Source organism: Folsomia candida, unplaced genomic scaffold (assembly GCF_002217175.1).
Source record: "Folsomia candida strain VU population unplaced genomic scaffold, ASM221717v1 Fcan01_Sc038, whole genome shotgun sequence".
Lineage (NCBI taxonomy): Eukaryota > Metazoa > Arthropoda > Collembola > Entomobryomorpha > Isotomidae > Folsomia > Folsomia candida.
This window is the reverse complement of record NW_019091230.1, coordinates 24,306-85,253: the sequence shown is the minus strand read 5'-3', so window position 1 is coordinate 85,253 and position 60,948 is coordinate 24,306. Positions and strand designations below refer to the sequence as shown.

General features: G+C 37.1%; 4 protein-coding genes across 9 annotated transcripts; 2 read left to right on the top strand and 2 right to left on the bottom strand.

Moving 5' to 3' along the window:
* The first annotated feature begins 1,396 nt into the window (after positions 1 to 1,396).
* On the top strand, positions 1,397 to 4,341 carry LOC118433012. 5 transcript variants are annotated; one of them, XM_035844532.1, is made up of 6 exons: positions 1,397 to 1,668; positions 1,933 to 2,026; positions 2,120 to 2,589; positions 3,266 to 3,365; positions 3,942 to 4,112; positions 4,183 to 4,341. In XM_035844532.1, the coding sequence occupies exons 3-6, from the start codon at positions 2,179 to 2,181 to the stop codon at positions 4,218 to 4,220; spliced, it is 720 nt and encodes a 239-aa protein (XP_035700425.1). In that variant the 5' UTR covers positions 1,397 to 1,668; positions 1,933 to 2,026; positions 2,120 to 2,178; the 3' UTR covers positions 4,221 to 4,341. The 5 variants fall into 5 exon arrangements, 4 of the variants coding, with proteins under 4 accessions (XP_035700425.1, XP_035700424.1, XP_035700422.1 ...); XR_004833137.1 differs by having other exon boundaries at positions 1,933 to 2,589; positions 3,950 to 4,112; XM_035844531.1 differs by having other exon boundaries at positions 1,397 to 1,622; positions 1,933 to 2,589.
* A 10,676-nt stretch (positions 4,342 to 15,017) lies between these two features.
* LOC110861177 lies at positions 15,018 to 42,372 on the bottom strand. 2 transcript variants are annotated; one of them, XR_004837473.1, is made up of 10 exons: positions 42,267 to 42,372; positions 31,109 to 31,901; positions 30,441 to 30,813; positions 29,054 to 29,896; positions 20,635 to 25,323; positions 18,984 to 20,189; positions 18,666 to 18,888; positions 16,796 to 18,202; positions 15,758 to 16,511; positions 15,018 to 15,138 (listed from the first exon to the last, which is right to left on the bottom strand). XR_004837473.1 is itself a non-coding variant. In XM_035860939.1 (9 exons), the coding sequence occupies exons 2-9, from the start codon at positions 31,876 to 31,878 to the stop codon at positions 16,066 to 16,068; spliced, it is 9,957 nt and encodes a 3,318-aa protein (XP_035716832.1). In that variant the 5' UTR covers positions 31,879 to 31,901; positions 42,267 to 42,372; the 3' UTR covers positions 15,018 to 16,065. The 2 variants fall into 2 exon arrangements, 1 of the variants encoding a protein (XP_035716832.1); XM_035860939.1 differs by having other exon boundaries at positions 15,018 to 16,511.
* A 4,531-nt stretch (positions 42,373 to 46,903) lies between these two features.
* Positions 46,904 to 51,309, top strand: LOC118432997. The gene is made up of 2 exons (XM_035844493.1): positions 46,904 to 47,980; positions 49,225 to 51,309. The coding sequence occupies exons 1-2, from the start codon at positions 47,288 to 47,290 to the stop codon at positions 50,824 to 50,826; spliced, it is 2,295 nt and encodes a 764-aa protein (XP_035700386.1). The 5' UTR covers positions 46,904 to 47,287; the 3' UTR covers positions 50,827 to 51,309.
* Positions 50,824 to 53,589, bottom strand: LOC110861176 (trypsin-1). The gene is made up of 6 exons (XM_022110287.2): positions 53,111 to 53,589; positions 52,763 to 53,054; positions 52,351 to 52,460; positions 52,103 to 52,288; positions 51,898 to 51,991; positions 50,824 to 51,832 (listed from the first exon to the last, which is right to left on the bottom strand). Exons 1-6 carry the CDS (start codon positions 53,316 to 53,318, stop codon positions 51,778 to 51,780), a joined length of 945 nt encoding a protein of 314 aa, XP_021965979.2. The 5' UTR covers positions 53,319 to 53,589; the 3' UTR covers positions 50,824 to 51,777.
* Between the last annotated feature and the right edge of the window lie 7,359 nt (positions 53,590 to 60,948).

Genomic DNA, 60,948 nt, shown 5'->3' with positions numbered 1-60,948 from the left:
TTTTAAATATCTCGTACCTTTATCATTGTAACAGGAGTTGGTGGCTTTGCATCACCGCGAGGCCAAACATTTTACGCTAAGCCTCTAGCAATAAAGAATATATTCTCAAGAATTCGCAAGAACATAATCTGGGTTCACGAATTTCTCAAAATGATCATTTATCACTTTTTAATTCGTATTAAAAACTAGTCGTTTTACTACGTAAATAAAATTAGGAAATACATCCTCGCGTGGTGTCCTCCTTATTCGTGCGTTGGCATCTTAATTTCTTGCATAACACCTGCGGATAATTGTGCACGTCCATCAAATTTTATTAGCTACCTGAATTACAGGTTAACTATTGAATTAAATTATGAGCTAAATAAACATTATTGAGCACAATAAGTTTACAAACTCCACTCAATTTTATAACCCTTTCGAAGCAATAATCGTTTGTTTAAGCATTTATATATGTAGATACAATTTTAATTAGCAATAATTGAATTTCTTGGCAGAAAATGTAACTAATAAATGGCGTGGTATGGTATACGGTCAAAATGTTTGGCCTCGCGGTGATGCAAAGCCACCAACTCCTGTTACAATGATAAAGGTACGAGATATTTAAAATATATGCCAAGAGGCCTTGTTTTTCACTTTTAGCAGCGCCTCGCCTAAGCAAGCTTTTTTTAAAATTATTTTATGTATTTTTGAAGTCAGGTGTACAATGCACGTATATGTTTATGCTCTTATTCGAATATGCAATTTGCGTTATTTCCAATAGGTGAAGTATTTAACAAAGGAGATAAAGTACATGTGGCTTGATTTGGAAAAAAATCTAATAAAGAAATTGTAACATTTTGCCTCAGTTTGTATTTTAAAATCAGTTTAATCAAATTAGCAAAATATATTCATGAAATTGTATTCAGTATTAATTTTTACATGATGCGTTTGACGCATGTCCACATGTATGTATATAGATAATTATCTGTTACATCACTTTTCTAAGTCGTCCAACGTACCGTAGTGTTTCTCACGGGTTAACCCGAACCATTACTATTAACATGGGACCCGAAACCTGAACCCGAAACCCGAATGTTAATAGTAATGGTTCGGGTTAACCCGTGAGAAACACTAACGTACCGTAGCGTCCTTCTCATCGAAAATCTGATCCCCATGAAGATAAATACAGCCTTATGTAAATATTTTTCCAACTTGCTTGCTGTTAACGGCTAAAGCATGGTAAGCATTTCTCCCCATTTGTACGAATAATGTTTCTCTCGCATTCAAGGAACACAAAACTGTTGCTCTTTTACCCGAATTTTTTTCGCGAACTCGATCTTGCCTCGGATAAATCGATACTTTCCCGAGATTTTGGCAAAATTCTCTTCCTCATGTATTTCAGTTTCCACCAGTTTTACATAGTACATACATCCAGTCTTTTTGCACCGTGTAGCAGCTGGTATTTCTCTTTCTGCGTATTTCAAATCATGCCATATTTCCGAGATCAGCCACCCCCCTTGCGTGTGCCACCCAATTCAGATGGTCGGTACACCTGGCCAGACCCGACTTTACCTGATACAAAACCGCAGCAGATTCCGGATAGGATCGCAATTTTTCTGGACAAAGTTCCTAAGCTGGACGGGGTAATTTCGGGATATGTGGAGGTCACCATGAATAAGTCCCATGCTGGTAAATGGGGAAAATTGTCAAACTGGATTTTAACTACCAGTGGTGAAAGAATGTATGTGCGGGTGCATGATTTTGGATATAATCGGAAAAATTAAAATAATTGATCCTTTTGGATAGTTGTATTCCGGTTTTTTTATTTCCAAATTATCCGCACCTCTCATATTTCCCAATTATTTAATTTAAAATTGCAAAAGCAATTAAGGGTCTCAAAGAAAAAAAATATATAAATACATAATTCTGAAAATTAATTATTAAATGTGCCAGGTTTATTCATCGAATTGACCGGAACACTTAAATCAGCTAAACGTCCTGAAATTCCCTTACTTTCACACAGACTAGAAAAAAACGGCACAGAAAGGTATGATTCAGTTATGCAACGGGAAGAAAGCTTCAGTTAAAGCGGATCTTATGGATATTCGGAGGTTTCCATTTATCCTCAACCTTATTAAAGGTCTGGCCCCTACGTTTCGTTCCAACTTATTCTCCATCAAGTACAGACTTTTCGTTCTTATGAAAAAATATGGAGATTATGTTACCCTACATGAGAAAATTTTCAAATTTCCCGGAAAATTCGACATTTGGCCGACCTTTAATTTCAAATCGAAAGAAATCTTCGTTGACGGGGTATCCTGCACCTTGGAGGTACCACGGGACCAATTTCTTCTCACTGACAAGATTCTCTTCACAATCAAATTGTATGACTCATTGCGCGTTACTGTAGAAAAAGTCGTAGTTTCTTTAATACAAAAGGCCGAATTAGGGGAAGATGAGAAGGAAGAAAACGTCATTGATTCGATTATGTTTAAAAGATTTTTCAAAAAACAAATTTGCCTGAGAACGGGGAGATTATGCGGTAAAGTCAAAATTCCGTCGTACTTGAGGGAGCGCGACCCATTTGTGAAGATTATATATGAAATTGAGGTAATTTCTAGCAAATTTTGTAGTTTCTTGATGCTCCTTAACTTTATTTAGCTAACCTTAATTTTTGTTATATTTTTCGTAAAAAAATCGATAATTTTACTATGTTCCTTTATTTAAAAAGAAACAAAAAAACAAATGAAAACCATTTTGAAAATTTTTAAGAATATTTCACTTCCCGTAAACCACGCAAGTCGGGGAAAGTGGTAAAAACCGGGAAAAACGGTTGTTACCGTCCAAAATGGGAAAATATGGCTGCCCATGTAAATAGTTTCGGGGAGAGCTAGCTTTTTTAATAATCAACATTTTCGGAATTGGACTTCATATTCGTCAACTCCACGATTTTCTGAAAATGTTGATATGTAATACAGGCACTTTTGACTGTTTTTCTAGTTTTCTTATACATGTTAATTTTAGAGATTGTTCGAAATGAACCGTATTACCAACTTATTTTCTCAGAATTCGATGGAGAATACGAATATAGTCAATAGTAAGATTTTGAAAAGTTTTAAGTTTTAAAGAACTTGTTCCAGATTGCCCCAAACAAGAGTTTTCCCTATTTCTTTCATTTTTGGGTGGGTGGTAAAACGCCTTTTCCCACTATTTCACACTTCCCTGGTCAATTTGCTTTTTACCTATCGAAACTTGCTCACTATTTATTTTAAATTCCTTCCTTCAGGTCCAAACTGTAACCATGGATGCTAAAATCGCCACTGGCAGAATACCCCTCATGCTAGGAACACACTCCAATTGTCCCCTACCATCTGCCCCATTCCCAAGTTGGTCACCATCAGGGTTCGCTACCCCGGGTTTTTGTGGGTTGGGGTTTTTGGGGTTTTTGTGGGTTTTTGGGGTATCAAATCTCCGGAAAAACCCTAATGCTTAATGGGGTTTTTGCGGGTTTTTGCGGGTTTTTGTGGGTTTTTCCGGGGTTTTTGTAAGATTTTGAGGCAGATTGAAACAAAATCCCTTAAACTACAACGTAGATCAATGCTAATTAACTTTTCTGCCTCATCTTGAAATTTTGAGAATTTTCATTTGCGACTTGAATTTCCAAGTATCATTGCATATTTCCAGGTTTACATGTCAAACATGAATTTTCGATGTAATAGTCCAAATCAATGATAACGGTTAAAATTGCATGTTAAAATCGTATATTAAATTAGTTTTTCTCTAATAAATAATTTTAGGAATTCTGGTTCAACCTGCCCCAAAATCTACAAAAACCCACAAAAACCCACAAAAACCCAAAAACCCACAAAAACCCCAAAAACCCCGGAAAAACCCACGGGGTTGGGTTTTTCTACAAAAACCCCGGGTTTCCGAACCCTGGTCACCATCACCACAACCATCAGCCCCACAGTTGGAAAATATTTCCGAAAACGGTGACGATTTTATACCAACTTCATCCCGAAGAAGATCCACTCCATTTTTGTCGCTTCGGTCATTCTCGTTACTTTCTCTTCTACCACCATCTTATTCTCAACTGGGATCAAGGCGTGCGTCTGTCTCGTCCATCGCAACTTGTACGTTTCTAAAGCAGAATTTAATTTCGCTGTGATGAAAATATTATGTATGATGTTCTATCCTCCACAGTGCCTCCACATTATGACGACTTACAGCTCGATAACTAATCAGTAATTTGCCTCTCAAAATGTTGTAAAACATGTTGCAAAACTCTTCATGTTATTCGTATTCTTGACATTCTTGACAATAAAGGATTCCCATGATAATTCGGACGAGATGAAAGATGAATAGCGCATTGGTGAAGATCTTTAAGAAATTTAGCATTACTGACTTTGCACATTACTGCGTAGCAGACGTCTTTCATACCAGGACATTTGCATAATTATGTATGATGCATTAAACTGTTTGGTGTATGTAGCTATTTTTGGAGACTGAACTCTAACCCCGACCATCATAAACATATTCATGCCTCTCTACTTTATCAATTTATGGAAAGTTTCCGCTCATAAAGTCAACGTTCACATTCGCATCACAATTATCTTGGCAAATACATACATACCATAATTATATAATATATGTAAACCATATTTTTAGGAGAGACTGTCCTTTAGTAATAAATGTACCTCTGATGTATTTCTCCCAATTTCTCCTAAATACTTAGTCTAAAGCAGTTTAGCATATGCTATGTTAGTGATCAATTATTATGTAATAATTGATCACTAACAGCTTTATGCAGAAAAATGATATGTATGCAATTAACCTTTCATAATTACGTGGATAGATTTTTAATCATGGGGTTTATTTATTTCTAATAAAATTTGCAGAGAACGCGTAACTATTATCTTCGCATAGCTATGAAATAATCCTACCTGAAAACTTATCGATAAGTCGTCGGGTATCAAAAAATTTATTTCATACAACTGGAAGAGTATAGCCAAAATAGTTGTTAAATTATGGCGTATGTACACATAGATAATTTTAATCGTAAAATAATTGGCAGACATTTCTATGACGTTATATGTAAAATGATAGGCTAGAAAACTCGATACCGTTTTGGATAATTATTGTAAAAATTAGGAATTAATTTTGATAATTGTGAAGTGTGAGAGATTGTCAGAAAAATCAGACTTTGTGATATTGATAATTTTGTGTGGTCAATAAATAGTTCTGGGAACGTATCTGACTTTTCCTTGAGACAAGTTTTCTGAAACTACGAGTCAGAGTCTAGATCGGGTAGATTTAGCCGTCTTTCGAAAATAGTATTGTACTATTATGTATTGTGCTTGCTGTGACGAACAAGTTAGAAGTTTTTGGTTTCCTCGCCGATAAAAGAACATCCTGATGGTTTGTGATACTTCAATCGTCGCAATGTCCATCTTCGAACCCGCCCTGCCTATTGACGTTAGGAGTTTGCGTTCAAAATTTCAAGTATCTTGGTATTTTCATTCTCGACGTATCGAACGGACAGATGGACCGACGGACGGACATATCGATCTTATAAAGTGCTCTCATCCCTCAATAAAGGCTTGACTTGTAAATAATATGTAACCTGCTAGAAGAATGGCACATTTTAATACATCTACTTCTCCAAGCTCACGTCCACTTTTCTCACTGTTTTGCCCATACGAAAAGTTTACATTGGACTTGGAGCACTGCATACATATTAGTAGAATTGGGGGTATTAGGGAACGTCTATATATTACCTCATCATTTCAGTGGGTGGGTGGTTTATGTCACCCTCTCTTTGTCGTGTTAAAATTCCCTATCCCTTACGTTGGATTGGTGGGTACTAAATCACGAATTTTTTGTAACGTACTGTATGGATAGCCCCTGGGGATGTTTTGCATAGTTGCATTTTACGTTAATAGTTTACAAAACCATTGATCAATACAACCAGTGGCTGCGGAAGATGACGTCATCGGGGGGACATTGGTATCCTGTCAATGTTATGAAGTCCCGCCTTCTTACATCCTGCAACGCTAATGTCCCCACGATGACGTCATCTTCCGCCGCCACTGAATACAACGTCATGTTCTTGGTGTTCCCATGCCAGGTTTAACATTTCAAAACAGCGAGAAGTTTTGAAAGAAACGGGAAGAAAAATTCAATACATAGAACTATGTATTGAACTTTCAATAAAACTCGAAAAAACTGAAAGATCCGAAATTTAACATTACGTTGCATTGGGAAATTTTCTATTTTTCGGCTAGAAAATGCTCAAATTTAACAGTTGGTTGGCAGAGGATAAATCAAAAATGGGAACAAGTTTTCTCCACGAAGAGAAAATGGTGAAAATCATTGAGCTTCAAGAAACGACAATTCTATTCATCCCGAAGCATTACCACATTTATTTCAGGACGACTTAAGTCTTCCTTCGAAATTGAACCACTTCATATAAAACTACTGTCCTCGTTATGAATTAAAAGGTTAAATAAAGTTCGTCGTTTTTACGTACATTTTGCTTACTAATATCACCATAATATGTCGTGCCGGAAACAATTGCACGGGTTTCCTGTTTTCGAATAATTTAAGTTGTTTTCCAGCCCAACTTTTCTAACGCAAGTTTCAAACTGATAATCTTGACGACTATTATGTGAATTAAACCATAAACTGATTGCCTCAAATTTTAGCTCATTACACATAGCACCATTTTTAGAAACAATAAGAAGTTAGCCTGATACTGAGACACATTCTCCTGGACCTATCGATTATTTAAATGAGCGATTTAATAGAAATTGATGCTTGTGCGACGCTTGAATACAACGATTATCATTCAAGTCTTTTTCTGGAGTTTACGAGGGAGTAGATTTACACGACCTGGTGAAAGACCTGCTCATGAAAGATGTGCGCCTGAGGAAATTGCTCCGCGAAGTTATTGGTCCTAAAAAGAGTTCCCCCCAACAGAGGGCTTCGCAGAAAATGTTCTAAATCATAAACAAGGTCCCCAAAAACGAGAAATCTTAGTAGTTTTCCATATTATCCTCTAACCATTATCTGAGCAAAATTTCATCGAAATCTGTTAAGAAATGACCGAGAAATGGAATTATTTCACTTTTTGGGGTTGGGTGCATACTTAGGATTAGTAAATTTTTTTCGTTGTTAGGTAAGTCAGGTTATATTTGCCTCACCAAGAAAAATGGTCGCGTTAAAAATGAATATGAATTACTTTACCATGCACATTGATTAGTTCGATTCAGTAAGGTCAACAATATTATAAATTTGTTTAGAAGATGTTTTTACGAAACTAAATTTTGAAATGATACGGAAATATCTAGGTGGTGGGAATAACCGAATTGACACCAGATCCATTTAACTAATCAAAGTGCACTGGAAAGCAATTCATGTTCATGTTAGACGTGAATTCTTCATTAAAAACATTTTACAAAGAGTACGTTTTTGAGTTAATTGACACTCATTTTCGAGATACATACCTAAAGAACATACGAAACCAACACTGTCGAAGAAGTTCTGAAATATTTCTACTCGCACTCATTCTGGTAGCTACATATGTATCTACACCAAATCAAAGCTTAACAGGTGTAAATACCATTGAAATTTACAAATATACGGTAAGCTTGAATTAATCGAATATTTTGTAGGCAATCGAAGAAAAATGTCATTCTGGACTATTATTCCTTACTTTGTCCAAATTCTTCTACAAGTTACGTTTGGGTACCCAACAATTCCAAGAAGTTACAAATACGAAGCCTCAATGACTGCTAAAGTTACTGAGTATCTTCTCCCCTTCGAAAACTGTACGACAATGATTTTCACGCCTAATGGGGTTGCCATGACGTATCCTACCAAGCCTACTTTTGGACCGGTCATCTTACGTGAGTACCACGGATATATCACTTGGTCGCCTGAACATGTAATTTTCCCCAAGATGGCCATGCAGAGGCGACGAAACCCTGCCCAACATTGTTGGGCAACTTTTGTCATTCTCCCAGAAGAAAGTGGATTCTCATACCTGTGCAGCTTCACTCAATTTACGAAAATTGAGGCTTCATTCACGATGAGGGAGTGAAGGAGAGTGAAGCTGAGTGAGGGAGTTGAAAACTTTCATCGAGTGAGTGAAGCTGAGTGAGGGAGGCCCAAACGAGAAATGAGTGGAATGAAGGGTGAAGGAGTGAAGGAGATCTCCTTCACTCCTTTGTCTCCGGGGAAGAAAAATGAAGGAATATAATTAGTTTAGACACTAAACTCGCCGTCGCAATATTAAAACAGTGCGTCTCACATCACTCCAGGGAAGTCTTATATTACCCCAGCCCAGTCTCACATTGTCCCAGCCTAGTCTCACATTGTCCCAGCCTAGTCTCACATTGCCCCAGCCCAGTCTCACATTGCCCCAGCCCAGTCTCACATTGCCCCATCCCAGTCTCACATTGCCCCAGCCTAGTCTCACATTCCCCCACTAGATGGCGCCAAAATATTTAACTTATGATGACACGAGGGACATGATTGAATGACAGAAAGAGTGAGGAAAATAGCTGAGTGAGGGGAATGAGTGATGTGAGAGGAATGAGGGAGTGAAGGGAATGAAGGAGTGAGAATGGGATTGATGAGTGAGTGAAGCCTCACTCAGCCTTCTTTCACGCGAATGAGGGGAGTGAAGGGCTACTTGGCCCGAGCTGAAAATGAGTGAAGTTGAGTGAAGCGAAATTCGCTTGCACAGGTATGTGGATTCTACAATTTGTATGGAAAGCCTCTCATGGAATTTTTCTCTTTCGTGGGGGCGGATCGGCAGTACCAATATTTCATTTGGGTAACAATGGTCAAATTCCAGGTTCAGCTGTCCCTCAGTAGTTCTTTTAGCCGACCAGAAATCGGCTTTGTCGACATTTTAGGTAGTATCGGGTTACGGCAAGTTATATTAGTGGATATGAAGAACCTAATGGTGGACAGCCCTCTTCTCCAGATGCACTATTTTAACATGTACTACATGAAGACACCCCCAGTTACGAATGACCGCTCTGAATCATGGTATACCGTAGATTGCTCACAATTTGATTGTTTAAGCAAGTTCGACATAATAAGCAAAAATGCATCCAAATTAAACAAGTATTTTTGGACCAAACATCAATTGAATAAATTGTCTTTATTAAACCACCGAAAAATGTACAGTTGCAATTAAATAGCAATATTTTTTATATTAAATGTTTCAACTCAGCGGGTAATTTGAATCAGAAAGACTTCATATAAATTAAGTTGAACATCATCTTGAAATTAAAGTCATAATTATCATAATTTCCAACCTCAAGCCACCTCAAATTCTAGCTCCTCCATTAAACCACAGTTTAGACCCAGGTCGTCGCCCACGCATCGTTGGATTCCTATCGAAACGTCACCTTCCTCCGACGTGGTGACAAACTCGCCATAATTTGTCACCATTCGGTTATATCCGTCGGTGCAGATTCTTTTCCTCACGTCACAAACGCTATACGGGTTACCATTGATGATATCACTTGACACTCGGGCGTCAATTCGCCCAGAAAAGGAAATCGTCACTGTCGATTCGACCTCAATTTCGTGCGGCGGAGTTAGACCGATGCGTAAAAAATCTGGCTTCATACTAAACTTCTTTTTTATTTTTTTTTTATTTTTTGCAATTTTTTAAGTATTTTTTTTTATTTTCCCTGGCTCTGGGGGGGCTCAAGCCTCCCTAGCCCCCCATTGGTCTACTACGCCGGTGGCTAGCTCTACTATCTAGCTCTACTAATTATGCTTTTTTGTTTTTAAATTTTTCGCAATATTGTTTACTAGCGAATAAGCCCGTCTCCCGCCGGGCGAGAGATGATTAGATTATCAAAATTTCACCAGTTAAATATTTTGTAGATATTTATTTAATAAAACAATGTGACGCCAACGGAAGTGATAGCAATTTGCAGCGAAAGTTAAAGTGGAAAATTAAATGTCACCCACCACTTGGCTCTGTAATCTCTGCTAGCCCAGTCTGCCAGTGGCACTGCCATTGCCACTGGCAGTTTCTCTGGCACCCACTTGGCTCTGCCATCTTTACCAGCCTAGTCCGCCATTGGCAATGATCTGCATTGGCAACGACACCCAAACGAGAATCCATCAAATAACCAGTCACAGATAACCACCGTGAGGCAGCCACACCATGATAACCACCACCAGATAACCATCATCAGAAAGCCCCCAAGATTACCAAAATCAGATAATTACTCCCAACATAACCGGTACCAGGCCGCCACACTCCGATAACCACCATGCAGCAGCCACACTCCGATAACCACCATCAGGCCGCCACACCCGGATAACAACCATCAGGCCGCCACACCCCGATAACCACTATAAGGCAACAAAGTTCTGATAACCACCATCAGGCAGCGAAGCCCCGATAACCTCATATCATAAGGAAACATACAACCACGGTGGTTAAACCACCATCAGGCCCCAACATTCTGATAACCACCACCGACCATAACGATTCGATAGCCCCCACCTTTTCACATTTATTTTTAAACTTAAGATTTTTGAATTTTCGCGCCATTCGAAACTTGACTTTCCCTACTTTCACTTCCGTTGCGGAACATTTGCTTTCACTTCCGTTGCAGACAAACATTTCCAGCTTATAATATAGATATTCTTGTTCAGCATAGTTTAATTAGTCTAAAATATCATTTTCATGGAAATCCGACGCAAAAATAATAATTTTTGTACAAAATTTATAACTGTTTAAAATTCAATAAACCTCAATCACTACCACAACCCCACACATTACGTACTTCTCCTACCCAGTGAGGTTATTTTAAATCATAAACTAATTAATTCGCTTTGCACAACCACAACATTCATACACAGCCCTTCCGTCGGTCAAAATGTGGTGCTCGTCTATTTCTTGCGGAATTATGACCAACTGATATCCCTTGCTGAGTGATAGCAGTTGGCCCCGTCAACTATTTATAAGTAGGTCGAACTGATAACAAGGAAATAATATGCTCACGCTAGTAATAAATTTATGCACCATGAAGTTTATCCGAGAAACGAGCCACTTATTTAGAACTTATGTACTTATTACTTATTAATTAGAATTAAATATTCAAATATACCGGAATACAATTAAATATTACCAGACTGGTTACAATTTAAAACAAAAACGTTTATACGAGCAATAGTTAAGTAATCGTGTGTAAGGCTCACTAATAAATAACTCGTAGTTAAAAACATGTGTCTCACTCTCATGTGAACACTAAACGATGAAAATCATTTTGCGTTTCACGATAAGTAATGAGTCATCGGGTACTACATTCTGTGATTTGTAATAAATCTGTCCTCTCTTTATCAAGTTTACCCAGGATGTGGATTTAGAATGATTTATTTATAAAATATAAAATTAAGTGTGGATTTACTCTGCAAAAGGATACCATTATTTTTTACAGTGTAGAGAAAGGTCATTTTTATACACAATTTGACCTTTTGACATTTTTGATTCTCTATATTCCCAGGTATTTAGCCAGATTGATGAATTTGAATATCTTGGGCTGCGACGCCTTGTGCCTGAAGCTGTTGGAGAACTTGTTGTACTGCCTGCTAGGAGTTCTGCCCGGTGGGAAAATTCTGGTGCCCGTGAGGCCCAATTTGCCCCCCGTATGATCCTTAACCCCCGTACTGAGGTGCAAGTCCTCCGCCGTTTCCCCCAGGGCGCATTTGTCCCCCGTAGTTCGGTGGAAGTCCTTGGCCGCATGACCCCGGGCGACTGCACGGTCCTCCACCCTGATAATTTGCAAGGTCAATAGTTCCAAGGTCAACAACTTGCTGTTGCGTTTGTCGTAGTCCACTGTACCACCCACTCGGAGAGCTGAAACATGGTTAAACTCTCTTTAAATTCATTGGCATTCTTACAATCCCCCATACCTGTTCACTTTCATTCGTTTGGCCGATTAATAGTGAATGGGTGTGAATCTCATTTCAATTTAATGAAAATTACGCAAGGATTCCGTCGTTTCAGATGAATGAAAGGATTATCATGCCTTTCATTTTCGAAGTAAGAAATGAAGCCTGCTGAAGTGAAATGAAATTACTGAATATGAATGAAAACCTCCAGTCAGAAATCGGGATGACTCACTTTTAACTGAGGACAATTTTTTCCAACAGGCATATCAATCTACAGGTTAATCACACGGATCTCGACAGACAGAACCAGGACTAAAAAATCCAGCAAATTAACACAAACAACAGTTCGTTTGGTATTTGAACACTTCAGCAGAATCCACGGCGTTTCAAAAGTTTCAGCTGGTAAATAAAGCGTATTTTCGCCATACGCATTGTAAAAATACGTTTTTTTATTATGTAAGATTATCGTAAAGCCGTAATTTGTTCACAGGTGCTACAGCCCCCAGTTGTTGGCTTTCACTCGCACGATTTTTTAGTGGTAAGAAGCCTGTCTGCCATGTACATTACAAGTAAAAAAAAAATAGCATAAGTACGTACCAACCACCATAAATAATGAAGGGATAGTTATTCTGTTGCCGGGATTTCCTTTTAAGTCGGAGGATTTCCTTTTAAGTCGGAGGATTTCCTTTTATGTCTCGTCTATAGTTCAGCGAAAGAATGACGTAATGCCTGGTAACATTGAGGGTTTTCACGACATCCATATCTGTGCATTTTAAAAAAGCTATTTGTAAATTTGTCTAAAGATAAAAACCAGGCGAAATGTTCAACAAAATCATTTCCCATATTTCGCAGGAGAAGGTGAGACAAAGTGAGAAAAGTGGTTGGCGGTGGGTATCCACCACCATCGTGCGTTAGGGTCGTATGCGCGATCCATTTTCTCACTCTGTTTCTCTCTCTCTGCTCTCATTAGTGGCCAGAGTTTGTTATGGCTCTTGCGATATAAGATGGCCCCCACAGAAACTTTGACCCCAAAAATCTCATGGTCCGACGCATTTCCAGTCGGGCAACAAAAGCTGAAAAGTTAGCTCTTCAAATGGAGAAAATTCTGGCATCAGGTTGTCAGACTCGAAATGGGTAGGACCATGACTTTTTTAACGATTTATGTGTAAGTCAAAAAACCGCCAATTTTCGAATTTTGAAACTTTTGATGCATCAAAATGTCCGCATTCATGGGCAAATTAGAATTGCAAATGCAAGTTGGGGTCTAATTCTTGTTGTACCGAGTGTGCATTGGATTTCTCATTTTTTACAGTTTCTATTCTCAATTTTTAAAAGGGGGGTGGTTGAATATAATTCAAAAATAGCTATGCTGAATTGACGGTTGCACCCGGAACTCTACTTGCAAGTTTTTATATTTAATTCCAAGAAATCGATGCAGCGTAGAATGGAACATTTCCCATAATACGCCTCTAAAGCCGACGTAAAAGCCATCCCGAGTAGAAATCACTTTATCGAATTCTGCAGATTGAAAAATACCATCAATCTGGTATTTATTTGAGAAGATTTGTAGCCGTGAAGTTTTCGTAAATTTTCAACGGTTGGGTGCCAAGGTGACGTGAAAACCCTCATTGTATATCGGTTAAATATCTAAACGCTACAAGTCCTTTTTTCTAAACTTAGTAGGAACAAGGGAGCTTTTTTATTTTGTAAAAGTTTGCAAAATAATTATACAATGCGGGTATTCATTATTTCTTCGTGTCTCAAGTATCGTAAGATAGTTTACGAAAAAATCAAGAAAAAAATCATTCAAATTCGTCAAAATCGGCAATAAACCCCTTAGCCCACTGCATTGGAAGTAAGGATACGAGGAAATAATGAGTACCCTCAATTTCTTAAATATCTATTACCAAAATCTGTAGGAACTTGTGCACAAGCATTTCCCAGAGTTTTTCTATGGAACTTGTGTAGAACCAAGTCACGAATCAACACCAAACAACTCTGATAATTCTATTTCGCATCTTTCATAGTCCTCTGTCCCAAATAAATAACAAGTTTCTTTCTATCTAGTCCACACACTAATAAATATCACTACTAACAATATGATGGTGTAAAGTGCAACGCTCGGATTTTTTTGAAATTTTGGAATTATGAAGTTCGAGTCAATACAACCAACTTTTTTTGAGGCAGTTAATGCAATTGCATTAACTTCATTCATTCATTAACTTGCATTCTAAGCCTTAAGGCTTAGAATTTATCAAAATTATTGATGTCAAAGTTGAAAATTGGGCGATTTTTATTCGACAAACTCCACTTTCATTCATAAAAATCGAAACTTTTTAAACTTTGAGCTTAAAAGTGCTAAACAATTCTAATCATCCCACAACGCTGGTTTTACTGACTTGAACTGCATAATTCCAAAATTTCAACAGAATCCGAGTGTTGCACTTTTCACTATCGTATTGCGAATAAGTTAACTTGCAAGTTCAACAGGTTTCCCTGGTTTACATGCTTGTTCCACTCTCTTCTATTTATTTACTGTTAGGCAAGCGTCACAATTAGACTAAAATTTAAAACATGTTGCATTAAAATTTATCTAAATTGCAAATGCTTCGCGAGTACATGTCGCTCAAACCGGTTGACTTCAACCACACCGTTGCAATAAATACATTAGCAAGCCAGGAAAATATCAACACGTGTTGAATGGCTTCAAAAATACGCCGTATTTCTCCTTATACCTTGGCAATTTAAATATTTTCAGGAGTATAGACATTTTTCTTTGTAAACTAGTAAGAAACTCATTATGTATTGAAAATGCCATTGACTTATCTTTTTTAAGTCACCAATTCCTGGAGTCCAGCTTGAAATTAGAAAGGCGGAAGCACCCATATTTAGTTGGAATACGCAACCTGGTGTTAGGGACAATTCGCTTGAATTAATGGAACTGAAAATGCTAATGGATTCTTTAGACTTGGATGGATTTAAGATGGTTGACTAATGCTGGTTTATAATACTTTTTAAGTAAATTATTGAAGCGCTGGAAAACATATGTAACTTCCAGCAATTATTATGTGAAGCGTAATAAATAATATTTACTAATATGTACGTAATCTCAATAATTGTGTACAATAGTACTTTTATTACTCAACCATTAATTAAGTAAAATTTATGCATATAAAATTCCCTCACATTCATTAGGCACTCCAAATTATGATTAGTGTATTGTACTCACTAGGAACACTAGGTATGTGTGACCCTGACCTAGCACTGCCACTATATGCATTCGATGTATTTTTCAACGGTACATAGTCCGACGGTGTTACAAAATTTCTGTGTAAAAATGATATTTGGTCACACGACTCACACTGTGACCATTTCGGTGACAAGCGGAGAGCTTTTCCTGCTGGCGGGGCGGTGGGGTTGAATGTTTCAATTTTTTTCTCAAATTTCAATTTTTTTTCAAAATGTTCTCATTTTTTCAAACATTTCATATTTTTCAATTTTTTCTTAAATTTCATTTTTTACAAAAGTTTCACATTTGTTTAAAGAATTTCAGTTTTCATCAAAAATTTAAAATTTTCGAAATTTGGGAAAAAAAGTTGAGAATTAAAAAAAGTTCACGATATTTTGGTCTAGTTTGTAAAGGCATGGAATTAGTCAATGAGTGAGCGCATCGTCAACCACACCCCACCGCACCGCCAGGAAAAGAGCTGCCCTCCGCTTGTCACCTAAATGGTCACGGCGTAACCAAATGTCATTTTTGCACGGAAATTTTCCTACATCGTCGGACTAAAATTGAAAAATGCATCGAATGCATACAATGGCATTGCTAGGACCGGATCACACATACCTAGTGTTCCTAGTCACCCCATATTTCCCTTAAGAAGTGCTTACAACTGTGACTCTAATTTTAATACACTTTCTTAATATACGCATAACTTGTCACACAATCTTGAATCTTACTACTAATTCGAAACGAGTACTTATTTAAAATGTAATTTTTAACAGTCAATCGATAGGCTGACCTTTTAAATATAATATAGCCACCACTCTCATTGTTACAGGTTTTTCGAGTAGGGTCGCAGAGTTTCATATCTATAAGTGCACAATTTTTTTTTCATGTCAATTTGAATTTGTTATTCTTATAGTAGAATCCAGTTACGCCTGACTTCCGTTCAAATGCAATCTTTTCAACAGCATATTAATATTGTTAAGTTTCCCTTCAAACCTTCCCTTGTCGCCGACAACAATTGAAGGTATAAGGCCATTCCCATGCGTGTCACCTTGCCAGTCCCTTTGAGTGGCCCCTTGAGCATCAAATGGTACAGCACGATATGTTCCGTCCAATTGTCGGATGACAGGATAATATTCATCCAGTCGTGAATTGTACGCGATATGTATTTGAGGACCCTCGCCAACGGACGATTCTAACACCAGAGGTGTAGTCTCATTTGGACTATCTGATCCAATACTGTCCGTCCTACTGACCACAATTTCAGCTGACAAATTATCCGCGACTGGCGCTAACAATCGAGCTTCTTCTGCTTTACGTGCAGCGTATGCAGATGTTTCTTCATGAATCTCGTCCTTGACATGGGTATTTTCTAAAAAAAATGAAACCTTAATTAGTAATTACTCAAGCAAATTAAGTCAACTGAAATCCAAACATTGTAAAAATCCAGCTATGAATAGCAGAATTGAGTAATAATTATGTAATTACAATTAATTAGATAATGAACTAATTAATTTGTGTCACCGCTCGCTCCTAACCTTCCAATGTAAAATTACCTCATGTTCCATATTAGTTTATTTCGAACCATGCGGTGAAAATTTGTCACGATTAGGGTGTAGATACATAGATTTTGATAATTATTTTATTCAGACTTACTTTTATACATGTCCCAGATATTGGCATTTGGAAATCGTTCTGGGTGTCCGTTTGCCTCCTGCATTTTTCCAAGCTCTTCAATTAAATGCTCCGTCTTGAATAGTTTCATCTTCTTGGTCATTGAATTCAACACTTTTTCCGCGTGCGGTCTAAACAATCCTTGCACAATAATTGCGACTAGTTGTGACGTAATTTCATTCGCGATTTTTTGAGATAACTCAGTTTTATCCTTATCAAACGCATCCTTCCCTTCCTTAGCATAGATGTAGGACTCCTTGGGAATTTCGTCGGGTTGACCGTCTCCAGTTTTCGACTTTAATTCGCTAACAAATTTGTCGAACAGGGTACCCATTGTTGTAACAAGTTCCTCAATCATAACAGAAAATGACGTGATTTCGAAAACAACGATGCCGAATTTTTCTATTACCCACGCTAACGTGGCTCTTGCTCCCTCTTGTTCTCTCTTTTCGACAAGTGTTCTTTGTGCTTCGTCACAAAACTCGTCCACTACTTGTAGAAAGGCTTGAATACCGGCGTTGTCAATTTGCAAGGTATCATCAACAATCTGAGTCCACATCGCGTTAAATTCATTCTTCTTGGCGGTATAATTCGTCACAGTTTCAGCTTCTTGAACAAATTTTGTTAATGGTTTCAACACTGAGTCAGATTTCATTCTTTCATTCACCTTTTCCTGGACTTTCTTGTGAATGGCTTCCTTAATCCATTTAGTTATAACTGGTTCCAACCCTTTTTGTAGGGCGAAGTCTAACCCCTTGAGTAGTGCTCGACGACCCATTTCTTTGCCAACAATTTTTCCCAAATTTTTGAATTGAGTGCCACGCAGATTTTCTCCGGTTAGGCTTGTGGACGTGGCACTTTCGGTTTCTGCCACTTCACTTTCTGCTTCACTAACACTTCGCGTCAAAGTCTCTTCGCCTTCCTCGATGGCTTCTTCGGCTTCTTTCCAGTATTTGGTGATGGATTCCCAAGCCCCCTTAATTCTTCTACCAGCAGCTTTTGTCGCATTCCAGACAAATTGCCCAGCTGTTTTCATAGCCTTCCAAAATAATTTGGTCTTCGTGAACACGAAGCTCTGAATTTTGACAACGGTCTTTTTTAGGGCTTGACCAACACGGCCGACCCAACTGTTGGAAATAAATTTTCCTGCGGAAGCAAAGAGATCTTTTCCTCGGGAGAGGAATTGTATAAATTTAGTTCCTTTGAGAACCGTCGCCACTTTTGACATTATTGCGCCAAATCCAAACGTTGCAAGCATGATGCCAGCGTTGATTGCTTTCTGCTTGAAAAATTCTGATAGGCTGATGTACTCTCCAGTAATGGCGGCTTCAATTCCGTTTGCAATATCGAGAACGCCATCGATTAGGAAGGCTTCGCCAAGTGCTCCACCTGAAATTACGGGCAAATTAATGAATTATTTAGTTAGTACGATGTTGGTATATTTTATGAACTATGTTATGGAGGAGTCTAAGTTTGTTTATCGGAGATCGGAATTGGAATCCTGGAAGGTGACTATATTTTTGACATTATATACTTAAATTTCGCACGTATTTAATTTAAATGCAAACAAGTCGATTTGAAACAATTAAAAAATTCATTTTCGAAGAAATTTATTGTGAAAAATTAGCAAACGAATTTTTTAATTTTTTTCAAATCGACTTGTTTGTAGTACCAAAAATTAGGTTTAGATTAAAATATCAAAAGTTGCATTTATCTCAAAACTCATGGAGTGGATTGGATTTTAGAAATTGCATTTGAATACATTGGATAGGGGCACAGTGAGATTATGCGCCAACGCGTTATCCATGGGAACCTTAAGTATCGATTTCATTGCAAAAAGTAATCCCTATACCTGAAAATGCCATAATTGCCAATCCGACAACAGCTTCCACAACACCAACCACAATCACTGTAAAAATTGCCCACCATGGGGCAGGACGCTTCTCGATTTCAAGGAAATAAGCAATTCCGGCATCCTTCATGTCTTGAATTTCAGACGATGCAATTTTATCCTTGTCCTCATATCCTTTCACATGATCCTCAATTGAGACAAGTTTTGCTTTTACTTCTGATGACTAGAATAACAAAATCATATAACAACATAATGTTTTTAATTATCTACATATTTAGGTAGGTCACATGTAATCAAAATTTGTATCAAATTACTAACCGTGCCCAATTGTTCCTTCGCTGCTCCAATCGTTTCCGCCCATAACTTTAGTAAATGCAATTTTCCTGTAATTTGAATGGTATAATCTTTGTCCTTAGGTTTCTCCGTGTCGTCCGAATTTTCATCTTTCCTCTTATCCTCATCCGCATCAACATCTGCTACATTCATGGTGTACGAATTGCAAGACATGAGGGCAGGATGATACAAATTTTGCATGAGGTTGAACGCATCGTCCAAATCTGCAATAGCCTTTTTCTTGTAGTCGTCCTTGAATTCGTTAATCCTTGAGTATGCACGATAGTAGAAGGCCGTTCCAGAAAAACTTTTGTCTAGCTTGACAGACTGATCGTATCTTGATATTGCGTCACCGTAGTTCTCTTTTTCCATGTAATTATTTGCCATGAGCATGTGATACTGCGCATTCTTAATGGCGTCAACATCCGACCCATTATCCAAGCTGTCTAGTGGGATTGTTTTCGGGTCAATAATTTTTTTAGAAGGGGAAGCATTGATTTTAAGGTTATTATTGTCCAAGAGGAAACCCCATCGTTCGTCCAAGGCTTCTAGAAGACGGTCCCTGTTTACGTCGTCTTTTTTATCGTTGTAGAGTTTAAGGCGCTTCTCGCAATAATCGGAGAAAAGTTTGTCCTGAACTTTAATATTAGGAATGGTGATATTTGTTACGTTGGATATTTCTTCCTCTTCAACTTGTGCCGTTACTTTCTTCAGTTCGGTAACGGCCTGCCAAGCCTTCCAATCTTGGCGGGTGGAATCTTGATTCCAAATTATGAGTTGACTCGAGCCACGTTTTCCGTTGCGGGAAGCGCGTCCTCGAGCTTGCTCCTCGACACGGAGGTTTCTTGGTAGAAATGTGACGCACACGTGTAAGCCGCCGTTGGTGTCGACATCTTTATTAATTTTGAGATCAGTCCCTCTCCCGGCGAGATTGGTGGCAAGGACGATGCTCCCTGGAACAAGGTCGCTTAGGGGAACGTGTTTCTCTTTGTCGACATCGGGGCGGGAATATTTTTGAATGTTTGGGGGTTCGCCAACTTCCGAGATGGCTTCGTTTAAGTATGTCTCGAGTGATGTGACATCTTCGATAGTTTTGCAAATTACAAGTATGGCTCGGCCTTGTTTGGTTGTGGTGTATACGGAGGTTAAAATGGCGGACATATAATCGGATTCTGTTTGGAATGCGAGGTCCTGAAGAAATAGAAATTGAACATGAGTTGGTTCATAAATAAAACCTTTTATCGGGGTAAACTTTAGGGCATCCAAAATCGGTTGTTTGCGATTTTGTGAAACCGGTTTTCGAATTACCCGAAAACCGGTTTTACAATTTTCCAAAAAATCGGCTTTCTAAGAAACCGGTTTTCACACACTCGAAATTTTTGGCTATTATATTTGCACTAAAACCGATTTTAAAAACCGGTTTAAAACAGGTTTTGCACAGAATCGAAAACCGGTTTCGTAATATTTTCCAAAATCCGATTAATCGAAAACCGGTTTTGTAAAATTTGTCAAGGTCCGATTAATCGAAAACCGGTTTTAGGAAAATTTTAAAAATCGGAATGATTGAATAACCGGGTTTTCAAAATTTTCCGAGTTTGGACGCCCTCGTAAAATTTGAATTAAAAAAACATAATACCTGTAACATAATATGTCTCTTTTCCTGGAACGTTGGGAGATGTATGGTGTCCACTGAATAAACTTTTTCCAACATCCCACTTTCCGTAATTGATCCCAACGTCCCCGTCACACCCAACACGTTCCCCTCGTATTTGTTAAAGAATGTCAAGTTGGACATAAAATTTGTCGAAATCCTCTCCGGTGTAAAAGCAAGTTTGTGTTTCAGTTGAAGAAATTGATGTAGTCCATCCGGCCAGACGGAATCTTGCTCTAGCGCACCCGTGTGCTCCACATCCACCGGAATAATCGATTTTCTTTCCCCATCTTTTTCCCCTTTTTTAACAATATATGCTTGATCCTTATCCATATGATAGCGCGCTGTAATTGCTGACTGTATCCAGGTCATTAACTTTCCCTTGAAAAAATCCATGAAATGATTCGGGATCACCAATTTTTTCTCAGACTCCACACTTTTCTCGGTCGAAGCCACGATAAGATCTTTAATCCTGGCCGCCACTTTTTGCCTCATTTGAGAGCTACTCGCTTCCACCGGAATAAGTCTCATTAATTGTTGACTGAAGTAGAAAAGGTAAATCGGTCTAAAATAATCTGGAATATCGTTGCCATCGTTACCAGGGGTGTCATGGTATCCGCTATATGGACTAAATCCATCGTCGGTAACGGTCATAACGATGATTTTATGTCCCAGTAGTTTTTCACAAATCCGCCGTAAGACGGCGCCACCTTTTTCATAGTCCCACCTTAGTTTTATGATTTCGTCCAATTCCTCATTTGAAATTTCAGATTTTCCTGCCGGCAAACCGGGTAATTTCTTATTTTCAATGAGCGTCTTCAAATCCTCCCTCGTTTTCTGGTCGCCCTTTTCTCGATTTAAATTATTCTCACAAAATCCTTGTATTCTTGACAATAAAATTTTTCTTGAGCCTTTGCCATCTTTTGAATTGACCTTGGATAGTAGGGAAATTATATCTTTCGGATCCATTCCAACCGTTTGATCGACGCAGTACACCTCCTGATTCGCACCGAGGGGTAAGAATAGATTCTCAATGTCGTTAACATGCTTCCAAATTGCGGTATAGACAATCTCCATGAACTCAAAGCCGGGCACTTTATCCACCAATTTTGTAGCATAGGAAGCTTGATCAATCAGCATGGAATCGACTTCGTCTACAATGCAAAATTTGAATTTTCTATCGCCACGAACTTTCTCAAAATGAAATATTTCCCTTAAAGCGTCCGCCTGGAAGGACGTCGTGTCTCCATAGACGACATCGTTTTTATAAGTTTCCTCAGTCCCGCGTTGTGTCAGAAGGACCACGGATAGTCCCAGGGTTTCAAATAACGCCTTATTATCATCCACATCTCGAGTCGCCAGTGTTGACGATGTCGTGATAACGTCAACTTTCATGTCTTTCTTGTTAAGACAAACGTACGATGCTAACATAGCAATGATTAACGATTTTCCTTCCCCCGTCTCGATTTTGGCGAGACGACCGATATCTTTTCCCTTCTCGACGGACTGTATTAATGCTGCGAGCGCGACCATTTGAGCTGTCCGGGGTTTATTACTCAGAATTAATTCTGCGGTTCGGCAGATGACGCACATAGTGTCGGAGATACTAGGCTTGTCATTGGTTTTCTGGTTCTTAGCCCATTCCGTGATTTTTTCCTTGTCCCACGATTTCATTTCGAGGGAATCCAGGGATGAAATTAATTTCTTAATTTCATCTGCATTCACCTTATCTCCATTATCGGTGGTGACAAGTTTGACCAATTCGTCCAGCTCTCGTTCTTTCGCGTTGTCGGCATGCGGTAATGGGGGAAGGTGAGATATCCAATTTTTTATGACTTCATCTTTCCCCTCAACTTTTTCAAGGGTCTTCTTTACGGCGTCCATCTCAAAATCGTAGGATCCAAAATGGTTTAAAACGCCGGAAAAAGCGTAGGCAATCTGGTCCTGTTGATCATCCGCTTTATCGCTGGCTTCAAACTTTGACTTGACGAGATCAAAAAATCGTTTGATCGTCGCAAAATCCCAGCCTTTTCTTTCCGCAGAGTTCAAAAGATGGGCCAGCTTGACACAGATTTGATCAATCCCTGTAGATTTTTTGAAGTGGAAAAAATTTGCGGCGAAATTTCCAATGACAATTTGTAGATAGAAATCTTGAACCCTTTGTGTAATATCGGCAACGGTTTGTTTTTCGGTCGGATTTTCAAAATTGGGTACAACCATGAGGAAGTTTTGGCTTGAAAATTCCAATTGTTTAAGAAGATCGAGCAAACCGGAAACATTTTGAAATTCGGAAGAAGAAATGGACGATACTAATTTTTGTATGGCTTTAAATCCAAGAACTTCTCCGGTCAGATAATTCAATTCAGCCGTTTTCTTCCAAAATTCCTGGACAAGCTTCTCGTCCAGGTCTTCCTTCCCGATCAGTTTTTTAATCCATGTAGCTTGTAACGTTTCGAGGGACGGGATTTCTTTCTCATTCTCGAAGAAATTATAAGTTTCCAAATTTTGGAGGAGGATGAATAACAGGTTGACTTTTTCAATGCGAAACTCTGACCCAAAAATTTTATCAACTTTCTCCTTAATTTTTGCCAAAAATTCGACATCGGTTTTAATATTGGTCGGATTGTATCGGATGGGTACGTGTTTAGTTACAAATTCATTCCACAACTGGGCAAACTCAATTTTAATATTTTCCTTGGTAACTTGAGTATTGTTCTTATTTTCCAACAAATTTGTGACAATGTAGGAATGAAGTAACTCCTTACCCCAATCCCAAGTCAATGTGGAAGAAAGAATTTTTGCGTCAACATTCTTGGATGGGATTGACTTGAGTAGATTCGCCAAACTAGATTTTCCCTCGTTAAAATAGTCGAGGCCCAACTCCTTAATTAGTTTCTTCATTAGTGCCTCGCCATTTTTAGGATCGATTTCCATAATTTTCTTGTGCAAGTCTTCATCCTCTTTGGGCAATTTAGCCAAATCTTTTTCCACCTCGGTCAGTACGTTGATTTGATCTTTCAATTTTTTCCCCTCGGTGGGATCCAGATTTGAATCAAATAGCGCTGTAGCAACGTCATATTTGGCATTCGTGACGTAATATTTTCCCAATAATATGACCAACTCTGTAAAAACGGTGAGACTGTCATCCTTCAATTTTTGCTTCAAGGTCTTCAATTGTTCATTGGTTAGTTTCCAATTTTCCTTTGATTCTGTGTCATCCAATTGGGTGAAAGCTCGGAAGTAAAATTCTTCCGGAGTTTCTTCAGTAGATGACACTGCTGTTTTATCGTCTTTGGTAAAGGTTAAATTTGTCATGTCTGCCGCCATGCAGTACAATTTAAGCTTGGTTCCCAACGGGATAGTTTTTATGGAAGGGAGATGATATGCGATATGAAGGAGCCCTTCCCGATCTGCCTTTCCCCATTGGGCTACCCAAGACGTTGAAGTGGAGTAATCATCCAAAGAAACTTTCACCTTACCGTCTAATCTTTCCTTGTTAGCGGTGGTTATCCATTCCATGTATCTTTTTGAGCTCAAGGAAAGTCCAAGCTTGTTTAGTAAATCGGTCCAATCCGTCCAGAGTTTGGGATCAAGCCCGTAATATAATTCCAGGCTGAATACGAGGGGAAGAAAGACGTCCAATAATTCTGCGCGACCATCTTTGATGGCTTGTTTTTTGTTAAGAATTTCAAACAGTTGAGATATCCATTCTTGTTTTATGTCAGGGAATTGGGATGATATTGTGTTCTCAAGGAATGATATGACATCCATTAGTACCATCGTATTGGTGGAGGTGGACACAATTTGTGCAATTAGTTTTTGAACGTCTTCTTCAAGCTTTGGTGCTTTTGCGACATATTCGACAAGGTCAAGTGCGACGTCTTCGTCATCTTTTTCAGCAAATTGTTGGACAAGAATGCCCGCAATTTTTATGTCGTATGGGGTATTGCGGAGGAGTTTTGATATTTCGGGTAGAGTTAATTTGACCCAAGATTTTTCCAGGGTGACGAGTCGGACAATGTTTTCTTGTACTTTGGGATCTCCAGAAATTTGGGATCTTCTTTTTATTAAGTCGTTAATATGCTCCTGGTCAGATTCTGCGATGGATGTAGTTAGCTTTAGGAGTAATTTTGTGGCATATGTTGCCGGGTTTTCGTCACTTTCTGATTCAAGGGCTTGTTTTATGTAAGACGAAAAATGTGTGATTTCTCCATCCGTGGGATTAATTTGGTTGTCTTTTTCATTTTCTTTTGCCAAGATTGTTTCCGCAATTGCGAAAATTCTATCGAAGGACTCGACGAAAATCCAATCATTTTTTTGTATTGTGTCAAATAGACTTGTAAGTTCTTTACTCACATCGCCTTTAGTTTCTTTATGCCCCAGCCAGGATTTTATGATGGAAAGACATTCCGGAATAATGAGGGCATTCTCCGGGTCTGTAGCCGATTTGGGGGTCATGAGTTCTATAATATTTGTGACCACGGGTTGAGGGAAGGGGTTGAATTTGATGAGAGCACGAAGGATAGCTTGTTGCCCGCGAATTTCAAATTTGGTTAGTTCCGACTTTACAAGGGTCTCAATTCGTTCCGAGGGAAAAGCTATACTTCTCAGAATGGCGGCTTGTAAATCACCGTTTCCATCGTATTTTGGATCACCTAGGTAGATTTCCCAATTCTGGAAAATTAAATAAAAAATTAAATCTATTTTATAAGCTGGAAATGTGTGTCGGCAATGGAAGTGTTCCGCAAGTGAAAGTAAAGAAAGTCAAGTTTAGAATGGCGCAAATTTTAAAATTAAATTAAAATTAAAGAAATAAAAGTCTGATTATATATAGTTATCTTGGGATGGTTGTTTTACGGTGGATAAATACTCCCAGATATTACGAAAAGCAGCTAAGGCAGGAAAGAGAATCCAACAAATTTACGGTCCATGTTTTTTTTTCTCGTAAGATGGTGGGGTGACGTGAGGCCAACGCGAAGCGCCTCAACTCACTCACCATGTCTCATCTTAGGAGAAAAAACCATGGACCGTAAATTCGTTGGATTCTCTCTGCTACCCCGATAAAGAATGATATTTGGGCCACTTATGGCATGTGTCTGGGAACTCTGGGAAAACTTGGAAAAAATTTGATGTGGGAAGTATACTTCGGCCCACCCTTGGCACAAGGGTAGTATGCCGAATGTTCACTGTGGACCACGATTGGCCCGTAGTTGAAATCCCAAGTTTGGTTTTATTATGCATACACACATACGGGCCATACAAAATATTTACCAAATTTCCCGAAAATGAAATTGTAAATGCGGCCCAGAAATGGGACGTAGTAAATTTGCCCCAAGTCTGGCACAGTCCGGGAAATCCTGCTTTGGCCCAGATGATCCAAACCATCGTTGGCCCACGTTCCTCTGGCTACTTGCTGGCCCCAATCATTTTGGTGGGACTTTGATTAACAAATTAGTGCTAGTTTTTTCACGTTGTCGTCGGGCAGCAAGATGTCTTCACCACACTTTTCGTCGAAGTTTTCAGTCGTAGAGTTTTTAGAGGAAAAATCTTTCGCTGCTGTCCCCTCAACTTGGTTATCTTAAGATGACGACAAGCAAATGTGCTCTTGGCCAAAGGGAGTCAAGCTTTTGGAATTGATCCAGGACTCAGAAAGCAAGCCCAAGTCAACTTGGAAAAAGTTGGAAGTGAAGATTTTTCGATCCTTTGGAAGTAAATCATTTTTACAAGTAATTACATACATTGTAATATGAGAAGACATTATTCTATTTGTCCATATTTATAGATGACTACAAGAGAGCCAATTTGAATGTGGACGAAGCAAGAGTTTTGAGTTCTGGCGAAACTCAATCAAGCTCCAGTGACTCGGAGAATTTGAATTCCAGGAGAAATAAAATTCATTCGAAGAATCCAGTTGAAACCAATAATTTACCCTTTAAAGCACCAATATTGGGTAAGAACTCAACTGGTAAATTTTTCAGTGTGTTATTGTTTTTAATAATTAAGTATATTTTCATAGAATTCAATTTATTGTCTGGCGAAGCGATTCCATCCTCGTCATCTAGTTCAGCTCTTACTCCTATTACAAATTCGACAATAGAAGAGGATCCCTCTGCCCATGGTTCTATCTCAGAAGTTACTCCGTTTGTTATTCAGACAGTTCCATCAGAGTCTGATAACAGTAATGCACATTAGTAATTTGCAATTAATTTACAAGTTCTAATCACTACTTTTAGTTTTCAGAGAAAGAGTGTTGCATTATTTGGAGGGTTTGAAGACTGAAGTAAATCTCTTGTCCATCAAAGTTGGCACCCTTCTTGCTGCCAAAAATATTGAGGACGAAGCCCCTTCCTTTGCATTCCCACTTTTAACTGATGAAGATGTGGATCAGTTCGAGCAGTGGTTGGGCGATCCGAAGTCAGGAAATATATTGGTAAAAATTATACGAGAGTCACCATTACAATTGTCATATACGAAATTAAAGTTATAATCAATGTTTCAATAGCTGGTCGACTTGGTGAAAATCGGAGGCCTTGATGTGAATGAAACTACAGTTAGGATTTTGAGTCATGTGTTCAGTCATTCAATAGCCCTTAAAACGTCAAAAACTGGAAAGGGGGATGGGAATAAGTTTAGTTTTATGAAGTGGAAATGTTCCTCCATCATCATTGGCATGTAAATTTTATGGGGATCTTATAAATTATAATCAATTATTCACTCTTCTGTTAGCTTGTATGTATGTATTGGTTTTACAGATGCGATACTAAAAAATCCAAAATGCCATGGGAAAACCAAATTCGATGTCGAAAAAATAATCGAGAAATGGTTTAATGGGGCCAAGGACAGGAATGGGGGAAGAGAAGAGCGCAGGAAGAATAAGAACAGTGTAACAACCATCCTACTTGACCCAAGTAACCCCCAGACCCCTGCTCCATAAGAATAGACGCATCAAGGTCAACGAAGTATAGGAAAAGGAAAGCAGTGGTTGATAATATTTTACATAGCATTAATAATAACAGAAATTCTACAATTTTAAGTAATATTAGTAGTCCAACTTTAAATAATTGTGATAATCAGCCCAATGACGATAGGAGCTCTAACATTACAAATAATTTAGATTATGATAGTAACTCTGCTAGCGACAGTGATGCTAGCCATATTAGCGAATCTCAATCTGACAGTGAAAGTTTTAGATATTTTACAAAAATGTTATATAATTCCAACCATATCTGTTAATGAGTATGTATGTATGACTTTGCTGTAATTTAGTATGTAGCTAGAAATAATACTAATTATGTATATTTGAAATTAACGAGGTGCAATAAAAATAAACCGTAGTAACGTTAGAAGTAGCTCACCCTGACATGATGATTAGACAAAACTTTGCACCGAAGGTGGGGAATAAGCCGGCAAAATAGATCATAACTCGCATATATTCTTGCACCCATGGTGCAACAAAAACGGCTAGCCGTTGCACCATTACTGCAGCATTGGCGACCATCCGGGATACATAATTTTGCAAACTTTGTCAAAATTGTATGACCATTTCTCCCGGAAATTTTGCACTATTGGTGCGTTTTGCATCTCTTCTCCCAATTATTTCGCACCATTTTGTGTTACCGATTGTTAGATATCAAGGGTGCTATTAATTTATAAAAAATTCGATTCGGTTTGTCCAATACCAATGGTGCGCCTAACTTATGCAATAATGGTCAAGGGGATTTTTAAATAGCATCAATTGATGCAAAAAACTCGTTAACAGACGGACAGACAGACAGACAGACAGACGGACAAGAGGAATTCAATAGCTCTCATGCTACGCAGGGTGAGCTAATAAGTATAAAAGTATGGTACATATTGTGCATACCTGTGGGAAATTTATGGCTTAAGTATGGCACCTTAGTAGTAGATAGAAGTGGCCCATATTAGGGATAACCATGAAAATGACCATGCGTCCCAGACTTGGGCCAGTTCTGTGCCTGATTCATATGATCTCGGGGAAAAGTATGGCCCAGCTTTTCCCCAACTATGGGTCAAATAAGGCTATCAACTCCGGAGCATTATCCCTGATGTCAAATCGGTACATAGGCCATACTTGCGGGCTACTGTGCCCCAGACACGGCCCACAAATAAATTCTTGTGGTCTTTATCGGGACCTTAACTGTTTTCGGTAATAAACACCATCAAATATGAATAAATGTTCACAATATTTAGAATATTCAGAATCTGTTAAATATTAAAACATGATTTTCTGTACTTTCACTTCCATCGCGGAACGTTTGCTTTCCGTTGTCAACAGACATTTCCAGCCTACAATTCATGCCCAGCGGGTGACGGGCTTATACGCTTGTATTATGCATTAAATTCATTAATGCCACCAATTTTTTAAGCTCTTCCATATCCATACCTGCGCATCCTTATCATCTCCATCCATATGGCCCAAGGCCTTCTCGACCGTCTCCAAGGCAAACTTCCTTCCATCTTTCACCTCCGGTTTGACACCTTTCTCCATTTCAAGGATTATCTTAATCGTATCAACATGAACTTTCTCCCCTTTCAAAGCAATCACGGCGCTGAAACCGCTGAAAAACTCAGTCCACACTTCCTTGTCAATTCCATCCTTTTGCTTGCTTTCCAAATAAGTTTTTAGTTGTGCAATCACCCCCTTGGAAAAATCTTTCATTCCGGCAACCTCCACAAAATTCTTGTCCGACGTGCAACACGCCTTAATTAATTGCAGCGTATTCACAGTGTAGGAAAGAGTCTCTGCTTTCTCCTCGCGTAAAACAGTTGTCAAACAATCCACCAATTTTGGGACGTGATTCTTCGTCAATTTTAGAGATGCTGTCGCATTTTGTACGGCCATAATCAAATGGCTGTAAAGAGTATCTGCGGGGTGTACTTTCTTCTCAAATAAGGTGCTAAATGTCAGCATGGTCTTCTCATTTTCAAAAATCATCGTCTTATTCTTCGCTGCGGCGAATGCCGTGCATATTTTGGCACAATATACGGTATCCTTTTCTGTGCTGGTGCCCAGAACTTCTAAGGAATACGTGAGCATTTCGCCGGCTAGGAATTGTTCTGGATATTCGCTCATATATCCGATACAGTCGATTGGGATGTGCAGATCCTTACTGTTGTAGATGGATTGTTCTAAGGCAGCAATTACCAGGAGGGCGAGACTACCTTTTTCTTGGTGGTAGTTTCGATCTTCTTCATTAGAACCGTCGGCAGCTTTTCCTTCGCGGGCCTGTGTTAAAATTTCAAAATATTGTTGAAAAATATTGATTTTGTTTCTTATGAGAAAAATGGAGCAGGAGTTAATTATTATGTATAAGGTGATTAAATTATTCCTACAATATTTAAATATGTACAGTAAGTAACGGTCAGTTTTGACTCCATTCCATGAATTTTCACTTCCAGTCTACTTTCTTTTAGTCCCGATTGCTTTCACATTTCATACTTTAAGTTCATGGTGAAAATAAATACTTTCTCTTTGTTTTCACTTTCACTTTTCCGCAAAAGTTGGATTTGATTCAACTCTCAAAGTTGCGTGAAAGTAATGGTAAAATGGAAGGTAAAATGGAGTTAAAACCCCTCAAACTGGAAAGTGAAACCATAGGGATTGCAATGAGAAATATTTTCCCTTTTCGTTTGGAGTTAAAATTAGCCGATGTGAAAACAAATGGTAAAACAGAAAGTATTTATATAAAAGTAATCGGAAAGTATGGATTCAAAATTGAGCGTTGGAAGCAAAATTTAATTATTTTTCCAAAGCTTACTACTTTGTTTACCTGAATTTTAACCATTTTTTCAATATAATTATTCAGATCGCTTGTTTTCACGTCCTTTACCACTATGGCTGTCAACAAGCACAAAATCAGTTCTCGTTCCCGTTGGCTGACCTCCTTGGCGGATACGTCGATTTTTAAAAGTTTCCCACACAACTCCAAAAACAATTTGGAATCCTTTTCCCTGTTGTAGAGGGGCTTCCGTTTGTCATTTTCTTGTATGAAGTAGAGGTGAAGGCCAATGCTTGATTCTGTCTTGGGGAAGTCACAATTGTCAAAAAGGACTTGAACCAGAGCTTGATTAACTTCTGGCTGGGTGGAGTAGTAGTCGGCCGCATTTTCAAGAAATGTTGGCTTAGAGACGAGTTCTTTGAATCTATAAAATTTAATCAGAAATGTTTATCGATTTGAATTTATTAATATAACAAATTCATATCTTGCAATAACGGAAATGCACCATACTGCACACTCAACTAGGAGACTGATAGTAGGATTCGCCAAATTTTAATTATCAATTAAAAGTTAAATTGTTAGAAATAATTTTCTTGTGAACATAACTTCTAACTATGACCAATTTCATTTTTTTTCAAAATTTGATAAATTTTCACAAATGTATCCTTCAGTCTCACATCAATTTTAGATTTCACACCTGAATTTTTCTACATACTTACTGCGTCAACACTTTCTCTTGACCCTCCTTCACTTTTGCATCATCAGCTTTAAAATTTTTAAAAGTCTGCCCCTTCATGGCGTCGTAAATGAGCATGATCTCATTAAAAATCATACAACAGACAAAGTCAGACTCCGTCGTGCCATACTGCTCGGACGCAAATGATCCAAGAACATGGAGAACTTTGTAGCAATTTTTATCCGAAGAGAAAGCATCGGCAAATTTTTGGTGATTTTGTAAAAACGCCGCCTCCATTTCGGATATCAGTTCGGTTGCCCATTTCTCATCGTCATCAACTACGTCTTTTAGGTGTTTTTCAATCTTTTCGCTTAAATCGGATAAGGATATTGTTGGAATTGGTGCAGTAGCGGATTTTGGGTGGATATCGTAACTGATTGGTTGATACATTTTCATCCGGTCGATAATGAAGGTGTGGTCGTAATCCTTGTTCCATTGGTAGAATGGGACGTAATAATTTACACTCCAGTTGCCCTTGGTCCAGACACATTCGCCAATCCCGTCAAAATTGATGGACCATCGGGAGTAATGTTTTATCGGGAAGATGACGCTTTTGAGGATAGCCCCTTGGTCGGATCGTAATTCAAGGATGAATTTCCCATAATGTTGGACCTCATCGAGAGGGATGGCAAGGGATGAGTCCGGTTTTAGATGGTATTTTGGACCGCCGTTCCCGATCCCGGTAAAAATCCCGGAAAGGTTGACAGGGAATGGGGTCGTGTTTTGAAGATGGATGGAAGTTGAGGCTCCCATTTTTCAAATTCACGCTTAGGGATCTGTAAATAATAGGAGGTGTGGATGAGTTAGGAATATGGTTTGTTACTAATTTCTAATAAACCGCATCAAACGCATATACGGAAGTAGCTTAAGCGACTTATTTGAGGAGAATTTACCGGTTAATTTTTTTCGTGTCGTAATTTACACAAATATTTAACTTTACCCCAGCCATCGATTGTGCTTTTTCTCATTTCACCCCAATCATCGCTTTTGCAGTATCTCATTTCACCGCGACCATCGATTTGGCGTTATGCCATTTCACCCCTACCAACTCAAAGACAGGGCAGGAACCATTAATTTCGCTGCATTTCATCTACATATAGCTTCAATTTCGGAAACAATTTCAAATTGCCCCGACCACACCCCCTGGCACCAAGGGGTGTGGTGCGGATGCCCCAAAAGTTTATAGGATCCTCCCCTATGGTCATATGTATGATGGCCAAAACCGATTCGATCAACTCGAACCGTCTTCCGTTATCCTGCTAACGGACAGACAGACAAGCAGACGCACAGACGGACAAAGTCTTCGCATAAAGTAGCCTGAAGCAACTTAGTACACTACATCTTACAATGCGATGACCCCAGCGGTCTCGCTCCGATTTTAACGAAACGACGATAATTATGTAGCCTTAGGTAAATAATTAAACACGTGTTTCAGGATTTTTCATAATGCTCAGTTTAAACAAAATTACGATGGAATTCGTAAGAGAGGATTTCCATTGTTACCGTGAGATTTTTGTAGCCAGGTAGAAAAATACAGATTCTCGCTTACGAATTCCGCCATAATTTCGTTTAAGCTTACAATGTGTGTGCATGAAGAGATTTTTTCGATTTTAAATTGCTGGCACAAATTATGAAATTTTGAAAAATTTTGAAATTTTGAAAAATTTTGAAATTTTGAAAAATTTTGAAATTTTGAAAAATTTTGAAATTTTGAAAAATTTTGAAATTTTGAAAAATTTTGAAATTTTTGAAAAATGCAACAAGCCACAGATTTTGAAAAATCTAAAGTTTCTGAAACATGGCTTTTTCTAAAATTACGCAATGTAATTCTGTGCAAAAATGTCCTTTTATTTTTTAAATTCGCGTAAAAATTGAAAAAGTAGTAGCATTTTGAAAAATCCTGATTTTGGCTGAAATTGTATTCCAAAATTGTGCCACAACCGAAAATGCGCGCATTCGGGAAAATGCAAAAATTCAAGGCCAATTATTTCCAGGTGTGTACAATATAAAATTGGTCCGGTCAAAATCCGAGAAAACTACTTCGTGCCCTCACATTTTCAGTTTAAACGAATAATGGAATTCGTAAGCCAGGCAGCGAGAATCTGTATTTTTCCTGTATTTTATCTGTATTTTCCTCGGTAGAAAAATGTCACGGTGAAAATGGGAATTCTCGCTCACAGATTTCGTCATAATTTCGTTTAAACTGAGCATTATGAAAAATCCTGGAACACGTGTTTAAGTACTTATCTAACCTAATTATCGTAGTTTCGTCAAAATCGGAACGAGACTGCTGGCGTCATCGCATTGTTAGTGGTGAAAGCGGTGGTGCTGGAAAAAATATGAGGGTCGGGTGGAAATGGACGGGGTGAATTTTAATCTTAAAAAAATAAGTAAATATAATAAACCGTAGTAACGTTAGAAGTAGCTCACCCTGACATGATGATTAGACAAAACTTTGCACCGAAGGTGGGGAATAAGCCGGCAAAATAGATCATAACTCGCATATATTCTTGCACCCATGGTGCAACAAAAACGGCTAGCCGTTGCACCATTACTGCAGCATTGGCGACCATCCGGGATACATAATTTTGCAAACTTTGTCAAAATTGTATGACCATTTCTCCCGGAAATTTTGCACTATTGGTGCGTTTTGCATCTCTTCTCCCAATTATTTCGCATCATTTTGTGTTACCGATTGTTAGATATCAAGGGTGCTATTAATTTATAAAAAAATTCGATTCGGTTTGTTCAATACCAATGGTGCGCCTAACATATGCAATAATGGTCAAGGGGATTTTTAAATAGCATCAATTGATGCAAAAAACTCGTTAACAGACGGACAGACAGACAGACAGACAGACGGACAAGAGGAATTCAATAGCTCTCATGCTACGCAGGGTGAGCTAATAAATAATTATAAATACCGTCATAAATACCGTTATAAATACCGATTTGTTACAAAATGGACAACGGGAACTTTTCCTCAATGAGGAAGAAAATGCAGAACTACTCGCCATGGGAGAAAGTTTTTCACAACAAACTAAAAGACAGAAGAGAAGCAACAACGAATCAGCAGAGTCAACTTAAAAAAAAACTCAAGTTTGAATTAAAAGAAAAGGTTAGTTTACACGATCCAGAATCAAAAACTTGTATTAAAAATTTTCTAGAATCGTATGATAATGATCCACTGGTTTCCGAATACGTAGATAAATTATGTAAAAATATTATCTTGCCAATTCCTCCAGATCCAGATTTTATGGCCGAATGCCTTTCACTTAAAGGTTTTTGTGGTTTAACTCAAGTAACCAAAATTGATTGTCTGAACGATTTTTGTTTCTTTTTTCAATCTATTTATTTTAGTCACAATGTACAGGGAGCGACTGATAATTCCGTGGCCCTTTTTAACCCTAAAGTTAATTTTAATATACCCCAATTTCAATTACTCCCTAAAGTATCTTTAGGGAGTAAGACAGTTTAGACAATTTTCATAAACTTAAAGAAGCTTTTGCAATCAAATATCAAGATGAAAGTTTGATAGGATCTAAATTTGCAATAGAATTAAGACTTTTATAAATTATAGATAGAATCTTTGCAGAAATCAAGCGATTAGTCAAAACTGAAGATCAAAAGGAATCACTTTTATATCACTTCAGTACTTTATATACCAAAGCTAAAATAGAATTTCTAAAATCATTTAATGTAAAGAAAATTGATTGGAGTAAACGCACGTCAAAAGTTACACCTACTTTACCTAGTTACTAAGCAAGGCCCTATGGCTCAGAGGTACGAGGGTAGGATTGTCACCACGCAGTCACACGTTCGATTCCTCTGGCCGGGAAGCTATTGCTAATCCTACTCGGCTCGGTGTTAGTACGGGGTAGGTGCTGTCTCGTGACAGGGTGAGCCCAGCCATATGGAATGGCAATGTCACTGTGTACAGCCCCTAGCAGAGTCCGTTCTCTGTGGGGATGAGACAACTTGCTACGAAATTATGGCAAGAAGTCGCCATCTGAGGCTGAAAAGCAGAGAAATCTGAGTCCTGGCGATGTAAAACTGTCACATTTTAACATTTTAACATTTTGGCGAAAACAAATCCTTTTGAACCACGCAGTACGACAATCAATAAGTATGTAACTAAAGTATGCGAACAAATTGTAAAGGATAACGAAGAAATCACAGGAATTACGACAAAAAATGATTTAATGCTTTTTCTAAAGTCCGATAAATCACAAGCTAGTATGGTAAACAATAACAGACTTTATAAAAAAGTGAAACGACCAAATACAAATACAAATACCAATCCGATACATTCTCATTCTCGTCATAGTCACAGTAACTCACAATTTTCTCGTAGGCAGAATAATCAGACTGCTAATAAACGAAGTAGCACATTTAATACGCCAATTTTAAACGATAAACAGCAAAACATTCAATCAAATAATAATTTACATGCTCAACCTATCCCAAGACACGAAGCTTTTAATTTTTTGAGTTGACAAGGTACCACTACCAATAATTACCAAAGTAAAAATAGGAGATTTATTAACGTAAAAAAAGTCTTTGATATCACACAACAATTATCCAGAAGTGAAACAACAGAATTATTTGATATTTACAACGTGCTAAGACAATCTAAAAATTGCATACATAATCTTATTCCAAATGTAAAAATACCCACGAACGTACAGGCAATTATATGACTTGGCTTAAAATTTAATTTTAGCAAGCGATTACATATAAATAATATAATTGAATGTATTAATGAGGCCAGACGTAAAATTGCATGGAAAATATATTTCATGCAAAACCCAAATGATTCAAAATTTAACAGATTTAGACAGAATAAAAATAAAATTTCGAAAATCCAATAATTTGAACAAGGGTTACCACTCAGATTTAGAATTCGAAATATTCCAAAATAATTTCCGCTCAAATAAAGTCTTAATATCAGCTTTACTTAAAAATAAACCACATATAAATAAAGTGCATGAAATTTTACTCACCAAATACTTTAATTTCTTAGTTGAAAATGATCTTATAGTTAAACAAGCAGACAAGAATGCGGGAATTTGTCTAATGCGTAGAATTGATTACTCTCGTGAAATTTTCCGCCAATTAAATGACGAGCAAATTTACCGACCATCTACAAGAACTGAATATAATTTGAAAATGTCAGAATATAACGATAAGTTGAATTATTATAACAAAACCTATTTTAAAGATATTAATTTACAATCATTTTGTAAAGATAACTTTAGTCCATGTAAATTTTATATATTGCCAAAGGTACATAAAAAATTTGAACACTTTCCGGTAGGTAGACCAATATCCAGTACGAAATGCTCTATTAATCAAGGTATCAGCATGTTACTTGATTCAGTATTAAAGCCATTAATAACTTTGTTGCCGGATGTAGTACTTGACAGCAATCATTTTTTGTATCTATTAAGCAATGTTAAACTTGATCCAAATAAAAAATACAGTTTAGTGGTAGCAGATATACAATCTATGTATACTGAGCTCCCTATATACATATGTAAACACCATTGTATAGAACAATTTAGTAATTGCAAGTCCAATTTACACACTAAATTCTCAAATACGCAAGTTAAGCAATTACTTTCTTTAAGTTTGGATTATAGTTTTATAGAATATGATAACAATATATATTTTCAACACAAAGGAAATCAAATGGGAAACAGTAGCAGTGTGTCGATTGCTAATATAACTGCGAGTGCAGAATGTAAAACAATCTGGAATCCTGATATAATTTTTAGAGCTCGCTTTATCGATGACATTTTTTGTATTGTAGACAAATCTAATATTATTTGCATGGATAATTGGTTAAGTGAAACGTTCAGTCATACGTTCCTTAAATTTGATGTTCAAAACGATGACAATCATGTAAATTTCCTAGATATATGTATCGAATTAAGGGAACATAATAAGATCAGGGTTCGGAAAAACCCAGGGTTTTAATCAAAAATTATAAAACCCATGGGTTTTAATGGGTTTTACCATGTTAATTGGGTTTTATGTGGGTTTTAATGGGTTTTAATGGGTTTTATTAGGTTTAAATGGGTTTTATTGGGTTTAAATGGGTTTTATTAGTTTTAAGTAATAACTTAACAAAAATAATTAGGAATTTGTATCTATTCGGACATTATTTTTGTTTTATAACACTTGAAATCTGTGATGCTAAAGGATGGAGTCAATTATTGAATTGTTCCGAATTTTCATATATTAGAATAGTAATGAAATAAACTGCTTTAGAATGAATTGAGATAACGTCTTCTAACGTATAGGAGATGTATTTAACTTTTAGAATGTAGTTTTAAGGTAAAACTCAATTAAAACCCAATAAAACCCATTAAAACCCAAATAAAACCCACTTAACATGGTAAAACCCAGTGGGTTTTATTCATTTACAACCCATTAAAACCCATTAAAACCCAATAAAACCCAACCCATTAAAACCCAGGTCGGAATACCCTGAATAAGATATTCACAACATTGTATAAGAAAACAATGAACAAACATCAATTTGTACATTATAAGTCCCACCATCCCAGGCATATGCTCAATAATTTACCATTTTCGTGCGGTTTACGAATTCTTAAAATCAATTCTGATAATAATATAGCATTAGTACAAATTAAACAATTACTCTCTGATTTTAGTAATCGAGGGTATCCCTACAAATTACTGAATAACGTTTTTATAAAATTATCGAATGTAGATGCATTTTTACTACGTATACCAAAGTCTAAATCGATTGTAGATCACATTACATATAACAATTATAACTTGTCAAAACCAATTATTGATCACCTCATAAATAAGTCTAATTACAAACAAAATGAGATATTCATTACTGTTCCTTTCTATGATATCATTAATTACAAATCAATAATTATTGAGTTTTTACATAGTGAAATTCATAAGTATGAAGTAGAAACCAAAACTAATTATAATATGAAGTTGATGTTAAGTTATTTTATCTCTCATTCATTGGAAAAATTTAATAACGAATTACACAAGTCTAAACCTTCATAGAGCAGCCATCTGTCAAACTTTTGGAGTATTGTATGAATCATTTTAAGTTTTGTAGGAGTGTTGTATGAGATTTTTCTCAAATAACGATAAAAATATATTTAACTCACACCAAGTTTATCAGATATAAAATTTTGTATAAATAAAATTTTTAAACTATATGACCTACTATTTTAATCTGTCATATTTTAAATTTTATATCGTGATTTAAATTTTGTATCGTGATTTAAGGTATGGACATTTGTACATAATTTTCATTCTTAGTGATATGTGAATATAAAAATTTTTTGTAAAACAAACCTTTTCATTTTTTGGTACAGTTCCATATCGTAAAATAGTATGGTAATGGATAAATTTGATAAGTAATTACCCACCAATATTATGTACATACACAGGTAATTATAGATATATACATATTTATTATTAGTATTAAATTGAAGCTTATTTCCGTGTCACTAAATCAATTTTAATCAATTTTAATTTCTTACATTTTAATTGTATAATCTTCCATATTTTTGTAATAATAAGTTTTCTTAATCTCTATTCTATGTAGACCTGAAGATGCAAAATAAAATGCGAAACCGGTCGTCTGTGAGATTATATTGGAAATCGATGTGTTAATTTGGCGCAACTTAATTTACATTTTGACAACCCATCCTTAAGTCAGGAATGCTTGTTTTGTAATGTTAGTATTGTATTGAGCCCAATAATATTATTCTACTCGATACACCATGGAAAATGAACAGGCTACAATAGCCTCATATTAAAGCTCAGGATAAAAAAATCCTATTGAATCTCACACTAATGCAGATTTATCAACCTTGTCTGAATCCCCGTCCGGAACTATAAATAGAATCCCTAACGTACCTTGTCAATATGCATGCAGACATTCCCTTGATCTTGCCTGCCTCAAAATGCACGAATTTCTCTCAAGGTCCCCCCACATAATTTTGAAAATACCATACGATGGCTGGCATACATGCATGTAAAATTCACTGACTTGATCATGAAATCCGAGTTGCCAAATAAGTTCAGTCTCACTGCCAAATTGCCTGGCATCTCAAAACATGAGTTTTGTCCGCAATAAAAATTGCATTCAGAATATCCTTCATTATTCCAAGTTGATATATAAGCCTGAGACCAATGATCAGAGGGCGAATATGTATGTACGTAAATTCTGCAAAATATGTATGTAATACATGTGCCTAAAAAGCCTGAAAAAATACACAGTTGAAAAAACGTTTTTCAACTTGAATTTTTTACTACCTAGTCTATTCAGATAAAGTACTCGGTAAATTACTCGCCAAGTACTTTTGAACCCGGTATGATAAAATTGAAAGGCAAGTTACATTTTGTAAATCCATTCAGTGGCTATAGTTGATGTTAAGCTCTTTTACCTGGCTTCGCTATGTCAAAAGATAGAGGAGGTTTGACACACGCGCGCGGCAATAATTTTTTTACTTTTTACGGGAGAAAAAAAATCGCAATGTTAGATGTAGTGTAGCAGTCCAAAGACAACTACCGTCTGGTTGCCCAAACTATTAAAGTATCCCTAGGGACAGTGTCTATCTGTGGTATAGAAGTTCCGGTGTTCCGAGGTCAAGGAGGATTCCAGTGATGTCCAAAGCATTGAACGTCAGAATAACACAAAATCTCCGTCCGACACAAAAGACTTTGCCCTCACAAATGACCTTTCAACTTTAGCAATCATATCAGCACTGAAAAATGACACACACAGAGGGGCCTGTAAGCTTAGTAAGTAAGACAAGGCCACTCATTCGCCGAAAGACGCTGGGCTAAAAAAATGAACTCCTTCCTCAAGCGGCACGGAGAAAAACGAAACAAAAATATCGGTATATCGATTAGAATTCCTTTACTACGGAAGAATTTCTCAACCAAAAGCTAACTAACTTTACGCTACACATTCTAAAGGTTGACTGACTAGAAAATAGAGATCCAAATATCGTCCTATGGGGGTCAATTCATGGTTTTGGCGGGAATCGGATGAATTGGGCAAAAACCGCCCAATTTCCTCAATTAAGGAGAGGAAATAGTTTAAAAATATATTTGGTTAACGTCTTGGTGAAGAGAGAACACCCCCTCAACTAGTCCATATTGGGTGGAAAGCCGCCGCCATTTGCGCAGGGCTACACAGAAATAAATATCTCGAAATTCGTGGAAAACTGGATTGAATTCCATATTTCTGACTTCATTTCCATTTTAGGTTTGACCTGGCATTTTCGAACCGAAATGGATTTCACCACCAACTATTAAAGTCGAGGAAAAGGTCTGTTCTTAGCGCCATGTATGCGTCAGGGTCACAAAAAAATTTCTGACCCGGGAATGTGACAATTTTTCAATAAATTTCATTCGTGCCGCGGTGGGTGCTTGGCGTTCGCATCTTCAAAAGTTTACCGGCACAAGGGAATCAAATTTTCAAGTGTGACACATGTTTTCTGTTCAAAATTTAGCTGGCTTTCCAATGAAATATAAATGAAATTTAAATTCTCAAAAATGAAGGCGTTCTACGCGTTTATACCAGTAACACTTTATCTGAATAGACTGGGTATACTTATGAAATATAATTTTTATGAAACCTTAATTTATGAATGAAGAAAAATATTTTAACATAAAAGACTTCGACATATATACTAAAATATGTAAAATATAGAAAACTATGTTTGAATTTTTGCGATCGTGCTTAGATGGGATGTCAGTATATGAAGTTTTAGTTCCATCTGATTTGGTATGGGAAAGTTATAAATATGCGATCGAATTGCATAATTTTTTTTTGGTATAACGACAATTTGGTATAATTTGATTTGGTATAATATTGTTGGTATAATTTAAGGGAACCATTTGGTATAATGAAGCTGAGGGATAATTCTATTAGGGATAATTATATTTTAATCTTTAAAGGGACCAAAATTCGTCCCATTCCTTCTTTCCTTGAATTCTACATTCATTCGAATTTCACTCCACAGTCACATTCACAACCATGTCCACTGTAAACGCTACCACGGGAAAGTCCCTCGTATCAACAATGCCATGGAGGGTTAGCATTTACGCATAAATACTATATAGAAAGCCATTGAAATTTTACTAAATGAACAAAGCCATTGGAGTTTGGAAATCTAAAAATTGAAGTCTGGGCAAGTCGAGCCAGCCACAGGGACCTGGATAAGCGACTCCTCTTGATTGTAGAATCATAAGTACAATCTTGACACTTTCGACTATCTCAAGGGTATTGGAAAATACCTTCACAAGTAAATGACTTTAAAATTTAATTTGAAATTTAATTTTGATTTTCGTATAATTATCCCTTTTTAATTATCCCTTATATACCCTTATACCAATTTGTTTTATGCCAAAAAAAATTATACCATATTGCATTATCCCTAAAAAATTATGCAATTCGACCTACAACCGTACAAACATATCCGCCGTCTGCTGCTGATATCAAAAATATGGATATGCACGTAAGATATTTTCATTAAATTAAAATTATTGCAACTCTTTTTAAAACATCAAATTTAATTGCGAAATTAATACGCTAATGCTGGAAAATAACCGGCAAATATTTATATTTATCGTACTCACGTCAAATTTCGCATATCTCAGAAATTGAGCATAGCAACATAACTTGCCAAATTTTGCGAGATATGCGAGATTTTATAAAATTTTTCTGGAAAACCATGGGATTTTCTTTTCGAAAATTTACCCAGCAATTGGGCATGTTCTTATTTCGCAAAATTACTTGGCAAATTCATCCTCGCCAACACCAGCTAATGAAACTACAAAAATCCATGGAAACAACATCAAAATAGGTGTTTTCCTAGATTTGTGAGATTTGCGAGATTGGCGAAGTCATACTTTGCGAATCCCCTCACGACAGAAATATTTTGATCTTCGCAAGTTTGCTAAATGAGTTGCGATGCGAAATAAGACATTGTCGTGAGTACGCAAAATATAAATAAATTGGGGTATTAAATAGATATTAGGTATTAAATAACCCTTTCATCGTAATCAGGTTGCAAATTATTATATTCATACTGCGAAAAAATTTGCGTATAACCAAAAAGCCTTACCGGTTATTTGGTATTTAAGCAGTGGGATTGTAGAACTTAATGAAATGAACGCTTGATCTGGTACGAAGAATGCACAAAGACGAAGTCAATACAAGACTGGCAAGGATTTAGAGAAAAATCAAGGGAATACTTATAAAATCTAAGAAAAGACAACTATTTCTGGAGCTTCCTGGAAAAAATCGACATTAACACGACGCGTAGCTTGGGGATGCATTAACGCTCACTCTCTTTACGTTAGAGGTACGAAAAGTTAGAATACGGTTTCCCAACAATATATTGCAATAGTAGAAAGTTTTACATATATACCGTACATAATGTACGACTAGGTATCGCACCATATTAAGAATTTTACATATAAATGTATAGACAAAGTATGAACAACATTTGTGCAAATATTGGTGTGAAAAGTTTTAAAAGCAGATTTACGAATTTGTCCGGTGACGAGGGTTTCGCATGTTGACAATCAAATTGAGCAATAAAGTAGTAAGAGGGACACATTTTAATGACCAACTAAAATATAGGCAAATTCATGGCCATGGATTTGCTTAATAAATAAAATGTTATGATTTAAAAATCTAATATCACATTAGTATTCTATTTTAATAGTTAAAAAGATCGTAAGGCTCATTTAAGTTAAACCAGTATTTTCAAATTTATACGGTTTTATGACAAAATTTTCAAATCAATCATAAATATGATCCATATTCTCTTAAGTGGAACTGCGCTATTTTAAAGTATAATGCGCAGTTCGTTGAGACTGAAATTCAGCATTATTATTTTCTGAGACGCAACTTCAAGGACTTCCAGGGGTATAAAGCATTTTTTTCTAAAGCAAAATTCGATAGAAATAGGGCTGAAAATAAAAAACTTGAGAATCGGGTTTTTCAAAACTAAATAAACCTCGCCTAACGTGACGCAACCATGACGTCGTAACCCTTCAAACCGGAAGTATGTCACAAAACAAAAATCTATGTTTATATTTCGAAGTATTAGGTGACAAAAAGCGAAATTCAAAAAACATTCGAGGCCACCACTCGTCACAGCCACCCAAAAAAGTGTTGACGCCGTCAAAAAACTCTTCACTACCAATCGTTCGGGGTAAAGTCCTGTGAATGCCCTGGAACTGAAAATTTCAAAAAGTTTGTTGTGCAGCTTTGAAGTTCATAAACTGGGGATTACAGAAAAAATCAAACAAATTCTTGCAAAGTACGTTAAAGACCGAAAAATCATCTTCGAAAAATGTTGCAAAAAATTTTGCCTTCAAATTTCATTAAAAATTATCATCATTTATGACGAGACCGACGTCGACCCTGATCCCTTAAAGACTTCGGAAAACACATTTTTTCACGCAGGCAGCCCTCACAATGTAGATTATCAACAAAACGTGTGCATAAGAACTCCCTGTAAAATTCCTAATTGGTCATGCCACGGTTAACATTTAGAAAGATACCCCTAAAACAGTAAACCCCCTAAATGTCCTTTATTTGGGAGAAAGTGACAAGTTTTCGACCGTGTGGAATAGAAGGTACTCTGATCTTTGTTTCAACGCGAAAGTGATAGAAAAATTCGAACGTTAATGGCGAAAAATCAGCAAGTACATTTCAGATTTCGAGTGAAAATCGCAAATTAGAGGGTTATTGCGGAAAGTCGTACTGGTGGCCAAGAATGAAGAAAGACAAATCGTTCTAAACAAAAACTGAGATGTCTGGTTCCTGCCTACAATTTACGACAGACTTTATAAATGTCCACTAACCAGGTCGAAATGCACAGGTCATTGAGCGCGGTTCCACTTAAGAGAATATGGATCATAATTCATTTATTGCACTTCAAAGCAAGAAATGCAAGAAACACAGAGCCCTCTAACGATGCGCCCTATGAACTACAACGGCGGGAAGGAGTTTCTTGCACCTTGCATTTCTTGCGGGTAAAAATAACTACAAGAAACAATTTTCTTGCGGTTATTAGGTGGTTACTTGCACCCGAAACACACTGGCGGAAATAGGGGTACGCAGGGTACGTCCCACGTATCGGCCCCGGCCAGGCGACGGCCCCCGGCCCTCGGAGGGTCGGGCGCCGGGGACGGGGGCCGTCTCATACGGCTCTCGGAACTGAAATCTGAGGTTGCAAATGGCTCCTAATGGGTGAAATTCGCAAAATTTTTATGTGACCCATATTGATTTTCAGAAATCGTCTTCAAAAGCTGAAATTCTGCATGGTGATGCTTAATGGTTCCTTATCAAAAGGTGTGAAGTTAAAAGTTAGGAAAGTGTAACCAGAGTGACCCATACGGGTTTTAAAAGTTGTTACTTTCAGCTGGAGGCTACACATTTTTTAGCTACCATATCAGTCATTCCCTAGTATGAAAAATTTCAGCTTTTTTGATCAACTTAAAAAAGTAATACAAGTCATCCTTTTAGGTATACATAAATTCACAGAATTTTCTTGAAATTTATTTCATATTCATAAATCTGATATACCTGTTCACCTTCGTGCCAAGTTTTAGCCTTCTATGACCGTTTTCGAAAACCAGTGGGGGTCACCCTATCGGGTTTCCCCTAAGAATAATTAGGCCGTTGACAATATATTTTTAGTTAAGTACGCAAATATGACGAATGTCACAAATCTCAACCTTCTACCACTCGTTGGTTATCTCAAGTCTTTGGAAAGACTGACCGACGGACGGGCGTATATCACGGGTACATAAGTTATGACTCCCGCTAACAATTGTTCCAAAATCTAAAATCAATTTTTATCGTCTCCAAGGAATTATTCGTATTTTTAATTTCGCCTCGGATAAGTGATTGGTAATTATCACTGGCGCCCCCTTCGTAACGCCAATGAGTATCTTTGTCGTCTTTGGGGGAAGTTAGGGATAATAAACGCCGTACGGAAGAGGTTAAGAGCAGCTTAATACACTCGAATTGCGGTCTTGTGAAACAAATGGTTTTAGCCTTTTAAGGTATACTTTACTAAATATATTTGCAAACTTTTTAAAAGTTAGCACAACAATAGGTTCCAAATTAAAAATCGGTTTACAGCCGTTTTTGAGAATAATCGAAAACCGGTTTTAGAGAATCTGATTTATCACAAATCGGTTTTGTCGAAACCTGAAAAACAATTAAAAGCCGGGTTTTCGAAAAACCGCTCAAATCAGAATATCTCAAAACTATTGAAATGCGTACTTGTTAATTTAAAATATGGCATTTCCTACTGTCATTTATATTTTGATAAGGAAAACTAAATCCGACTCAACATTGCATGAAGGAGAGAATGTCAATTCTTCATTGAACTGGATAAAAATATTGACAGGCACATACTTACATGGATATGTACATTTGTATTGATAAAGACAAATTTAGATAGGCCCCCAAATCTAGCTCACGTACCGGCCCCCAATCTATAGTTCCGCCACTGCCGAAACACTGCCTAGATCGTCATAAACCGATATTTTAGCGTATGCCATAAATCTTCATACGTATGATAATTAAACTTTAATACGGAATTCGAGTATGGTACTAGCCGAGGTTTGAACATACCGCACCCACACAAAGTTACAAAGAACAGAACAGTTTACTGTAATAGAACAGTAATAGAACCAGGGTTACAAGTGATATATATCACTGAGTGAGATTTAGTGAGATTTAATGATATATATCATTTATCTCACTTGGGGCTGAGTGAGAAATATGAGAAATAATGAGATAAACTTGTAGTTCATGACCCCGTCCGCTAGGTGGCGCTAGTGCATGGCTAATAAATCTCACTAAATCTCATATTTCTCATGTCTCACTATTTCTCATTATATCTCAGTGAGATGAGATTTACGAGGGTGAGATGAGATTTCTGCAACCCTGAATAGAACTCGCGTTTTATTAAAAAAAATAAATCCTTACAAACGAATATAAAAAAGTAGGGTCAGAACGACCCCCCATATGACACTTATGTATTTTGTTGACCTTTGACCTCGTCTTCAAGGTCATGAGGTCTAAAATATTACCCTCATTGAAATCGCGGTCAAATTTCCTTCAAAATTACACCCCATATGAAAATTAAAGTTAAACTTAATTTTGGCCACACCCCTCGCACTGTGGGGTGGGGTCCGACTGAGCCAATTTTCGAAATCTACCGAGAACTAAAAATTAGAAGTACAATGGCGAAAACCGCCTTTGATTATTTTGACTCGTTCTGGAGATATCCTGCTGACGGACAGACGGACGGACAAAATGATTACACTAAGCAGCTTCCGCTACTTAATAATGAAAGAACCTTGGTAAATGAATCCTTGCTTCTTATTTCACAAATGCCTTGATATCATATGTATGTACATGGCAAAATGGAACACAACATATCCATCGATTAGGACATGCTACTTGTTTACAACACTTGACTCTAGTCATGCATGTATCAAGTAGCTGGAACGGAATTTCATGAGTGAAATAAGGAAATGCATGCAAAACACGCTAAATGTATCAGTGTCAGCAGTATACTGATCCCGTATTCGTATGTACATACTACCGAATGCACCCCTTCCTAACCGTTTACTTATCTATTTCCTACTCTAAAGATAGAATTTCACACTTACACATTCTCCACAGACTCTGTGCAATAAAAATTCCATCCTTTACACATTCGTTGGAAGGAACACTTTATCTAGTCTAATCTCTTCCACTCTTTCGTGTAAAAAGCCTTTTTTCTATAAAATATTTTCTCAAATCCCTGAACTGGGAATAGCGATATTTCCGATAACAAATAATAACTAAAAGTCTGCAAAATTTCATCTTACATACAAATCCAGTCAAGCTAATATTAACTATGTATAATTTAATCATTTTATTTAAATGGTGAATTTAATTTGGCAAGGTGAAGGACAAGTACATATGTATTGATCTTTATTTCGGCTAAAAAATCATAATTTTTAGTTAGTAAAGTGTCCAGTGTAAAAGTTCTATCAAAAAATTTAATACAAGCTTACAATATCCTGAAAATATTCAATACTCACCATCCTCTTAACTGATACAAAAATGGATTTTTATCTCTATGGACTGGACACGTTCCTTACAACTTTTGTCGAAGAAGAAGAAGGTGGCCTAGTTCTAATCAGTCAAATTAAGACAGCGTTGTCCAATCCGGACAAATTTTACGACGCATTTTCCCCAGAAGATGGAATCGGTTCGTTAAAATCTGGACTGCATTATTTAATAAAATTTGTGCAGACACGGGCCGACACATTTGTCATGTTTCGCATGACTAATTATCTCCTCCTAATTACAACTAAAATCGGGGCGGATGTGGAATCTGAAACGCAAAAACTTTCCTTGGATTGGAAAGAAAAAGTGGGACAATTCGGGCACGATGATAGGATAAATATTGCGTCAAAATCCATTCAAGTGGAGGAAGAAATTAGGGAAGATTTAATTCTGGATTTATTAAAGAGTGCGAAATTCCCGGAGGAAACGGCATCCTGGACAATTGCTTTGCCATTTTTGCAACGAATAAAGTCCATCCCATCCGACCCAAAATTTCTTAGTGAGACCAGCGCAGTTTTATTGGAGAAAGAGAAAACCTGGAAAGAATATGGTGAAGAGGAGAAAACTGTGTTGCTAAAAATATTTAGATATACGTTGGTTTCCCAAAATAATGTGGATTCCGTGACAAAGTTTTTACTTCAGGTTCTACAAAATGAAGAGAAAGCTGAGCCGATAGAGAAACATGAGGTATATTATTTTGTTACATCTTTGTATGCATTGAATTCTACAGATAGATAACCAAATTCCATGAAACGTTAGTAGAGAATAAGGAACCTTTTATTTACAAGTAATATTTTATGTAAACAGAGGATTCCACATGATTTGAATACATTTTGATTTAATTATAGAGGTTCGCCAACAAGTTTACGTTTGCAAATTAGTTAGCCAACTATACTAAAGAATCCTGCCAATTTAAAATGAATTTGCCAATTTTATAAACTTTTCAAAAGAATTTAATTGTTTTCTATCAAAAATTTTGTAAAATCATGAATACATACTTACACGAAATTCGCAAGTATTTCTTTTACGCTGTACATATACATATGTATGTATATATATATATATATCAGGAATACGAGAAGGTTTACATATTTACATACGTACATGTGTATCCTCATTTCTTTGGTATTTAATAGGGCAAATATTAATGGTGACCCTAAGTGACTGAATGGGATACCCTAAGAACTAAACCCTACGTTGGACTGAATGGCCTTCCCTAACTTGCCAATAACCATCCTTATTTATCTTAAACTTTACCCTAATTTCCCAAAATATTTTATTTAGGTAACTAAATTATACACACTAAATAAAAATAAATACAATTTACTCAAAGTTGAGTAAAAAAGAGGATGACACTACCAAAGGTTAAAAAAACAACTTTGTGGAAAATTTACCCACCCGTTGGACATTTTACATACATAACTTTGGACAAATTTTTATTTGGAGTGTATGTAATCCGTACGCACAGACAAAAGGAAAAGAATCAAATTAGTTAATTTCTCTATGTAATTTTCAAATATTTAAAAACCAGCATGTTTGTGAGCATTTAACCAGACTAGCATACATCTACAGAGATTTTAATATCTCTGATACTTGCAAAAATGTACCTGTTGGGTTAAAACGTGGACCAGGGAGCCATAAGAAATGCAAGCGAGCCCTTGTTGTTGAAGTTTTTTATTAATTTAAGAATCAATTCTGAGAAATGGTCTTAATAAATGATAATCGAGATGTAATTACCTAAAAAATGATGTAAATCAACGATTTTTAACTATCAGAACCTTAGGGTCGAGATTCAGTTATTAGCTATTTTTTTCGACCTGTTAGGGTAGGCCATTCAGTCCACCATAGGGTTTAGTTCTTAGGGTATCCCATTCAGTCACTTAGGGTCGCCATTAAATGCGACCCTATTTAATATTGTATATTTTTTACAGATTGTTCTACTCATCTCGAAAACCTTGGAGCTTAAAATTTTCACCGTGAAGACGCCCTTACCCGTCGAATGTATCCAATTCATGTCCAATCTTCAACAAGTGGATTCTTCAACATCCGTGTTATCCCAGTTACCAATTTACCAATATTGTCTCGACATCCTGAATAATTCTACGGATCCAATCTACATCGCGTCCACCTCATCATTATTTTTGCATCCACCTGAATCAAACCCTGATGCTGACCAAACCTCCATAATTTTCTCAATATTTATAAAATCTCAGTTTCCTTATGACAATTCGGTATATGCAAATCTTCTAAAAGTCTTAGACATAAAAGGGACGGATGGAAAGTTAGCAATTACCAAGGAAATCTTATCCTCTCTTATTACCATTATTGAAAAAGACCTAGACACCCCTTCCGACAAAAGAGCCCTTTCCTCTGAACAGACCAATAACTGCCTAAAAGTTCTAACCACTTGTGGTAAAAATTCCGCAAATTTTAGTCAAAATCCTCCCGAGCTTGTCGCGCTGGTGGGAGATTTTTGCATAAATTTCTTCAACAAAAGTACCAACAATGGAAAATCTCTACCAGAGAAAGATTTCAGTACAGACTTCATGTTAATGTTGAAAAACTATGTATTAATTGGGTATCCATTAAGTGTTGACACTTTTAAAGGTCTTTACAACCTGCTCACTTTTCCTGACTTCCCTCGGTCTGAGGAAGAAGGGGAGGGCTTAATTCAGTTTCTTAGCGCTGCCTTAGATAAATTTAAATTTCCTAAGGACACTGTTGATTGGGATGTGGCCATTACAAGTGACGCCATTGACTCAAAAGGAATCTTTTTATCCAGTATTGGTCGCAATATCGATTTGGACATACAAGTCGGGGCGTCACTCTTGTTATCAGTGGCCTCCGATAACTTAAATGTTGTCATGGCGGTTACAGGTTTGCAAGGCGCGTGGCTAATCACAGGAGTAATAGGTCGAGAAATTCTGTCCAAGTATAATCAAAATATCCTTGACAAAAAAGCTAAAACGATTGGAGACCAGAGAAAAAATGTAATTATGTCGCTTTTATTTAAAAAAGAGTATTTTCCTTTCTCTGGGGAATTGCTGCTGTACATTTTCTATTCCAAGGAGGAATTAAATGGTAAAGATTTGACCTACATCACCATGTATTTCAGAGATATTAAAGGTATCGCACTTTTTGATACGATAAAGGAAATATTTACAAGGATTAAGGATAAGGGGGAGGCTTATGTGAGTGGATACGCGGATTTATTTGATCTTCATGCCACACTGATTGATCGGTTTAAGGATACAATTAAGGACAACGAGAGTACTTGGGCGGGTTGGTGGTCGGAATATGTGTTGAATGGGTTGGAAATTAGTGGGGACGATAAAGTGGATGAAAGTAGGGTGGAACTTGCAATCAAATTATTGTTCATTATTCCTTACAAAGGAGAAAGTAAGACGGAGCTAAATATTGACAAGTGGGATCATATTAAGGAACTATTGGATAAATTTTTAAATTCTGGTGACATAAGGGACGATATTAAAGGAGATATTAGGAAGGTATATGACAGAATTGGTGTGAAGTAAATATTCATATATTTGGGAATTTGCATTATTGCTGTTAATTCTCTGGATATATGTGTAGCCATTGAGAATCAGCATTTTTACTTTGTTGAATTAATTAATTTTATGTATGTGAGGCAACACTTAAATTTAAGGGTTAATTTTATCGAACCTGTACACAATCCACTGTCCACAATGACACAAGAGCGTCCATATGAACATTTGTCGTATTGGTATGTTGTCGCGCAGGAAACACCGCGCGTTGAAAATTCTTGCCAGGGTTTCTAGCAGTCATACACACCCTGTAACTTACCGGCATGCATGCACCTTGCGTAATACATATATATATACATTTTATTTATTTATTTATTTATTTATTCACATCAAGCTTGATTTAAAACAAAATCTTGTTACGCTTGACGGTAACATAACTAGTAATAAAATTAGAACAATGTTTGTCATATTCGTATGTACATACTTATAAAAAATGTAGTAATTGTAATTTATGCCAAAGCTAGCGAGTAGATTTTGATAGCAAACGTTATACAATCTGCAATTATAATAGAGTAGAGAGGAATGCAATGTCATAGTTTAGAAACGAATTCTTCAATTTTGTTTTGAATACATTAAAATTATGCGATTCTTTTAATTCGGTAGGTAATTTGTTCCATGCAATAGTTGGATTAATGCCTATTTGTATTTAACGTATTAAATTGCCTATGCAAAAGTTTGCATGTTTCTGCCTTTCGTGTTACACGGAGGGTTGTACAAATTTAATTTACACTTTATACATACATTAATACCCAGGGCAGATCGGAGTAAAGTATAAAATATTTAAAGTAAAAAAGTTGTTTACAGGGGAAAATAATTTTTTATTGTGTTTAATTATCAATTAATAATTGCATTTACATAGTTGCGTAAAATGGGGTTTGTTTCCAAAAAGTGTGCATATCGTTTATGATTTTATTAGGTTTATTATGCAGCGATGGTTGACCTGATCCATTCAGCGAAGTAGGATGTTTCCGTGTAACTAAAGAAATTTTCAAGAAAATCATGAAAATGCTAAAAAAAATATAAAATTATTTCTCTCCTTACACTCCCGGATATCCGTCCAGGGCACAATCCTTGCCCCAAGAAACGATCCCACACAGCGCATTGTCCGGTCCGCACATCAATGGACCGCCGGAATCTAGTAAATAAAATACAAATTTGGGCACGATTTAATTTTTTTTTCGTAAAAAATTGCCACTAAAATTGACCAAAATTTTCGACAATTTGCTAAATATCTAAATTGACCCACCAGCTTTGCAAGAATCCTTTCCTACAACCCCGTAGCAGACCATGCTCTCTGTGACGACACCAACTCCAATGTTGGCGATTCGACAGGGCTCGTCTGCCACGTAGGGCACTTCAACCTTCATGAGGACATCGGGAAGGTCACCGATCGGGAAAGAGAGCATGCCCCATCCCGCCACGGTGGCCAAGTCTGAAATTACGAAAAAAATCATATTCGGATATTTTTGTTTTTTATATCTATTTTTTATATACCTGTCGGGGCGAAGTTAAGCTGTGGGATGATCGCTGGACCGACAAACTCGTTGAATTCGAAGGGACGGTCGACTCGCATGAGGGCGATATCGTTGTTAATAATAGTGGGTCTAAATATAGAAGAAATGAGTAGTCGAGCAAATATGTAGATAAACAGTTAGCATAAATTTCCATAATTTTCAGGATTAGTTTCTATAAAATTGTCATCGTTGCTTCCCCTCGCATAGTCTGGCAGATTTTGATAGCTCTGTATTAAAATTTTTCCCGTCTGTAAAAATTTGCTACCGACATGGTAAAATTTTAAAACTGAGCTATAACTCCGCTGCATTACCCCTTTGGCAGAATCATTTGTACATGAATACCGCTTTGTATTGTTTTAATACCGGATTTGTAACGATAAGAGTGTAAATACCTGTTGTATCCTGGGTGGATCACGATGGCAGTGACACCACGACTCTGTTCCGTCCCCTCGTTAAGGGTCAGGTTGTGATCCCCTGCGACCAGGGTGTAACTGCTGGGGGACCCGCCTACACAGTGAGCCGCAGTAACGACCCAATCTGGGGAAACGATCGACCCCCCGCAAATGTGACCACCAACTCGCAGGTCGATCATCCAGGGAAACTCGTTCTTTGTAGCTTCCACGCCCCCGACGATGAGGCGAGGGTCGGTTCCTTGGAAAAGGGCGGTGTCCAATTTGGGCATGGCTGAAATTTTAATGTTTTCAAAATATTTTCGAAATAAGATATTATCCAAAGCTTACCCGAAGCCAAGGCGACGACTCCGAGGAAGATGATTGATTTCATGATGAAGTTGGGATGCTGATTCGAGCTAGAATGATAAAGTTTGATACAAAATGGTCCGATTTTATACTCTGCCAAGGATTGTGATAAGCATTGGTAATTTGAGGTGTGGCAATCCCGCCCAAATTTATGTAAAGAGGGTTGGGAAGTTGAACCGATAAGCGACATACATAAATTTCCCTTGGTGCATGAAAAACCTGAAATATTTCAACATCACGGATATCTATTAAATAAATACCCAAGGTTACAGTCATTTACGCAGCTCAATACCAACCGGCTGTCAATATACGTACCAATATACTTACGTATAAGTGTCAGAGCGAGCCCACTCACTTTTGTTGACATCACTGGGTAAACTTTACCAATATTGTAACTTGTATCAAAGGCATCCATCATTTTTTACCCCAGTAAATTTTTCATCTTGGGATAACCCTCAACTCCAATTACATAAATACAATATGAATGTATGTACGTATATATGTACGTTCAAACGAACGTACATATTTATATGCTGCAGATCTGATAAAAACTAAAATTTTCCGATTGTGTAATTATAAATTCCCGTGCGATATATGTACATAATTATCGATTTTGTGGACAAATTTTCTAATCACGATCGATTTTTCACGAACATTTTTTTTTAAATTCCCGATTGAGAATTATTTACACACTGCATTTTGGAAGATGTACTTGAGTACGTAAGTATTTACATAAATGCATAATATGCATACATATATGACATATTATGTCATATGTAGATACATATTTTCCTTCATACTTTGTTTAATACGGAAAAACTACAATACGCTATCCCGACACTAGTGCATTCAAAATCGGTTTTTTCGATTTTGTAAAACCAGTTTTCCATTTAACCGAAAACCTTACAAATGATAAATTGATAAACCTTATATCGAGCTCCTGCATTACTTATCAACTATGATTGGTACAGTCGTATATACATGCATGAATACCGTATTGTACATAACACCGTAAAATACTGAGCTTCTAAGAGTGAACAAAAACTTTAAACTTTTTTTATTTTACACTTTGAACCAATGAAATATATACATACATAATTTTTAACTTTCGTAAATTACATAAACATTAACTAATTATTACGTAAACATAAATACGTCTTAAATAAATTGAGTTCATACCTTCCTCAAATAATCGTATGTACATACATACATTCATTGTATAAATAAATAGACATATAATTACACAATTAATTAATTAATGGGTTCGACTATTCCAACGTACATAATTCATCCCCCAGTACTCCGTACCGAACGCCTACCTGGAACGCGAGAACCACAAATTGCTCACCCAACAGGGAGAGCACCAAGTCCAGGTTCAGAAAAGCATCGAAAAATTCAATATCACACAAACAACCTGTCTTGTCGCCCTTCTCCTGGTCATGCTTATCCTCGTCTCCATCGGTGTGGTCCAGGTCCGCCGCATGCCCGTGCCCAAACGCCGCAGCCACAGAGGCATCGAAGACTATTGACGCCAGCCACCACCCCTGCCCCCCCAACAGCAACCGCGACCCCACCAATGCAGCCCACTACGATAACAACCCCACGCAATGCCCTACATCTCAGCCTGCCTTAACCCCCACCCGTCGGATCATCCTACATCCTAAACTCGCCTTCCATCTCTCCACCTATCCTATCCACATTCACCCACTAAACTATCATACCAACTGGGCACACAAGCAAGATTAAACTTATGTATATACTTAGCCATACGGCAAAAACTTTTGTAAAAACTATTATTAACTACTTCTTTATTTGTCATCATTTTACACTGGACACCTACTTCAAATTTTACCCATACACAAGTTAATTTATACGCTCGTATATAATTGTACCTTCATGGGGCCGTAAGCAGCCTCAAAAGGATTGTAATAAACTCATACATACAATTAATTAATTAATTACCCTTCCGTGCAATCAGAAGAAAGGAGACGGTTTGCCTCACACAGAATTCCTGCACCACCATGGGCGTTATCGCTTCAACAAAATTATTCCCAAATTCCAACCTTAACGACCTTAAGGTTTTGTACATCCTCCTCTCCACCTTGTTGCGACATCTCCTCTTAAACCTTGAAAGCCACCTTGTACTTAAATTATGGGCTTGTGCAGCCGCAGAAAACAAAAACAGGGTGAAAATTACCACCAAAATAAAATCCCAGAGGAACAAGATGCCTCAAACTTTCCCACATTTTCCGCATGCAGTAATTTAATGCACGTGAACCCAAGCAAAATTTCCACCATTGGAGATACAAGAGCTGTAACGAGTAATATTCTCGATTTAGTGCAACAATTTAACACTTTGTCGTAAACTTGTAATTCTCTGTAGTTCAGAAACAATGTCATTTTACGCTTCATCATATCACTGGCTACCAAGGCGTTGCACGACGTCCACAAGAATGCAATACCTCGCAATGATACGGTTGCTAAGTAATAAGTTAGTGAAATCATGACTTGCTCAAATGCTACAAATTCAACTTGCACAAAACAGGAGGATTAAGCAGTGCGAATTTCCACTTAGAAAGTTTCCACAAAACAGACTGCTTAATAGGCTGACATGGCGCGAATATGGTGAGAATTCCGAGCGCCGACGAAATTAAGGGACCCGTGACGGCAAGAGCAATGCAAAAAAGTTTGATGCAAAACTTCACTTTTTGGGAACCTAGAAAACCGATCGATAATTTTGTATTTAAAAAATAAGGCATCTCAGGCAGCCTTGTACAATCTATAGTTTTGTAAAATAATTTTAGTAACTTTTACAAAATAAAAGATCCCTTTGATCTGACTAAATAAGTCCTAAGTTTACAAAAATTTTGTAGCTAACTAGAAAATATTTTTAAAATTTTGCAAAAGTTTGTAAGCTTATAGAATTTAAGGTTTAATTTAATTTTGCAATTAGGCAATTCTAGAGCTTGGCGGAAATGGGGTGAAAACCTCCAAATATCCGGGTCCGTATCTATATTCATGAAAAAATCTCGCCATCCAACCTCCAATATCCATGATATCCGCCGAACTCTGGGCAATTCACGTCAATAGTGGTAAGTCCGTAATCACGCACTCTAAATAAAAATGAGTAAAATTTACTCCAGGTTTGGTAAAAAAAGATGACAAAAACAGATGGAAAGTTTCTCTAACGTTGTGCAAAATTTACACAACTTTGGACAAGGTTGGATAAATTTTACTTTTTGGTTGTGTCATCCTCTTTTTGTTACCCAACCTGGAGTAAATTTTACTCATTTTTATTTAGAGTGCGTAAACTTACGAAGTTAAGCTTGAAAACCATAAAGAAGCCATTTATCTTCGCAAGGTTTTGTAAACTCGTAAGCAAATAGCCTTCGCGTTTTCATAAGTTTACGGACTTACTAAGGTTGGCGTGAATTAAGGTCGTCAAGGTCCTTGATTCAAGGACTGCGTGAATTGTCGCACTTTTATTCCTTAAATTGTGACATTTACTTACCAATGTTTTGTTGCAGCAGGAAGTTTGCCAGCTGAATGTTCCCATGATCGATTGGAACGTCAAACCGTATCGGAATGGTTGTCAGATATGCCACGACGCCAAGGCAGGCTTGTCCTTGATCCAGTAATTCAGATGAGCTGAGTGTAATTGTGGAAAATACCCGGCAAGCTAGGATACAGGAGTGAAAAATGTAGGACAAAAGGGTAATTCTCTGAGCCCTTCTAGATGCCACAATTCTCCTACTTTGCGTGTCCCATTTGACGGGTAAACAGCCAAAATAGGCGCCTAGTTTAAGGTAGCTTTTCACGAAATTGATATCGTTGGCCAACATTTCATGTATAGGTAATACGGAGGGAAATCTTCTGATTCGAGGTATATATTTCAATTTGGATTATAATTTAATTGCAAATTTTACGTCTTGCATCCTTTAATTTTAATTCGTTTTAATAACTAATGTTACATACATCGAGAAATGTTCGCAGATCTCTAGTTGAGTTTGGTGTGACGACGCAGTGTTATATTTGGTTTTTTTCGATTTTTTAGCTCGCAAATGGTAGGGGTTGAATAAGCAGGAGAATTATAATTAATTAAATATTCAAAATTTAAGTTTGAGTCTTAAGTTCAAGTAACGAATTAAAGGTTTACAAATCCATGCCTGTTAAATGGCGCAATTTAATCCATGTCTATCAGTATTGATAGCTTCTTTGCATCCACATTATGAGGATCATAATTAAGTAATTATTATACTTAATAGCTATATAAGTCTGTTAATAATTGTACTGTATAATTATCAACAAAGACATACATATGCGCACATTATGTACATTATTCATGCCCAATCCGTTGTGCTGTCATTACTTACACTCTTAGCAAAATGGTGAAGTCATACATATGTACACTCCGTGATAGTATTGATTTGGTGATAATTTCTCCCCGGGTTGGTAATAGTTTGATTCCAAGTGGTGAGTTTTCATCACCACAACGATGTAGATTTTTCACTATGCGGTGTTGCCCGTTATCACCGCTCCGGTTAAGTCATATTCATATGCACTTCGTTTGGTTATGCTTCAATACCATTTTTCTAAGAGTGTAGAAAGGCTTAGGATGGGAGGTTGCATACTATCAACTCCCAGATTACGATGCCCTTTAGATATGTTGTAGTGTCCCATGAATGAACAAGGACCCTGAAGTGGTTTAATGCCATGGCCACATTTTCGCTGCCACCACACCAACTCAAAGGTGCCTAAAAATCGCTTTCACTCTAGCTTTCACTCATTCAAAATCACGCCAAAAATCCAATTTTACTCGGATTTTGAAATTTCTTTCATAATTATACTCTCAGATTAGTGATGGTAATCCGTAACCGATCCTATCCTAGGATCGTAAAAACTCGGATAGGATCGGATTTTCACACGGATCGGATAGAGGATCCGAGGATCAGACAATCCGATCCGAACCGATGAAATCCTAGGATCGCACAGGATCCTCGGATCATCCGATGTAAACTCGTTTCACATTTGGTGAGTTCATCACATGGCGTACATTACCCGAACGAGCCGAATTATGTTATTATTCTACACCAGTTATTTTTATTTTGGCGTTGAAATCATACTAAATTGAATAATTTGAACGCCAAAATAAAAATAACTGGTGTAAAATAATAGGATAATTCGGCTCATTCGGGTAATGTACGCCATGTGATGAACTCACCAAAAACCGTTCCAATAAATAAAGAAAAGCAGCTGGTAAAGTATTTCCATAGTTAGACACAAGGTGTCTCACACATATCATCCGCGGATATCCTACGATCGGATCGCATCGGATTTCGAGTAGAACCGGGAGCCGATCCGATCCTAAAGCGAGCAAATCCGATCCGATCCGATCCTGTATTTATCCGATCCTATCCTACGGATCGGTTAATTTAGGATACGGATTACCATCCCTATCTCAGATAGTTGTTCTCTTATATCCATCATAAAACTCAACATTTTGAAATTCTTAGTATTTTTTATATCTAAAATTTTGAATGAGCATTGTTGTAGTAATCAACAAAGCAAATTATTTCTGCGACATAATCATTAAACAAGTTGAGTTTGATGTTGGATCATCAAACTATCTGGGATACAACTATCTGGGAGTATAATGATGATGACAGAAATTTCAATATCGGAGTAAAATTAGATTTTTGGCGTGATTTCGAACGGGTGAAAGCTAGAGTGAAAGCAATTTTTAGGCACCTCTGAGTGGGTGTTGCGCGCACAAATGTGGCCATGGAATCAAACCACTTCAGGGTTCTTGTTCATTCATGGGACACTACAAAATATCCAAAGGGCATCGAGATCCGGGAGTTGATAGCATACAACCTGCCCTCCTAAGAATTTCTAAGGAGGGGAGCTTGCGAGGTTGATAATAACAGATCTTGATGCCCTTCGCATATGTGGTAGTGTCCTATGAGTGTACTAACACCCGGAAGTGGTTTGACTCCATGGCCACATTTACGCCCGCCACACCCACTCAAAAATGCCCAAAAAACGCTTTCAATCGAGTTTTCACTCGAATCCACCCCACAAATTCAATTTTACTCGGATTTTGAAATTTCTTTCACCATTACACTCCCAGATAGTTGCTTTCTTCAATCCAATATCAAACTCAATTTTGCTGATGATTATATCGCTGGCATAATTTGCGTTGTTGATTACTACAACAATGCTCATTCAGAATTTTGTATTTTAAAAATACTAAAAATTTCTAAACAATTGAGTTTGATATTGGATTGAAGAAAGCAACTATCTGGGAGTGTAATGGTGAAAGAAATTTCAAAATCCGAGTAAAATTGAATTTTTGGGGTGGATTCGAGTGAGTGAAAACTCGATTGAAAGCGTTTTTTGGGCATTTTTGAGTGGGTGTGGCGGGCGTAAATGTGGCCATGGAGTCAAACCACTTCCGGGTTTTGGTACACTCATAGGACACTACCACATATCCAAAGGGCATCAAGATCTGTTATTATCAACCTCGCAAGCCCCCCTCCTAAGTAATGACAGCACAACGGACTGGGCATGAATAATGTACATAATGTGCGCATAGGTATGTTTTTGTTGATAATTATACAGTACAATTACTAACAGACTTATATAGCTATTAAGTATAATAATTACTTAATTATGATCCTCATAATGTGGATGCAAAGAAGCTATCAATACTGATAGAAATGGATTAAATTGCGCAATTTTACAGACATGGGTTTGTAAACCTTTAATTCGTTACTTGAACTTAAGCTGAAATTTTGAATATTTAATTAATCATAATTCTCCTGCTTATTCAACCCCTACCATTTAAGGGCTAAAAAATCGAAACAAACCAAATATAACACTGCGTCGTCACACCAAACTCAACTAGAGATCTGCGAACATTTCTCGATGTATGTAACATTAGTTATTAAAACGAATTAAAATTAAAGGATGCAAGACGTAAAATTTGCAATTAAATTATAATCCAAATTGAAATATATACCTCGAATCAGAAGATTTCCCTCCGTATTACCTATACATGAAATTTAGGCCACAGATATCAATTTCGTGAAAAGCTACTTTTCACGAAATTGATATCTGTGGCAATCATTTCATATATTAATAAGTAATACGGAAAAAAATCTTTTGATTCGAGGTTTGTCAATTTGGATTATAATTTGATTGCAAATTTAACGTTTTGCATCCTTTAAGCTTAATTAGTTTTAGTAACTGTTAACTAGTGTTACGTACAACGAGAAATGTTAGGTGATCACTATTTGAGTTTGGTGTGACGACGCAGTGTTTTATTTGGTTTGTTTCGACTTTTTAGCTCTTAAATGGTTGGGGTTAAATAAGCAGTAGAATTATTATCAATTAAATCTTCAAAATTTCAGTTTGGTTCCGAAGGTCAAGTAATGCAGTAAATGTTTATAAACACGTGCCTGTTAAATTGGTCAATTTAATCAATCTCCATCAGAATTGGTAGCTTCATTGCACCGACGTTATTGGGATAATAATTGAGTATTTTATTTAATAGCTACATAGGTCTGTTAATAATTGTAGTGTATAATTAAGAATGGAAGTATGTAGGCAGAAAACGGCTTCAGAATTCCTGTGTTAGACGTGACTCTACCGGTTGTGCATAGGTGGTCAGCTTGGTAATTCCGCTCCCGACCAAAATTTTGGCTAACAGCTTGCAGCACTGGAGCAAAAATCTCCGCTTCCTACGTCCGGAAGCTGCTTCTCAATTTCGTTAGTCGGAAGCTGCACACCTATGGATGTATTTTTCCAGGAGATTGATG

Coding starts and splice junctions, on each gene's coding strand:
- LOC118433012 (XM_035844531.1), top strand. CDS start 2,029: ATGATTCAGTTATGCAACGGGAAGAAAGCTTCAGTTAAAGCGGATCTT. Junction 2,590..3,265: donor AGATTATATATGAAATTGAG/GTAATTTCTAGC, acceptor TCCTTCCTTCAG/GTCCAAACTGTAACCATGGA. Junction 3,366..3,941: donor ACCATCTGCCCCATTCCCAA/GTTGGTCACCAT, acceptor CACAACCATCAG/CCCCACAGTTGGAAAATATT.
- LOC110861177 (XM_035860939.1), bottom strand. CDS start 31,878: ATGGGAGCCTCAACTTCCATCCATCTTCAAAACACGACCCCATTCCCT. Junction 20,190..20,634: donor AGAGACATATTATGTTACAG/GTATTATGTTTT, acceptor CTATTTCTTCAG/GACCTCGCATTCCAAACAGA. Junction 18,889..18,983: donor CGAAGGAACAATTGGGCACG/GTTAGTAATTTG, acceptor TTGTTATTCTAG/TCATCAGAAGTAAAAGCAAA.
- LOC118432997 (XM_035844493.1), top strand. CDS start 47,288: ATGGATTTTTATCTCTATGGACTGGACACGTTCCTTACAACTTTTGTC. Junction 47,981..49,224: donor AGCCGATAGAGAAACATGAG/GTATATTATTTT, acceptor TATTTTTTACAG/ATTGTTCTACTCATCTCGAA.
- LOC110861176 (XM_022110287.2), bottom strand. CDS start 53,318: ATGTCGCTTATCGGTTCAACTTCCCAACCCTCTTTACATAAATTTGGG. Junction 52,461..52,762: donor ATCCACCCAGGATACAACAG/GTATTTACACTC, acceptor TTCTATATTTAG/ACCCACTATTATTAACAACG. Junction 51,833..51,897: donor CTGGACGGATATCCGGGAGT/GTAAGGAGAGAA, acceptor AAATTTCTTTAG/TTACACGGAAACATCCTACT.